The sequence below is a fragment of the Arachis ipaensis genome, chromosome B9, assembly GCF_059453495.1.
Source record: "Arachis ipaensis isolate K30076 ecotype BB chromosome B9, ASM5945349v1, whole genome shotgun sequence".
NCBI classification, from domain to species: domain Eukaryota; kingdom Viridiplantae; phylum Streptophyta; class Magnoliopsida; order Fabales; family Fabaceae; genus Arachis; species Arachis ipaensis.
The window spans coordinates 68,817,274-68,889,362 of NC_142444.1; the positions used below are offsets into that span (position 1 = coordinate 68,817,274).

The 72,089-nt window shown below is 35.8% G+C and overlaps 1 protein-coding gene and 1 pseudogene across 2 annotated transcripts; both read right to left on the bottom strand.

The window, feature by feature from the left end:
• Positions 1-21,894: 21,894 nt before the first annotated feature.
• Positions 21,895-45,543, bottom strand: LOC107616723 (GRF-interacting factor 1-like). Of its 2 annotated transcripts, none has more exons than XM_088500249.1 (5): positions 45,442-45,543; positions 44,732-44,889; positions 43,379-43,455; positions 33,324-33,414; positions 21,895-22,345 (listed from the first exon to the last, which is right to left on the bottom strand). In XM_088500249.1, the coding sequence occupies exons 2-5, from the start codon at positions 44,831-44,833 to the stop codon at positions 22,019-22,021; spliced, it is 597 nt and encodes a 198-aa protein (XP_088356375.1). In that variant the 5' UTR covers positions 44,834-44,889; positions 45,442-45,543; the 3' UTR covers positions 21,895-22,018. The 2 variants fall into 2 exon arrangements, with proteins under 2 accessions (XP_088356375.1, XP_016174147.2); XM_016318661.3 differs by having other exon boundaries at positions 43,379-43,448; positions 45,442-45,537.
• A 2,108-nt stretch (positions 45,544-47,651) lies between these two features.
• On the bottom strand, positions 47,652-48,091 carry LOC148544978 (DNA topoisomerase 2 pseudogene; annotated as a pseudogene).
• Between the last annotated feature and the right edge of the window lie 23,998 nt (positions 48,092-72,089).

The following is a 72,089-nucleotide window of genomic DNA, read 5'->3' on the forward strand; positions in this document are numbered from 1 at the left end:
TAGTTATGCAATCACTTAGGCAATCCAAACAAGATATATAGATGCATATGATGCATGCCTGTCCTAGTGGCTGATGAGACTCATTTGTCGGTTATAAAGCCAACCCGACATGTCCTGGTAGCTAACCATTGGACTGTCCCTCTGTCACGCAACCCTAACTCAAGTAATTCTCAATCATAAACATAATCAAAATCATACAACACCCACACTGGTGTTTATCCACGGGGGCGACCTCATCCGAAACTTTCACAGTTTCCAGCCACCCTTGCGACATAGGGTCAGCAGAGTATCGAGTCTCAACCTGGAGCACGTGGTGGCTAGTCACTGCTTTCATCTAGGGAAACTTGTATCTCAGATAATCATTTCACATTATCCTTCATATCATTCCATAATCATTCATTCTGACCATATCATCACTCGTCATAACCTGGGGCTAGTGGGGTGAAACCACAATCCTTGCGTCCACCCGGGGATCCTCTATATTAACCAACCTAGACCAAGTGGGGCGAAACCACAACCCTTGCATCTACCCAGAAGGTACGTTCTCATATGCCCAGGAGGAACCAAGGAGGGGATCCTAACCTCCCACCATCTCGCTGGGGACGATTTTACAATACCAGGAGGAACAAAAAAGGGGATCCTCACCTTCCACCAACTCTTTGGGGTCGCACTTTCGAGAAAGAGAGCTCAAGATAAAACAATCATTCACATTCATATTTTTATTTCCATCCATAAATCAATATTTATCATAGCAATTTGGCTCATAACATAATCCATAACCAGCCAATAATCATTATTAAATACAGCCTGTCGGCTCATGGCATACACCGCACTTCCATCATCACTCTCAGCAACTCATACAATCATCATTAATCATAATTCATAATTACCTCTCCCCTTACTTCACCCTCAAGCCCCCACCTTTCCTAGCTTCCTCTCATTACTAGGCATACTATAAGGATTTAGGACTAAAAGGATAAAAATGGAGGCTTAGTAGTTTAAAATTTGGTTTTTAAAAAACACAAGAGTCATATTTGCTGAAAACAAGGTCACGGAAGATTACAAGCTTCCTGGGAAGGTGAAACATTTAAAAACAAGGTTTTCATAAGAAAACAGGGCAGTGTGCATACGCACAGAGGTGAGCGTGCGTACGCCCAGAAGAATTTCAACATGTGTGCGTACGCATAGAGATGTGCATATGCACAGGAGTAAAATTTTCCAATTCTTTTTGCTCGCACAAGGTGTGCGAACACCCTCAACAGAACATGCTTCCCAACGTGTGCGTGCGCACAAAGCTATGCGCGCGTACAGCTTGCAAGACTTCGTTGGTTGTGTTCACGCACAGAGCATGCTAACGCTCCCAACAGTAGCCATCTACCTGTGTGTGCGTACGCACAAGGCTATGCGTGCGCACAGGTTCAAAAATCCACAGGGTGTACGTGTGCACGAGACTGTGCGTGCGCGCACAAACCAGAAATCACAAATTCTGCAGCATTCACAAAATTTAGATTTCAGACCCCAAATTTCAACGATCATATCTCTTGCTACAGAAATCAGATTTCCACAAAATTTAAACCATTTTAAAACTTGTTAAACTATCTTTCATTTGATATAAAATGCATTAAATTTCAAAAACGGTAGCTCAAAATATGATCCGTTGAAGTTCATCAAAAATTTATTTTTTACAAAAGTTCACCAAATTCTCAACTTACCAAAATTTCAACCAAAACCAAACTATTTCAACCTCTACCACATTTTTGACATCCATATTCAATCTACAATACAGCAATTCTCTGTTTCATCAACTTTAACTCATCAATCCAAGTTCACAATTCACAACATACATCATCAAATTCTCAAACTCAATTACTCATGATTTCACACTAAACCCCATCTCATCCAACTAACTCATCAATAATCATTCTATCACTATCAATCTTCAACATCAACCTCATTAATACTCAATATCAATAATCAACATTATTTAACAACATCAACATTGTTACTCATCCAAATTCATCATACATCATACATTAACAACATAAATTCATCATACATCATCAACCAACCAAATTCAACAACCATATCAATCCAAACCTATCCTGTGGGTTACTAACCTAAGTTTTCACATTCACATTACATTTTAGATACAGAAAACCAAAACCATACATTGGCCGATTCCCCGTTCAACCAGGAACACTTCCAATTTCACTTTTTCCTCAATTTTCAAGGCTCCAACACCTCCAAGGTCAAATTTCTAGTACCACAAGCCCACTCCAAAGTTTCCAATACCTCAATCAAGCTTCAATATTCATATACACACTACCTGAATCAAAATTATCACATCCAAACACAATAACTCAATACCCAAATGCCTAAATTCCAAAATTTCATTAGGTTTTGAGATCTTTTACCTTACCCAAGGATCAAAGAGGCAAGACTAAGCCTTCCCTTCAAGCTATTTAGATTCTATAACATCGAAGAGCCCAAAATCTCAACACATTTTACCCAAAAATTCGAATTCAAGGGCTGATAAAACTGAACTGAAATCGTGGCTTACCTCAAAAACAAAGTTATGGGCTTTGTAGAGCTTGATGATGTGGTCACGTGGCCGCAAACGGTGGGGCGATCAGAGCTCCGGATCAAAAGTTATGTGGATTTGAAGATTGAATGAGGGTTTGGGGATTTTTGTGGTTGTTCTCTCCCTTTGCTGCACTTGCAGCGTGTTTTGCATAAAGTGAGGGAGAGAATGAGCTTTCGCTCATTTAACTAAGTGTAGTGGGTTGGGCCTTGGGCCCATTTTGGGCCCGGTTCAACTGATTCGGCCAGTTTGGCCTAATCTTGGGCCAAATTCTTTAAAATTAGTGTCGAAATTCTCGTTTTAATTTTCTGTATTATATTAAACCATAAAATCACATTTTTAATTTTGTAGAATAAATCTTAAATTATGAGTTAATTATTTATTAAATAACTGGATTTTACATTATACCCACCTCAATAGGAATTTTGCCCACAAAATTCGAATTCAGTTACCTGAAAAGAGGTGCGGGTAGTCTATCCCCATTTCTAATTCAAGCTCTTCGGTGCGCTTCTCCATTCTGAATTGATTTCCAAGTTACCTCTCTAATAAGACTTCTTTTCCTCAGAGTTCCTTAAGTTTACGTCGTCAATCCTGATTGGGGTCACTTGAAACTTCCTATCCTTTTTGAATTGAACTGGTTCAAATTGTTCTAGCACCTCAGACGGCCCATCGTCCTCGAAATAAACTCCTTTAGGTCGATCACTCTTCTCTTACCGGTCACTAAAGTAGTTTCTAAGAATACACAGCTTTCTCTTTTAAACTCCATAGGTTCACTCCGTTAGTATGCATAACTTTTATGCCGGCTTGCGTAGTTGGAACCTTAACTCGATTTTCGCTTAATCTTTCCTCATCCTTTTCGGCTATTAGTTCTGAACCTAAGACGCTTGATTCCCTTGTTCAACATGCTTCAACATTCTAAGTAGCTCTTTATCCTCTTACTGTAGTTCTCGAACTTTCAGCCTTACAACTCCTAAAAATTCACAACTGACTCGGTCTAATACCTCTAGCTGTTGCCTCGACATCCAGCTTTAGACTACAACCTTACTTGATAGTTTCTTCTCCTTAATCATTCTCCAACAACACTCAAAGTCTTCTTACTGCAGGCGCTTGTCACCACTTTACGATATTGCACTGTAGTAGTTTCAAATGGTTTATGAGGTTCAAGTGTCGTGAGTCCTGGTACCGAGATTAATCCTCCTCTCAAGACTCAAAAGTTTGCTTCGCCTTCAGGCATCCACACACACGGTGCACCCTAGCATGTCAATGTAACTTTAGGCAATACGGTCGGCAAGAATTAAGGCTCCAAAACTCCTCTTGATATCACATACATACACGCTTCATCTCCTGCATTATGGAGTCTTTCTCTAAGGGACCAATATCTCGACGGTTACAACTAGAGGTTATACGTGATACTAGTTTAGATTCGAATTGATTCTCAGACAGATATTCAGCTTGAAAGATGAATGATCAATATGAACGGTGTTCGCAAGAAGTCAGAAAGATGTCTTGTTTAGTAATTAAACAAAAGTGGCAGGTGAATAACGAAGTGCACAAGGAGAAAAATTCAAGGTGCATCTCAAGAAAAGGGTTTAAATTAAAACTGTGATAGGGAGAACAAGGCATATCAAATTAAGCAAGTCTCAACTAATGCCAAAGAGGACGCAAGTTTGCAAAAGGGAGCAACTCCACTCGAAGCACCCCCTTAAGATTCAAGGATTTAGATAATTATACCAAGTTAAGTTTCGGCTCATTCTAGAAAAACGAGACTCATACAAGTAAAAGGTAGCATTAGAAGGAGGATCAATTCATTAAGAATGCCAAGAAGCTTGTGAAATATTTACAATAATCCACAGATGTTTTGTATGACCAATTGATAAGAATTGACGAAGTTGGGAATTTGTGGGCAATAGCGAGTATGTTCGATTATGATAAGATTGATTCTAGTTAGTTTAATGGCATTGTAAGGGTTGAATTTGTGATTGATTACGATGAAAGTTGACTGCATGTGAGTTGCGAACAAGTACACGATTGTATCTCTATGTGAGTGTTTTGCTGGAGATTTTAGTTACGTCAGATGAAACGCACATGGGGTATTTACAAATAACGACTACGATTGTATTTAAAATGTGTGGTTAAAATGTGCAGTTAAGGCATAGAGGTGTTGAGTAAATTAAAAGAATAATTAATTCTAAAAGCTGATAGAGCTTTTATGAGTGGATGAAAATGTGAACTAAGAATTAGGAATGAGAGTGATATCGAATAGTCAACTATGGTATTCAAATGACCTTGAGCAATGATTATGGGAACATTTGGACTGCTAAGTTAGGTTGTCACCATGGTACATGAATGATTTGACAAAGTTGATATTGCAATTAGTTGTTATAGTGAATTGTGATAAGCTGATTATCGAAAGTCTTCCGTCTGATAATTCGTTGAAGATTCAAGAAGGAATTCAAAATAGAATTTTCAATGTAAGTCTCAAAAGAAAGGATAAGTCGGGTTGTGAAGAAGTGTTGACGCAATCCCTCTCGTATAAATCTTTCTGCTGTTCTCTTCCTTCTTCACTGGCATAACCGGCGCTCCTCACAGGAAAACACTTAGCCGGACTATTTTCTCTTCTAATACTCCCTTCAACTCAATCCTAGGTTCTACCGATTATAATGGTGTCTTCAGTTACGGCACAAACAAAACTGATTTGGCTTCCGGCACTAAGTCTATCACAAACTCACTTTCTCTTCGAGATGGAGGTTTTGGTACACCTTCAGGATTGTCTTGGAACTCTCTCGTAATAGTGATTTGGTCTCATCTTCACTCGCCTCCCAAACGATTAGCAACTAAAGTTTGAATCCATTCCATTCTTCTTCCTCGTAGTTCACTGTCATTAGGTTTCACACAATAACTCCGCATAGTTCTCAATACTTCCGATCCCTTAGATATAATCCAACCTGCTTGATGGTGTTTTTGTGGAAAAATGAATTTCCAAACACACAAATCTAACCGGCAAGTATACCGGGTCGCATCAAGTAGTAAAACTCACTTAGAGTGAGGTCGATCCCACAGGGATTGATGGATCAAGCAACTTTAGTGGGTGATTAGTTTAGTCAAGCTAACATTGAGTAAATTGTGTGAAATGTAGCCAACGGAATTTTAAATGACAGGAAATTTTAAGTTGTAGAAAGTAAACGTGCAGAAACTTAAAGAGCAAGAAAGTAAAATAGCTGAAACTTAAATTGCAAGAAATGTAAATTGCATGAAATGTAAAAGGGGGCTGGGTACAGAAAATTTAAATGAAAGCAGTAAATCAGTAACTTAGAGCAATTGCAGAAAATGTAAAGTTGCAAGAAATGTAAATCAAGCTCACAGCAAGCATCAAATGTAAAGTGCAGAGGAACAAGAAGATTTAAATTGCATGAAAGTAAATTGAAAGCAATGAGAACAGAAGCAATGGAAACCAAAGATCAAAAACAAACTCAATGTAAATTGAATTTTAACTTGCAGCAAAAGGAAATTATAGCAAATTTCAAACAGAAAAGTAAAATTACTTGAAGAAGTAAAACAGAAAGTGACTGATGCTTAATTGCAGCAATTTAAAAGAAGGTTGAAGATCTCAAGAATGGAAGAGACTAGAAAACAAGTCTAGATCTCAAATCCTTCCTTGATCCAATAAGAACAATTGCAAAGAAATAAGGAAAAGTAAATTGCAGAAGGAGTAGAAGAATGAAACAGTAAACAGAAATTGAAATTCAATTATGCAGAAAACTAAACAAGAGAGAATTCAAGGTGAGATTGAAACAGAATTTCTTCAATTCTCCACCCAAGATCCAAAACAAAGAGTAAAAAGTGTAGAAGCAAGAACAAGGAAGAAGAGAGATCAATTCCCCTTCCCAATTCCCCCTAATACTTTCTAATGGAGCCCCCCTAAAGAAATGAAGCAGATGCCTTTTTATAGGCTTTTCACAAAATAAAAAATGAAAATGAAAAATGAAATTCTAAACAAATTACAATTAAAAATAAATTCCTAAGCTAACTTATTCTTGTGCCTTGAAATGATGTCCATGGGCTTTTAAATTTTGGTGCAGGATTGAATTAATTTAATTTTTGGACCATGGGTCACACTCCCAGGCCAAAGCTCTCCCCAAGAGCTTCAAAGCTCTCCGTAAGAGCTCTATTAGAAGCACCCCTTTGTTTTGGAGAGAAACTCCAAGTTCGAACCATGATGGAAGCATTTTGTGAGCCCTTTTTCTTACATTTTCATGTGGAGACCCACGATAAAGCTCTCAAGGAGAGCGCTACTTCCTTGCTTCCCTTGGTCTCCCTCTTCGAATCCTAGTGAAGCCACTTTGATTCATTTTTGTTTATTTTTTGTCCTTAAAGATGCCTTTCACTCGTGCCTCAATTCTATGCCAAATATGGATTGCCATATATCGTTGGAAAGCTCTGAATGTCAGCTTTCCAATGCAACTAGAAGCACATCAATCGGACTTTTGTAGCTCAAGTTATAGCCCTTTGAATGAGGCATGGTCATGCTGTGAGCGCCCAAATTTTAACTTAGAGAAAATTTGCTTCCAATGCTCATTTTCCTTGAGGCAAGCCCGAAAAAGCTCTTGGCAAGAGCTTGGCTTTTGATTATTTGAAGTAAAGCTCTCCACAAGAGCTCTAAAGCTTTCGGCAAGAGCTTTGTGCTCTTGCTCCTTATTTTGAGCCACGCTTTTCTTTCTTTGGGCCACGCTTCTCTTCCTTGATTTGGTCATGGGCCACGCTTTTAAAAGCGTGGCCTAAGCCTCCAAAGTGTGCTCCAACTTCAAAGTGTGTCCCAAAGCTCTTTTTTTCTCCTTTTTAACTTATTTTGTGCTTCTTTGCTTCTTTTTCTTCTTATTTCCTACAAGATTTATAAAATTAAAGGATCAAGGAAATATACCAATTAAGTACAAAAGCATTCAATATTTAAGCACAAATCATCAATTTCTTGTATGAAAAAGTATAGAAAAACATGACATGGTGACATGTCATCACCGCTTCTGGTGCGTCACTTTGATTTTTAACCTTCAAGAGCCTAGCTACTCCTCTAAGTTAACTAAATGTCGCTATGTCTCAACAATTAGCAGTCTCCGCCCAACCATCCACTTGGACTTTATGATTACCAAAAACTTGTCATGCGTCACGATTGAGTATTACATACTAATGGCATACAAGGAAATGGTATGCAAGGTAGTCAAAAATTCAACTGCTAGTTCGTGATTACCTCGGGTCTAAGAGTTAGATTCGGCTGCCTCCCGGCGTTTCCTGTGTGGACAATCTCGATCTATATGCCCTGGCTTCCCGCACTCGTAACATACGCCTAGTCCGGCCTTGCATGGTCTATTTGGATGATGCTTTTTGCATCTCCGACACTTTAAGTCTTCCAGTTGAGTACTAATCTACCCTTCTGAACTCGGACCCTGACGGTTGTCGTTCCTTTGGTCATTATTCTGGCGTTGAGAACCTGAAGTGGCATAACGGCCCCTCTTGAAACTTTGGCCCCTTGGTGAAATCTCCATCTTCATTCCCTCTTTCTAGGTGAAAGATTTCCGGCAGTCACTCCTCGGTACCGCAGTCCTTCTTGAGCTTTCTCCCGTTACTTAACCCGTGTTAATTAACTCCGGATAACTCACAATCTCCATTGGTACCACTGTACTCGGAACATCATTTCCACCTTCATTTCCATCACCACTGTCATTGCCAACTCCAACTTGTTGCTTCGTCCTACCCTTTGCTCGGCTAGTCGCAGTAGCCATAGCGCCAATGGCAACAACAGCACTCACCATCGCGGTCATAAATTTGGTCAAGGTACCTACCGTTATGGTCACATCATTACCTCTCGGTCCTCGACCCCGATTACGCCCCCGACCGTGTCCACAAGGCGCCATTTGGTTCCTGTTCACACCAAACAAGTGATATCAAATCAGTATCAATATTGCAAGTCTAGTGCTTCAAAGTTCCAAATACAAGCTCATGAACCTTATGCTATGTATATCAGGCAGATATGCTAAATAGCACAAAAACACAACTCAGAGTATGCTCAGAAGTATAGTCAGTCCGTTTCTCAGGCTCTATAGGAACGAACTGCTCTGATACCATAATGTAACACCCTACCACACAGACCTTTACACCTAGGATGTAAAACAGAGGTAGCGAGACGCTACGACCTCTAAAAGTAAAATTTAATATATAATATAGTGAAAAAGGTTTATAACTAAGAGCCTTTGAAGAAAAGGATAACGCAAAATCGTTAAATTGAAAAGCGCAACACTCTATGTACGGTAACGTAAGTAAGACAGAGCAAGCTAATGAATTTATATACTGAGAGTTCCAAAACACATGTAACAAAACTCAAGACTCGGCTCGCGAAGATAAACCGATCCGAGCAAATAGTTATACATATATAGATATATAGGAAACCCAAAAGAAAACCTAAAATACAGAGTTACAAAACCTGGGTCTCCAAAATCACCTCTAAGAGGAATGAATACAGCATATATATAATAGGAGGAGATAATAAGTATCTAAGAAAATACAAATAACCAAAATAAACCCAAAAGATAAAGATCTTCGCAACATCAGAAGCTTCTAGCATGCCTTAGCGAAGAGCCTCTCGTCCTGCATCTGAAAACCATAAAATCCGCATGGGTGAAAACCAGGGGTTCTCAGCATGGTAACAATGCCCACATATCTAACATATAATGTCCTGGGAAAGCCGAAGGTAATCCTAGAACTTCCAACAGATAGTTAAAGCTTAAAACATAACTAAACCATTGGACTGGTAGCTAACCATTGGACTGTCCCTCTATCGCGCATCCCCGACTCGAGTAATTCTCAATCATAACCATAATCATAATCATAATCATAATCATAATCATAATCATAATCATAATCATACAACAGCCAATAATCATTATTAAATATAGCCTGTCGGCTCACAGCATACACCGCACTTCCATCATCACTCTCAGCAACTCATAAAATCATCATTAATCATAATTCATCATTAACTCTCCCCTTACTTCACCCTCAAGCTACCACGCTTCCTAGCTTCCTCTAATTACTAGGCATGCTATAAGGATTTAGTACTAAAAGAATAAAAATGGAGGCTTATTAGTTTAAAATTTGGTTGTGTGCGCGCACAGAGCGTGCTAACGCTCCCAGCAGTAGCCATCTCCCTGTGTTTGTACGCATAAGGCTGTGCTTGGGCACAGGTTAAAAAATCCATAGGGTCTGCATGCGCACGAGGCTATGCATGCGCACACAAACATGAAATCACAAATTCTGCAGCATTCACATAATTTAGATTTCAGATCCAAACTTTCAACGATCATATCTCTTGCTACAGAATTCAGATTTCCACAAAAATTAGACCATTTTAAAGCTTGTTAAAAATTATCTTTAATTTGATATAAAATGCATTAAATTTCAAAAATGGTAGCTCAAGATATAATCCGTTGAAGTTCATCAAAAATTCATTTTTTACAAAAGTTTACCAAATTCCCAACTTACCAAAATTTCAACCAAAACCAAACCATTTCAACCTCTACCACATTTCCGACTTCCATATTCATTCTACAATACAGCAATTCTCCATTTCATCAACTTTAACTCAACAATCCAAGTTCACAATTCACAACATACATCATCAAATTCTCATACTCAATTACCCATGATTTCACACTAAACCACATCTCATCCAACTAACTCATCAATAATCATTGTATCTCTATCAATCTTCAACATCAACCTCATTAATACTCAATATCAATAATCAACATTATTTAACAACATCAACAATGTTACTCATCCAAATTCATCATACATCATACATTAACAACATTAATTCATCATACATCATCAACCAACCAAATTCAACAACCATATCAATCCAAACCTATCCTATGGGTCACTAGCCTAAGTTTTCACAATCACATTACATTTTAGATATAGAAAACCGAAACCATACCTTGGCCAATTCCCGCTCAACCCGGAACACTTCCACCTTCACTTTTTCCTCAATTTTCAAGGCTCCAACACCTAAACCACAATTAATACATCCAAACACAACAGCTCAATACCCAAATGCCTAAATTCAAAAATTTCTTTAGGGTTTGAGATCTCTTACCTTACCAAGGATCAAAGAGACAAGACTAAGCGTTCCCTTCAAGCTATTTGGATCCTATAACATCAAAGAGCACAAAATCTCAATACTTTTTACCCAAAAATTCGAATTCAAGGGCTGAGAAAACTCAACTGAAATCGTGACTTACCTCAAGAACAAAGTTGTGGACTTTGTAGAGCTCGATGCCGTGGTCTCATGGTAGCAAACGGTGTGGCGATCGGAGCTCCGGATCAAAAGTTATGTGGATTTGAAGATTGAATTAGGGTTTGGGAATTTTTGTGCTTGTTCTCCCCCTTTGCTGCACTTGCAGCGTGTTTTGCATAAAGTGAGGGAGAGAATGAGCTGTGGGTCATTTTACTAAGTGTAGTGGGTTGGGCCTTGGGCCCATTTCAGGCCCAGTTCAACGGGTTCGGCCTGTTTAGCCCAATCTTAGGCCAAATTCTTTAAAATTAGTGTTGAAATTCTCGTTTTAATTTTCTCTATTATATGAAACCATAAAAATCACATTTTAATTTTCTAGAATAAATCTTAATTTATGAGTTAACTATTTATTAAGTAACCAGGTTTTACACAAACAGGATTCTGCGTATGCGAACACCCTTCTGCGTACGCGAGTGTGCGAAACAGAAAGATTAGTCCGCGTCGCGTGCCAACCGCCGTGTACGTGAGTGTCTAAAATAGTTTGTCTCCGTGTACGCACGCCAGTGCCGCATACGCACGATAAGTGCATGCTGAATTCAAAACAACTTTATAAAAATTGAAGAATGGTTTCAATTACGATCAAGCAACAGAAAAATTTAAATTGGAATTTATTCAAAGGGAATTCAGAACTTATTTTAAATGTTCAAAACAATACTCCGATAGTATACTTGAAATCCCCACTTCACAAGAATATTCAAGAAGATTAAGAAGCACTAAAAAGGAAAGCAACTCATCAATAGCAAATTCTCAAGAAAGAATCTTGGACTAAAGAACTCTGGTAGAAACAATAGGAGGATCAACAATGTATTGAATTGAAACAAATCAAGCTGACTCAATTAAGAATGAGATTCACAATAAAAAGGAAATTGAGATTAATGGTAACGTTCACAAGATGTAAAAGATTAGTTAAAACAGAATTCAAGTATGACATCCATAGAAATAAAAGCTTAAGGAATTAGTTATGAGTCCAAATTTTCAAAAGAACAACAATTGCATAAATAATGTATCATGCTAAATTAAATTCAATTAAAAATAATTCAGTTGAAGTTTGTCAAACAAAAGCTAACTGTAATGAAAGTGAAAATCCTTTCCTTCAAGAATTTTAAATACCTAAGTACAAAATCAAGTAAACATATGCATAAGAACTATAGTAAAGTTGTTAGAAAAGTCAAGTTGTATTTAAAGTAAGTATATTTTCATAAACCAGTAAAAGAACAGACGAGGTATTAGAAATAATTAGTTTTTAAATTGCATAAGAAATTTTTTCATAGTTTTATATAAAGACGTGTATATCAAATCAAAAGCGATTTTATAAAAGTTTGATAAATGGTTATAAATACAGTTAAAATAAGAGAAAAACTGAATCAAATTTTTTTTAATAAGGGGCTTGGAATATGAATTTAAAAAGGCACACTGACAAGTTCAAAGTTATGTCAAAAAGTACATGAATCCCAAAAGAAGGGTCCAATAAAAAAAAGATAGATACGCCAAAAATTTCAAACAGGCATATGTAATTAGGATCAAACAAGAATGCATATGAACAGAGGAATAGGGTTAGAAAAACCAAACTACTTTCCAAAAGAAAAGGACAACAAGAACTTCAAGATAGGCTAGGAAAGAACAAGTCGACTTCAACAGAATTTCAAGACACATGCTGAGTAACCTCGAGAAACAGTTTCTAACATTCCCAAAACCCATGATAAGCGTTACCTATTGCTCGTATATCATCTATGACAACTCATTAGTTCTCCCATATACATAATTCACTAGTTTTAAGCCGGCCAAATTTAATACCAGGAATTATGTAATGTAAGACTAATGGCATTATCAATAGACCGTCATGTGCATAAAGCTCTAATTCTCGTTATTCAAACAAGACTACTACATGACAAATGCTCAGAGTATACAATTGAAGCATAGTCAGTCCATTCCTCAGGCTCTACAGGAAAGACGGCTTTGATACCATAAAAATGTAACACCCTTACTGTCAGAATGTCACGCTTCCAGCTACGCCACTCTGATAGCTTGGATATTACGACGACTCTAATAATAATTAAAACTAAAATAGGAGTATGTTTAAAACTTAAAAACCACATAACCTTTCAAAAGACCTTTTTAAAAGAAAACATATATTTATATATACATGCTTACAAAGAATACATATATACACATAATACCAATATACAAACTTCACATATCAAAACTCCTATTCCTCTTACAAAATTGAAAAAAATAAGGCGAGGAACAAATAATAACTAAGATAATACAAAAATATCGAATAACAGAAAATGAAATAAACTCTTCTGAAACTTCGTCACCCATATCCTGAAAAGGAAAAACCTATAGGGGAGTGAGAACATCGTCCTCGCTGGTTCTCACTATAGGGTTACAGAAATTGCTATAACAAGATACGTAAAATAAAACAATTTTTAAAGTATAGTGATCATTGCTCGTCTTATGAGTCTTTCCAAAAACCACGGGTTCACATTTGAAATGCAGAAATCCTTTTTAAAGACTTGGAAAATTTCTCAAAATCAAAAACCCTTTTCCTTTCTTGTAAAATCTTAAAAGTTATCCTAGATTGTACGAATGACCAACATGTCCCAATCGTAGGTTCAATTAAGTCTATGCTATAAGAGTTTGATTTTTCATACTTTTCTAGACCACAACCATGAAAGAAGTTACCTACGTGGTATAAATGATCATCTCGTTCCAAGCATAGGTTCATTAAGTCTATGCTGAACCAGTCAGATACTTCATATAGAACTAGACCTCAAACATACCAACCACGGCCTCAGGCCCATCCAATCCAACATGGCCTCCGGCCCAAACAACTCAATCATCAACCAATTCATCACAAACCAACCAATCAAACACAATCACAATTAATGTAGTTCTAGCACAATCAATAGCAACTATAACAAATATAACAGTTAACAGTTAACATAAGTATTCACATAGGCAAACCAATTACAATATGCACACCCAAACAATGTCACATAAATGCAAATGATGAATGTCTGTCCTACTGGCTGTGATATCACATTGTCGGTTCAATCGCCAACCCGACACATTCCCATGGGAATGTTGCCTTTCGGTCATGAATATAAATGGGAACTCCCAGGGATATCGTGCCCAGCATACAGTCCAGGAATATAGTGTCTGACACACTCTAGTGATTCCAAAAGGATGTGAGCGGGATACTCTGCCTCCAACCTCACATCTCTCAGCATAAGCGGGACGAACCCGACCCTTATGCCTACAACTCAGCGCAAGCAGGACGAACCTGGCCCTTACGCCTACCAAACAATAAATCATCAATCTTGATAATATCCACAATCAATCAGGCTCAATATCTTGTTTCAAAATCATTCTTGGCCCATTTAATTTCAAATAACAAACATATTCAATTTGCATCTTTCCAAGAATTACTTTTCAAAAAGGAGCCACTTTTCACATCTTTCCAAGAACTTCCAAAAAATTTTAAAACCATACCAAATTCAAAATCTCTTTTGAAAGACTTAAAATCATTCATTTTAAATCAGGATTTGGTGATAAAAATTCCTCAGCAGAGTCTCAATGCTTTATAGGAGAATAACCTAAATTATTTCCTTAAATTCATTGAAAACCTCTAAAACCTTAGCTTCTTGATTTAAATAAATAAAATAGAATTTAAACTAAAACCAAATCATGTATCCAAATCTTCCGAACCAATTTCAAAAACTAACTTACTTAAACCAAAACTAAATTCCTTTAAACTGAAATCCAATTTTCAATTTCATTCTTAAACTGGTTTCCAAAGGCTCAGAAATTGTTTCAATTTTGCCAAATCAAAGTTCTAGAGAATACTTCAAACCTTACCTAAAACGTCGTCCAGTGAAATTAGTTAATCGAAATTCATGTTTCTTTTAAATCCACTAAAACTCCTCTAAATCTGTTTTCTTAAATCAAATTCCAAAACATAAGAATTTTCATCTTTAAATTGACTTTAAAATATAATTCTTTTCTTAAATAAATTATGTTCAAAATATAATAATTTTCTTAAAAAAATAAGTTCAAACATAATTCATTTATCAATAATTAAAATCAAAGGAATATTCATTATTTTCAAAATAACGTTTTCAAAAAAAGTCTCAGATTTTTATAGAAATTTCGGTAGCATCTCCCCTTAAACTTGGACTTTGCCACCCTTTTCGGGTCCCAACCAAACCAACCATCAACCCTTTCCAACGGGTTCAAGACCAAATCAGTTTCCAATAAGTAAAATGCAGTCTTTCAAATATTAAAATCATTTCAATTCAAAACAATCAAAAACCTCCACTTTAACAAAATCAGACATTATTTCAATCTAATAGACAGCCATATTCATCCAAGACAAATTAGACAATGCATAAAACTTACATAATCACCAAAAATACATTTTGCACGTCATATATATTTATAACCATTCTAATTTAAAATGAATTAGCTTTTATAAATAGTCCCTACCTCGATAAGCCGAAACCATAACCCAAAACGCGTCAACGAAACCTTTTCTCACAACCCGAAGCCAACAGCAACCGCAAACTCAGCCCCTGATCACTTTCGCAGAAATCATAGCAACTTAAAGGCGACATGCAATGCTCAGAACACGACCTTACGTTACCAGAACCTCATAATTTATAACCAAACATAACAAAATACTAACGCAGGGATTTTCAAAACATAAAAACTTACTTTAATAAGAACAAAACAGCAGTGGTTGCTGAACCAGTTTGGTGGCAGCCACCTCGAGCGGCAACGGCGAACAGAACTCCAGCTATGCCGACTGTAAAAAACATGCAGTGATGATAAAGCTCCTGGAAACTCAAAGGAAATGAAACCAACTTAAAACCCCTTACCAGCAGTGGTCATCGCGACGGCAGTGGCATTTGTCGGTGACAAAGACTCGGCCACCCATCACCAACGACGGCGACAGAAGCGGTGAGGAACGGCGGATCTGACGGCGGATCTGAAGGCAATGCGAGCTCCCTCTCTTCTTTGCGAACGGCGATGGCATCTGGTAGCGAGGAGGACGAACGGCGGTGAGCATGGACGACGGCGACCCAGGCTTCACAGACAGCAACTGGACGGCGCAGTTCCCTCCTCCTTCGCGGCCCTCTCTCTCGCCACAATTCTGACCTGCGACGATGTCAGCTTCACGAGCAGTAGCGGCGGCGACGGGTTCCTCCATGCCTGCGAGTGCGACGGCGACGATGCGGTGAGGATGACGGTGAGCTCGACGACAGCAGCGGCTGGGTGATGGCGCAGACAGCTCCCTCTCTCTTCTTCTCCTTCCCCTCCGTGACCCCCTCCTTCCCTATTTTTACCTTACTTCTTCTTTCTTTCTTTCTTTTTCTTTTCTTAAGTTGCTGCTGTGTTGTATTGTTGTGTATGTTTGTTGAAGGGAAGAGGGTAGCAGCTAGGGTTTCATTAGAGGTAAAGGAAAAATTTGTGGTTCAATTAGGGTTAGTGTTTGTGTATGGAATTGGAGATTTTGGGGTTTAATTTGAAACTAATTGAATCCTTAAAATTACTTTAAAATATTATTTGTGGTATAAAAATACTAATTGGTTCTCAATCAATTTCTCTAATTGAAAATACATAGTAATATTATTAATTTTCTTTATCCCTAAAACTTAAAGTTTTTTAAATTATGAAAATGTAAATAACTTAAATTAAATCATATAAAATTCTTATTATTTGGCAACTACTAACTCTATAATTTAAATATAGAAAATAACTCAATAATTGTAAAATTTGATAAAATTCTAATTTAAATAGTCAAACCTCATTATTTTCGAATTTCTAAAACTTTAAATCATAAATAGGAAAATAATCCATAATTATAGAGTTTAGATAAAAACCTTAATTTACTTAAATTCCAATTGATCAAAGCTACATTTGATTATCTTCAATAAAATAATTTCTGAAATTAAAACTGTAAATAAATATATATAATTTAAAATTAGTTCGCAATAAGACTTTTCAAAAGCTCCGGGTCTTACATCTTTCACTTCCATCAAAATTCCTACCATTTCTCCAATGGTTGTGGTTGTCTTCTTGTTCATACTTTTTACAAAGATTCCATGGGTCTGAATCCAAAAATCCATGAAGTCATGATTGACTTCATATATACTTTTCTCTTGAGACTACGACCTTAGACTTAGCAAGTTACCCCTTATTATCCGTAGCCTATTTGCCATCATTTGTTCTCCTTTTCTTTGATTTTTGAAACTTATCAACACTTTGTTTCTTTCTACTTCAGATATTGTTACTCCTTCGGGGTTTTCTCACATCCCCATGATGGAATTCTTAATAACTTTGAATTTTATCTCTTTGTTTGTGATTATTTTTTCAACCATATTAAAATAGTTTGGGTTGAAGCCAGGATTGTTGTTTATTTTCAGGTATATGATTTTGCCTTCTATTGGATCTATTCTACGTTTGACCATATTGAGTGAGCAACAAAGAAGGACAATAATGCTAAAACGGTTGAGGGTTATCCATGTTCAAAAAGGATAAACTTTAGTGTGGATAATAGGTTAAAAATTAATTTATGCTTACAGGGATAGTATACATACATATAGGCACCCACGATATATATATATATATATATGTTCAAAAGGGATAAACTTTAGTGTGGATAATAGGTTAAAAATTAATTTATGCTTACAGGGATAGTATACATACATATAGGCACGCACGATATATATATATATATATATATATACACTAACAGCTCAAAAGGATATGTAGTATGTTGGCAATCTCAGTGTGTTATGATATTTTAGTTGCAGAAAGTTATAGTAATTTGAAGGATAGATGGCGTATGATAAAGGGACGTAAATATAGTTAAATCAAGTGGAATCTTAATTATAAATAATTAGTGTTTAAGGAACTTGACTTTCTATGCAGCTCTTGAGTTGGGAGGAAGCACTCTCCTAGTGGGAGAAGGGTCTCTCCTCACTACAAGAAAAAATCTGAGTACCGTCGGATTCACTATCAGATTCATCAAATAAATCTGTCAGTATTTAGTTTACTATCATCCTAAAGTTGACGGTAAAAATGATGCCAGAAACTGTTTACTGGTGGATAATTTTGTCCAACACTAATTACCAGCGGATTTTCGTCAGTTTTTTCAATAAATTTGTCGACACTGATGGTGCAGAATTAAAATATCCACAACTTAACCAACAAGTGTACTGGATCATTCAAGTAATACCTCAGGTAAGTGAGGGTTGATCACACGAGGACTGAGAAATTGAGCAACAATGGTCAACTGATTGGCTTAGTTAGGTGAACAGAAAAGTTGATTTTGTGGGTTTTCAAAAGTATTAAACAATAAAGTAAGAGTAAAGAAAGTAAATAGGCGTTTGGTGTAGAAATTAATGAGAAACAGTTAAGATATCGGAGATGTTTACTTTTCCGGATTAAGGTTTCTTATCAACTATTTTAATCATGCAAGATTCATTTCATGGAAAACTGTAATTAACTCAACCCTAATCTCTTAGTGATTTAGTCTCCTCTGACCTTCATCAACCACCAATCTCTTGGTCACTTGATTCCGATTAGAGAGTTAAGTTCAAATCTAGTTTATGGCAACAAAAACCCTAATTACCCAAAGCTAAATGAATTATATGTCACGTATCTAGATTATTTCAAGTAATTAGCAATTTAGGAGGAATTTACTTTCAAACTGTGTTCAGGTGAGAGGCCTCTCCCAAGGGTCACAAGAATGCATCTAGAATAAGGGTCATACTCTCATTCCACCCAGATTCATAAAATTAAGAACGAAAGTAATCCTTGAAACTGAATCAATACATTAATTAAAATAGAAAAGTAATAATCTTAATCCATAGAAATAAATAGATCTCCTAACCTTAACAAAAAAGGTTTAGTGGCTCATGACTTACAGAGAAAAATTAGGGTTATGAAAAGTGCGGAAGAGAGAAGATTCTGACCTTTTCTAAGGGTGAATCTTTTCCCTTTTATATCTAACCTAATTTGATTTGAGAATAAAATAAAATATTAATTCCTAAAACTAAAAGATATTATTTGTAAATAAAAATTACAAAGATAAAATAAAAGATAACTAATAAAAGCTAAATCCAACTAGAGATGCTCCAAGAGTGGGTCTTCAACTTGGACTGCCTGGCGCTAAATGCCAGACAGAGGCGTTGCTATTTGTTGGGCTTGTGGTGCTAAACGCCAACTTGGCATTTAGCACCCAAAGGGGGCAGGTCCAACTCTTCTCCTTTTTGCTCCAAACTCTGCCAAATTGCTTCGAATTTTACCTGAAATCATAAAAACACTAAAACAACTCAAAGTATCATTCAAAGAGGATTTTTGCACTAAAATATAATAAAACTTAATAAATTCTAACTGAAAACAACTAGAAATTAAAGGAAAAAGGGTACAAGATGCTCACGCATCAACTGAGTTACTGATAACTGTCAGATTATTTCAACGGTAACTTTGGCGTCATATCTCATGTTTTGGCGCCAAGTTACCAATGCAAAAGCAATATGCAAAACTTTAAGTATGAATTAGATTGAACTATTTATTCTTAATTAGATTCAAGTTAACATAATCAAGCACAATAAGTTGTGGCATACATATAAATCCAATGCAAAAGCAATATGCAAAAGTTTAGGTATGAATTAGATTCAACTATTTATTCTTAATTAGAGGCAAGTTAACATAATCAAGCAAAATAAGATGTGACATGTATGTAAATCCAATGCATGACACAATATACAAATCCTAAACCCCAATTTCACAATAATATAATTTAATTTCTAAACCCTAAATTCACAGAACATTACTCAATTTGTTTTTAAAACATATATTAAAACCAATTTCACAGCAAAATAGAAACATTAATGGTAGAAATGCTAACTTACTTGGAATGGAGGAAGTGGCTGGCGGCGTATCAGGCGGCGAGGCGGTGCAGTTTCTTCACGGGCAGAGGTGCGGCTCCAGCAACTATCTTGTCACGAAGATGGGTTAGTGCAAGGAGAGGAGGAAGGCGGCAACAGGAGGCATCTACAGTGGCGGCGGCGAGAGGAAAGAGGCAGAGAGAGAGACGAAGAAGATAGGGTAGAGAGAGAGAGAGAGAGAGAGAGAGAGAGGAGATTTTGAAATGAGGGGGGAGAGGGTTCGCGATTCGAATTTAGGGTACGATTATCGTCAGATAAATTCGTCGGTAACAAACACAGCATTCCGTTAAACGTGTCTACTGTCGAATTTTTTCGACGATAAATCTGACACTACATTTGGCACCTATTTGCCTTGTTTTTCTGCCAAATATTACCAATGAATTTACCGTCGGAAGAGGCTATTCGCTGGTAATTATTTAGCATGACGAATCCCACTATAAATCCGTTGCTAAATCCGTGGATAAAGCCGACGCTAATGTAAGATACTGAATTCCACCGTAAATCTGACGGTACTCATCACATTTGTTGTAGTGCTTTTTTTTTTTTTTTTTTTGGTTTCCCACGGTATCCCCCAACCCGGCAGGTCAAGGACTAATCCGTCGCGGTACTGAGCTCCATTTAAGGGTTTGCCGCTGGCCAATGGGTTGCTGCATGCACAAGGCGGGATTCGAACCCCCGACACTTGCTTAAGCGGACTAGTGAGCTAACCACTAGACCAACCCAACTTGGTTTGTTGTAGTGCTTTTTAATTAATGAATAGAAGCTAAATATGCCTAAAACTTGGGCCTAGAAGTCCAAATGGCTAAGGAAAAGAGGAGCGATAATATGGGAATGAAAAACTCTAAGGTGCTGATAGCAAAAGAAAGCATACCATAGGTACTTTGGTGTTGAAGTGGGATGGCGATGCGTGGATGAAGGTGTAAGGCATAGGGGTCACATGTGATGCGTTGATGTGATGTACCTGTAATCTTCTCATTCTCCGTTGGTAATTTAGGGAGCTTAATTAAGCAAAATTAAGATGGTATGCAAATTTTTAGACTGCTAACACTGAGATATGGAGCTGGACAAAAAATGTTGGGCCGAATTCTTTATTTCCTAAACTTTGTAATAGGGTTATGGGAGAAAAAATAAAAAAGAAAAGTTGGGTAATCTATTTTTTAAAATTTTTGTGCAAGATTTTGTTTATTACTATCTTAAACCTTTTCAATTAATAGTTCTAAGTTATAAACTTCTATAGATTTTTTAAATAGGTTGATTTTGAGTAATAAAACAACTATGTTTTTAAATAATTGTGTGATGTAAAAATTAAATAAATAAATCATTCAAAAAATAATAAAAAATAAAAATATAATCTTTCAAATTCACATGCATTTTTTTGAAAATTTATTTTGAGACCCGATTATACTAGTACTTGATTTAAATGGCTAGAAAGAGATATATGCTAATCAAAATTTTAAATAATTACTAATTAAGCTTTATATAGCATACATAGAAAGTACTCTTTTTAGTTATGCATAGAATTTGATTTTGCTTCTTAATTGATGATTCAACTTTTTATTTTATGTTATTCCTAACTTAATCTCTATAAAAAAATTTATAAAAAAAAATAATAAAATGAAGGATATATGTGCAAACTGATAAAAAAAAATGTATTTCTACCAAAATAATTACCAACAAAAATTATAATAAAAATCTACCAGAGAACTTTCCTATTTAAAACTGAACACTAAACACACAATAAATTACAAGATATTTAAACAGACACTTAATTTACACAAGAAGAAAAACATGCACATTGCTACTATTATTAGAAGTATTACTCTAAAAATAAACATTCAAGGCAATGAATTGTTGTTTATAAGCAGTATTACTATTATTCAAATATTGCTACTATTATTAGCAGTATTACTATTATTAGCAAAACAATTCATTCAATTCATTGCCTAATTCTACCCAACCCAAAATGTGCTAACACACCATATATATAATTACCCAACCAATAATAATTTGTCACACATTACATTACTTTATGCAGATACCGAATTCTAATTACTTGAACAACAAGCTTCGTTCACGACTTATTAATAATGAAATTACCACATTAATAAGCTAATTACTGATTTATAGCGTTAATTAGTTCCCATCATCACCAGAATTCCCCTCAGCTGAAGAACTCCCAATACCAACAAGGAGTCCCCTACCGCCGCCGCCCACCAAGCCTTCGCCAGTCGAACCCCGTCCAAAATCAGGGAGCCCTCCGGAAGCCATGGAAGCTTCGGTGCTTTGCAACATGTGAAGAGCTGGACTTGCAGTTGAGGAAGAGGTCACACCATGTTGTGGTTGCAGTGAGAAAGGTTGTTGTGCATACAAGAGTGAGGATCTTGCAGCCATTAATTGTTGTTGTTGTTGTTGAGCTTGCATGTAGTGTGATCCCTGCAGCATAATCCCACTAGAGGGGTACTGCAACAGTTTGATCCAACATGGTTAATTAGCATGTGTTTTGTTTTTGTAAAATTGATTCTAACAATGTATAATCGATAATCGAATGGTTTAATTATTTTGTTAGTCTTTATAGTTTTACTAAATTTAAAATTAGGTTTTTATTTTTTTTTTCCTTTCAATTGGATCTCCAAACTGTTTTTAATTTTGTAATTAAATTTTTTATGTTAAAAATATTAAAATTAATAGAATATTCCTTATAAAAAATATATAGTAAAAACTCTAATTAAACCTAATAATTAAACCTAATTGAACATATACAACAAGATAATAAGTAAAAAATTAGCATAATTATTTATTACAGTCAGTGTAAATCCCGTTAAATTAGTAAATAATTAGTCAATAAATTAAATTTTAATAAAAAATTAGAAATATAAATATTATATTAAATTAGGATAGAGCTCATCAAAATGAGAATTTTGACACTAATTTCAAAGAATTCGGCTCAAGATTGGACCGAATAGACCGAACCGGTTGAACCGGATCCAAACCGGATCTATGGGCTCAACCGGCCCAACACTTAAATGAGTTAAGGCTCTCCTTCCTCCCCACTTCACCAAAGAGCTCGCTGAAAGCACAAACAGGGGAGAGAAGAAAAAACAAATTCCCTAACCCTTACATTACTTCAAATTACCGTATCTCCTCCATCCGAACTCCGATCACTGCACCGTTTGCAGCCACGCGACCACCGCTATCAGAACAATTTCATAGGTAAGCCACTTTATTACTCTCAGCCTCTCCTTCCCCCAATTTTTGAAAATTATGTAGTGGTATTGAATTTCTTTACTTTTTGATGTATTAGGATCTAATTAGCTTGAGAAAAACGTTCACTCTTACTTATACGAAGCTTGGATAAGGTGAAGATACCATAACTCTATCTAATTTTCTGAATTTGTGCCTTGGGTATTAAATTTCGGGTGTACATGTGTTATGAATATGTATTATGTTGTGAATAAATAACCGGAGGTTGAAATTGTGGACGTTGGAACTTGGTGGAGGTTGAGCACTAGTGTTTTATTGAACTTTTGGAGCTGTGTTTGTTTTAGTGAGTTGCATTGATCACTACGTGAAAACTGGCCAAGGTATGGTTTAGGTTTCTTGCATTTAATATATAATATTCTGTGAAAACTTAGGCTAGATGACCATCGGATAGGTTGGAATGTATGTGCATATTTATTGCTTAGTATCTTGTTGAGAAGTATGTTTTGGTTGGGTGCTTGTTGACTAGTTGGTGATTTGATGAATTGTTGATTAATGATTTAAGGACATAAACATATAAGCCTAGGATTTGTGAGCTATAGTTTTGGTTGATGGATTTGGGAAGTGTATGTGTATTATTGTTGATTTGAGGTATGATTTATTATGGTGGTTGTTGTGATGATGAGGAAGGACATACTATGTTGATAATTGCAGGTTTGGTGATGAATGGGTTGGGATTTTTAAATGAAAATGAGGTTTTGGAAGTTTTGTAAAATTTTGGTTCTGGGCCGAACTTCGGCAAGCTATAATTTGGATTCCGGACCCTCAAATTATTTCTAACTTGTTTTAAATGAAAATTGTGTTCGTGAAATTTACGTCGTTCGAAGAATGGGTGAAAACTATTTTAAATCGAAAAAGTTATGGGCGTCGGAAAATTTGAACAAAAAGTTGTTTTTTTTTTAATTCTGGCAGAACCAGGATCTTCGGTATGTGTACGCACGCACACACTTGTGCGCGCGCTCTGAGCTGGGTCAAGTTTTCACTTGTGTGTATGCACACTCTTGTATGCACGTACATCCCTGTAAATTTTCAGAAAAACGTGCGTACGCACACTATAGTGCGCACGCACACACATGGGAAAGCCCACTACTGGGAGCACTCGCACACTCTGATGCGTACGCACACACCCTGTTTCTTAGCACGCGTATTTTTGTGATTCCAAAATAAATTCAAACTTCTAAACCTCTATTTTCATTCTTCTAGTCATAAATAATAGTATTAAGTCTGATAATCAGATGAAGTTAGGAAATTGAGACAACTTGGATGTGAAGTAAAGCTAAAAAAAGTTATGAATTGAATATGAAATGTTATGAATGATTATGTTTAATACTTGGCTTAAATAATCAAATGATCTGAGATACGAGATTCCCTGGGTAAAGTACTGTGGCTTGCCACCACTTGTACCAGGTCGAAACTCGATACTCTGTTGACCCTACGACATAAGGGTGACTGGGCACTTATAAATCCCCGGGAATGTTAACCCCCATCGAGCAATTATAATTATTTGAGAAAAAGCTATGCATAGACTCTTGGGGATGGACATCGAGGGACAGTCCAAGGGTTTAGCAAACCGGACTTGTCGGGTTGGCTTGATAACCGACAAATGAGACTCATCAGCCATAGAACATGCATGCATCATGTGTATATTACTTGAATTACTTACTTGTGCATTAGCTGGGTGTGCCTAAATGTATTTTCTATGTTAAATGTATATTTGATATCTGCAGTACTTGTACCCTTGTTGTGCTTGCCATTATCTGCTTATTTGTCTGTGATATGCTGTCGGAGATGGAGGTATGAGGGAAAGGCGGTAAGACTTAGAGATAAGATTAAGTTAAGTTAGAATTAGATACCCCTACAAGACCACCTTTTATGGCTTTTGTTTAATACTTTAAGCTTTATAATCTGAGTGTCGGCGTTCTAGGATTGCGTTTAGCATTCCGAGGACCTTATATCTTATATGCGTGGCACCTTTACCATGCTGAGAACCTCTGGTTCTCACCCCCATACTGTGTTATTGTTTTTCAGATGCAGGTCGAGAGGTACCTCATTAGGCGTCTGGACTTCTGAAGCGAAGTGGTTAACGGGTTACTTTTTGTTGTATAGTTATGTATATATATGCTTAGTTTTGCATAAGAAATTTATTTCCTTGTACTTTTATTTCTTGCACTTTACTTTCCCGTACTTTACTTTTCTTGCTCTTTAATTTTCCAAAACTTTATATTCTTTCCATTTACTTTTCCTGCTCTTTATTGCCTTTATTTAATTTCTAGTCATTTATATTTCCTGTTTGCTCATCACTCCAAAATGATTGTCTAACTAGAATAATCAATTCACTATTGATTGCTTAATCCTTTAATCTTCGTGGGATCGACCTCACTCTTATAAGTTTTATTACTTGATGCGACCCGGTATACTTGCCGGTAGTTAATACGTGAAAATAAATTAATATTTTACATATCACACTGCAGGCTCAACAGGTCCCAGAGGAGCAATGGGTTGAGTTTGGGGCTTATCAGTTACAAGGAGAGGCTCTGTATTGGTGGTAGGGAACACAACGTATCCTGCAGCCATATGGTGCTGTGATTCCTTGGGAGGCCTTCTGAATAGAGTTCTATAAAAAATACTTTCCTAATTCGGTCAGAAATACCAAGGAACTTGAATTAATGCAACTAAAGCAAGGTCAAATGACTGTTACTGAATACACCAGCAAGTTTGAGGAGTTATATTGATTTTCTTGCATTTGTCAAGGTGCGCCTGAAGATTTTGCTGAGTGGAAATGTATTAAGTATGAAGGGGTCTTTGGAGCGATATTTTGAGCTTTGATGCACCAATAGAAATTAGAGTATTTTCTGAATTGGTGAATAAGAGTAGGGTGGCTGAGGAATGTGTGAGGAAGGCGGCAGCAAAGAAAGGAAGTTTGAGGGTGCCTTTTCAAAGGACTTCAGGGAGAAACTTTACTCTGAGAGGTAGGAATTTCAAGCGTGGAGGCTTTGTTTCGCAGAAGAATCAAGGCCAGAGCAATTACAGAAGGCCAAATACTAATGTTAATCAAGGAAGAAGGTTTGAAAATCAACCACAATAGGACTTGACCTATCAGAGGTGCGGGAAGTATCATCCTGGAGTTCGTGCAGGTCAGGACTTGGGGTATGCTATTTTTGTGGACTGCCCGGGCACTTGGGCAGTAATTGTGCAGAAAAGAAGAAATATGAGTCTAGTAGGGTGTAACAGCCGGGGAGAGTTTATACCACTTTTGCAGCAGGTGCTGAGGGATCAGAGACATTGATTAGAGGTAACTGTAAGATAGCTGGTAAAGTTTTAAATGCCTTATTTGATTTAGGAGCAACACATTCATTTATTTTAGTTGAAAAGACTAATGAATTAGGATTGAGAATGGTGGTTTTAGGTTATGATTTGAAAGTGCATAATGCTACTCATGAAGCTATGGTGACTAGGTTAGGATGTCCACAAGTTCCATTCTGAGTACAACAACGTAAATTTGTGCATGATTTGATTTGTTTGCCGATGACTGGTCTTGATCTAATCTTGGAATTGGATTGGTTATCCAAGAATCATGTTTTGCTTGATTGTTCTGAGAAGTCAATACATTTTATGCCGGAAGGGTCAGAAGCGCCAGTTGTGGTGAATAGTTACTATTTGAACTCTAGGATAGTAAATTATTCTGGAACTGATTGACAGGGTATCATGCTATTAACTGCGGGTGTTTCGGGTGATGCTCAAAACTTAGAACAGATTCCAGTTGTTAGTGAGTTTCCTGAGGTGTTCCCGAATGATATTGAGAAATTTCCACCTAACCGAGAGGTTGAATTCGCAATTGAGTTGGTGCTTGGAGCCGGTCCAATTTCAAGTACTCCTTACAAAATGTAACCTCTGGTGGCCAGGAATGAAGAATGATGTGGTGTTGCATGTATCCAAATGTTTAACATGTCAGAAAGTTAAAATCGAGCATAAGAGACCATCAGGAACCCTTCAGCCTTTAGAGATTCCACAATAGAAATGGGAAAGTATCGCAATGGATTTCGTGACGGGTTCACCTAGGACTCGGACTGGTTATGACGCTATTTGGGTGGTTGTGGACTGACTAACAGAATCAGCTCACTTTTTCCCCATCCGGATAAGTTGCACAATGGAAGAATTGGCTCGAATATACATCAAAGAGATTGTCATATTGCACGGCGTGCCTTCCACCATTATATTCCATAGAGATCTTCATTTCACATCAAGGTTCTGGGGAGCCTTTCAGCGTGCATTTGGGACTCAGTTGAGTTTGAGTACTTCATATTACCCTCAAATAGATGCTCAATCAGAGAGAACTATCCAGACCTTGGAGGATATGCTAAGGGCTTGTGTTTTGGACCAGCCGGCGAGCTGGGATCGGTATATGCCACTAACGGAGTTTGCTTATATAAATAGCTACCATGCGTGCATCGGAATGGCTTTGTATGAGGCTCTATATGCCAGGAAATGTCAATCCCCGCTATGTTGGTATGAAGCTGGAGAAAGAAGTTTGCTAGGGCCTGAAATGATAGCTGAGACTACTGAGCAGATAAAGAAGATCCGTAATCGAATGCTTGTAGCCCAAAGCCATCAAAGGAGCTATGCTGATCAAAGGCGAAAGCCTTTGGAGTTTAAAGAAGGAGAGCATGTCTTTCTGAAAGTTACACCAACCACTGGAGTGGGAAGAGCCATTAAGACTAAGAAACTGAATCCCTATTATATTAGACCGTTTGAGAACCTAAAAAGAATTGGGCCGGTGGCTTATAGGGTTGCTTTACCACCGTATCTTTCGAACTTGCACGATGTGTTTCATGTGTCACAGCTTCGGAAGTATACTCTTGACGCAAGTCATGTTCTGGAACCGGAATCGGTTCAAGTGAGAGAAGATCTAACACTTCCAGTAATCCCGGTGAGGATTGATGACACTAGCGTTAAACGATTGCGTGGGAAAGAAGTAACACTGGTAAAAGTAGCTTGGAGTCGAGCTGGTATTGAGGAACATACTTGGGAACTCGAATCAGATATGCAAAAAGATTACCCACACCTCTTTACAGGTAACTAAATTTGAATTTTAAGGGCAAAATTCTTTGTTACGTGGACAGGATGTAAACCCCGTTAAATTAGTAAATAATTAGTCAATAAATTAAATTTTAATAAAAAATTAAAAATATGAATATTATATTAAATTAGGATAGAGCTCATCAATATGAGAATTTTGACACTAATTTCAAAGAATTCGGCCCAAGAATGGATCGAATGGGCCGAACCAGTTGAACTAAACCCAAATTGGGCCCGTGGGCTCAACCGGCCCAGCACTTAAATGAGCTAAGGCTCTCCTTCCTCCCAACTTCAGCAAAGAGCTCGCTGAAAGCATAAACAGGGGAGAGAAGAAAAAACAAATTCCCTAACCCTTACGTTACTTCAAATTACCGTATCTCCTTCATTCGAGCTCCGATCGCCGCACCGTTTGTGGCCACGCGACCACCGTGTCGAGCTCTACAATTCTTTCGAAACAATTTCATAGGTAAGCCACTTTATTACTCTCAGCCTCTTCTTCCCCCAATTTTCAAAAATTATGTAGTGGTATTGAGTTTCTTTGCATTTTGATGTATTAGGATCCAATTAGCTTGAGAAAAATATTCACTCTTGCTTATACAAAGCTTGAGTAAGGTGAGGATACCGTAACTCTATCTAATTTTTTGAATTTGTGCCTTGGGTAATAAATTTGGGGTGTACATGTGTTAGTATGTATTAGGTTGTGAATAAATAAATGGAGCTTGAAATTGAGGACGTTGGAACTTGGTAGAGGTTGAGGACTAGTGTTTTATTGATATTTTGGGGTTGTGTTTATTTTGGTGAGTTGCCTTGATCACTACGTCGAAATCGGCCAAGGTATGGTTTAGATTTCTTGCTTTTAATATATAATGTTCTGTGAAAACTTAGGCTAGATGACCATAGGATAGGTTAGAATGTATGTCTATATTTATTGCTCAGTATCTTATTGATAAGTATGTTTTGGTTTGGTGCTTGTTGACTAGTTGGTGATTTGATGAATTGTTGATTAATGATTTAAGGACATAAACATATAAGCCTAGGATTTGTGAGCTATGGTTTTTAGTTGATGGATTTGGGAAGTGTATGTGTATTATTGTTGATTTGAGGTATGATTTATTATGGTGGTTGTTGTGATGATGAGGAAGGACATACTATGTTGATAATTGCAGGTTTGGTGATGAATGGGATGGGATTTTTAAATGAAAATGAGGTTTTGGAAGTTTTGTAAAATTTTGGTTTTGCGATGAACTTTGGTGAGCTATAATTTGGATTCCGGACCCTCAAATTATTTCCAACTTGTTTTAAATGAAAATTGTGTTCGTGAAGTTTACGCCGTTCGAAGAACGGGTGAAAAATATTTTAAATCGAAAAAGTTATGGGCGTCGGAAAATTTGAACAAAAAGTTGTTATTTTAGTTCTGGCAGAACCAGGATCTTCGGTATGTGTGCGCACGTACACTGTGTGCGCACGTACACACTTGTGCGCGCACTCTAAGCAGGGTCAAGTTTTCACTTGTGCGTACGCACACTCTTGTGCGCACGCACACCCCTATAAATTTTTAGGAAAACTTGCGTACGCACACAATAATGCGCACGCACACACAAGGGAAAGCCCACTGCTGGGAGCACTCGCACACTCTGATGCGTACGCACACACCCTGTTTCTCAACACACATATTTTTGTGATTCTAAAATAAATTCAAACTTTTAAACCTCTATTTTCATTCTTCTAGTCATAAATAATAGTATTAAGTCTGATAATCAGATGAAGTTAGGAAATAGGGATAACTTGGAGGTGAAGTAAAGCTAAAAAAGTAATGAATTGAATATGAAATATTATGAATGATTATGTATAATACTTGGCTTAAATAATCAAATGATCTGAGATACGAGATTTCCTAGGTAAAGTACTGTGGCTTGCCACCATGTGTACCAGGTCGAAACTCAATACTCTGTTGACCCTACGATGTAAGGGTTACCGGGCACTTATAATTCCCGGAAATGTTAACCCCCATCGATCAATTATAATTATTTGAGAAAAAGCTATGCATAGACTCTTGGGGATGCACGTCGAGGGACAGTCCAATGGTTTAGCAAACCGAACTTGTCGGGTTGGCTTGATAACCGACAGATGAGACTCATCAGCCATAGGACAGGCATGCATCATGTGCATATTACTTGAATTACTTGCTTGTGCATTATCTGGGTGTGCCTAAATGTATTTGCTATGTTAAATGTATATCTGATATATCTGCAGTACTTGTACCCTTCTTGTGCTTGCCATTATCTGTGTATTTGTCTGTGTTATGCTGTCGGGGATGGAGGTATGGGGGAAAGGCGGTAAGACATAGATACCCCTAGAAGACCACCTTTTATGGCTTTTGTTTAATACTTTAAGCTTTATACTCTGAGTGTTAGCGTTCTAGGATTGCCTCTGGCATTCCCAAGACCTTATATCTTATATGCGTGGTACCTTTACCATGCTGAAAATCTCTGGTTCTTACCCCCATACTATATTGTTGTTTTTCAGATGCAGGTCGAGAGGCACCTCATTTGGCGTCTGGACTTCTGAAGCGAAGTGGTTAACGGGTTAATTTTTGTTGTATAATTACGTGTATATATATATATATATATATATATATATATATATATATATATAGTTTTCTCTCCGCATGACTTGTTCCTTTTGATCCTCTTAGAGGCTTATCGAGAGACGTTTTGTTTATGTATGTTTGGTTTTGGAATATGTACATATATGTATAAATGTTCTCCGGCCAGCCTTAACTTCGCAGGCTGAATTAGGAGCTTGTTATTTTGTATCTTTGGTCCTCTATTCCTGGTTTTGTTATCTTGTACTCGTTGACTATAACTTTCTTAGCACGCAAGTTAACTCGTTTTCTGAGCGAAGCGCTTTTTATTTCACGACTCTTATTTCACCTGTTCTTCAAGGCTCCTAGTTATTGTTCTCTTTCTGCTGTTATATGTATATAATTTATTTTAGAGGTTGTAATACCTCACCATCTCTGTTTTACAACTTAAGCGTAAAACTCTGTGTGGTAGGATGTTACTGTCGGGGCGTATTATAAGAAGGAGAAAAGTATTGGCCTTGGACCCCTAAAAATTTGAAGGATATTTTTTATGATGCCTAAATTTCTCCTTATATATGAGATATGTATTTAAAAAATTAAAAAATCTAATATAATTTGATGGTTTAATTGTAATTAGTTTTAACTATTTGATGGGTTTAAATTTCAATAGTATTATTTACTAAAATATATTGATAAATTTTTTTCTGAAAAGAATAACTCTATAACCACATGTCATACTTAAATTGTTTTTATTATAATAAAAAATACAACAAAAAATAAAAAACTCATAAAATTCGACTTTTTCATATCAAAATTTTTAGGTCCATATCTAACTACAACATTTTGGTTAATTAGAAGACAAAATTAGGACTAATTGTTCTTATACTTTTAAAATGAAAGAAATCCATACTTTTTAAAAAATATAAGAATTTATTTTATTTCTTTGAATTATTTGTAATTAAACCAAAAAAGTAGACAATAATTGGCTCATCTTTAAATATTTTTTACTAATTAGTAATTAATAACGAGTGATGTATTTCTTGTTAATTAAACAAAATTTAGCTCTATATTTATTATATTTTATATCAATAGTTCAGATTTAGAATTTAAAATTTATTATTTAGGATTTAGAATTTAGAGTATATGGAGTAGAATTTTAAAGTTTGTAGTTTAGAGTTTAAAATTTAAAGTTTACGATTAGAAATTTAATATTTAAATTTTAGAATTCAAAAAACGGAATATTCTTTACATTTTTGGAGCATATTGGCATTCGCCGCAATAAAAGCTAAGAAGCTAAACGTACAACCATGCGAAGCATTTAAATTTAAAGGTTTAATTACTCCGTTGGTCTTTATAGTTTTGTAAAATTTTTAATTAAGTTCCTATATTTTTTTTTTTTAATTGGGTCCCTACACCAAATTTTTTTTCAATTAAGTCCCTTTTAGTAGTAATTGACTTAATTTTATAGGGACCCAACTAAAAAAAAAGAATTGGTACAGGGACCTAAATAAAAAGAAAAAAAAGTATAGGGACCCAATTAAAAAAAAATTGGTGCAAGGACTCAATTAAAAGAAAAAAAATATAGGGACCTAATTGAAAATTTTGCGAAACTATAGGGACCAGTAGAGTAATTAAACCAAATTTGAACCTAAGTAAATTTTGTAAGTAAAAAAGTTATGAAAGACAGACGTTTCACCGAGTTGATACGTCTGTGTGTCAGACACATTTTGGACAAGATACGTGTGTTTTCATTGTAGTCCAACCCAAGTAATTTCGAATACATTTGGACATATCTAAATACTATCACGTGTCAGTGTATCCAACCTTATTCTTAACATGTATTTTTAAAATGAGTTTAGAAATAGTATATATTATTATTATTTATTAATACAAAAAATATTCAACTACTTATATAATTTAAAAAGATATTAAAAATAATTAAAAAATTAATTTATATTTTAGTATCAATAAAATATTAAAATACTATTATAATTTATCTAATATATATATATAATATATCATATTTTCGTGTCTTATAAAATTTTAAAATTTGTATGTGCTCATATCGTGTTGTATTTTTTATTTGTATCTGTGCATCAACACAAGTAATTTACCTTCTTGATCTTTACCTAATATGCACTTTAAATTCTTTAAAATGTGCAAATTAAATAGATTCTTACAACTTATCTAAGTTATACATTTTTGCTTAAAATGACTCGATTGTATTCCCCGAACTTTTTGTTATGTGTAAATCAACCTCTAAACTTTCAAAATATGTAAACTTTGGTAGCCTTAAACTCTGTCTATATTAACAAATAACAATCAATAGATTAACTACCAACGTGATCAATCTGCACATTTAACAAGTTTAAGCGGATCGATTAATAACCTATCCTTAAAAATTAGAAGATAAAAGGGTAAAATGAAATTAATAACCCTTCCAAAAAGTGCAATTAAAGTTACTAAATTGGCAACCAGGAAAACTAAAAAAAAAAATTAATAAAGAAAAAGGGGATGTACCTGATGAGCCGGCATGGCAGGAGGTTGTTGGGGTTGAGAATCAGCAATTGCAGCTAGGTACATAAGATTTCTCTGAAGCCTAGATTGATTCCTGAAGAATGAAAAAAATGTCAATATGATGATAAACTTTTTATTGTATAGTACCACAGGAATGAGGAACAGAAAGGGAACCAGCATCTGACATTACTACACAACTAGGAGACCTCAATATGTATGTGTTAGGAAACATCATTATTGCATATTGCATGCAAATATGCAATAATGCTTTATGTTTTCTATCTCTGGCCAAACAAGATTTTTTTTGTTACGAGATCTAAAATTTTGATATTTCTTATAAGATATCCTCTGCCATTTCTATCTTCTTTTTTCCCATACATTTTAAAGAATTGCTCTTTTTATTTCATTCTTCGGTAAGATATAGAACTTAGTTAATTCTAAATGGTGTGTTCTACTCAATAGTGATGAAAAAAATGAGCCAGCTAATTTGATATAATATATATATATATATATATATATATATATATAACAAAATTCATTATGCATTGCCAAAAAGAGGGTTGTCATTGTGTTTAACAAGTAAATTAAAGTAGCTATATATTTAAAAAAAGAAACAAATTTTCCACCAAGTCATCATGCTTTTAACTTTTCTTCTTAGGGAAAAAATAATAATTAAAAAATTGAGGTGTTTTAGGTATACTACTTCTTTAGAAAAACTGCTAAATGTTGGATGGTAACTCCAAAGTTGATTTAAATATCTGATTAGACAAAATGACTTTGAGGTAACCACTTAGCTCATGGTAATTAATAAAAGCATCGATCAATGGTAGGAAAAACCCGTCACACGCTTTAATATAATAATAAATAATAAATAATCATATGGCAATATGTAAGGAATAAAAATAAAAAAGAGTACGTGAAGGAAGGTCATGCAGAATCAGCACCAACAAGTGAGAGGAAAAAGTTGGTTATTGGAAATGGATAGCTGTCAAACGATCCTTCAATTCAAGAAATCAGGAGAAGCACGAGGGGAAGGGTCATTAATAGAACGCTGGACGACTTTGAGTGGCAGCAATGCAGTGGTAATCTCATTCCCTTCTGAAATTCCTCCTCTGCTCTCTTTTCTTCTTCTCAAATTCTTCCCTCTCTCTAGTCTAATTCTCTCTTCTGTTCTTGTTCAGGTGCTAATGGTTGTGGCTAAACCTTGGCAATTTTTCATCATTTACCGGGATTGCATTCTGCTGTTCCTTTTCTTATTAGTATGAGACAATGTTACTGTTACATTGGAATTGTTTTTTTTCTTGAATTACCACTACACTTTTTGTTAATATTACTTATTATCACTTACTCTTATTAGTTCACCCTTATATTGGTTCTTTCATTGGCCATGGCGGTGGCAGATAACACCCGGATGAAAGGGATGGAAGCAGATATTAAGCGATTGTTCCAGATGATTGAGACGGTATCCGAGGAGAACAGAACGGAGCGAGCTCGAGCTTCCGAGGCAATGGATCTCAAGCTAAATGCGATCCAGTCCTCTCTTGCTCAGCTTCTCAATGAGCGTCCTCGCGATCGCTCCCCTTCTCGTGATTTCCGGCATGGTTCGAACTCAGGCTACGATCCTTTCACATGCAATGGTCCTCATCTTCGAAGGGTGAACTTTGATCTGCCTAAGTTTAATGGTTCTGATGCCCTTGGTTGAATTTTTTCTCTCGATCAGTATTTTGAATTCTTTCGAGTCCCAGAGGAGGAACAACTTGCAATTGCTGCAATCCATATAACAGGTATGGTCATTCCGTGGTACCAAATGTCGCAACGCTCTGCCCCTTTTCGATCATGGACACAGTTGAAACGTGAAATTGAACTTGAGTTTGGTCCTTCATTGTTTGAGTCCCCAAGAGAATTGTTGTTTAAGTTACAACAACAAGGGTCTGTGGGAGATTATTATGCGAAATTTGTTGCCTTAGCCAATCGCACCAATCTTGAACCGCATGAGGCCTTGCGAGATTGCTTCGTGAGTGGTCTTCGGCTTGACATTTGCCGGGAGGTGAAGGCACAATGCCCTCCATCTCTAATGCGGGCCGTCACACTCGCACGGCTCTATGAAGACAAATTTACCACCGTACCTCGCACTACCTACGGCCCCAACAATTTCCCTGCTCAGTAAGCTTTCCAAAACCCCAGCACTCCACAGCGGCCCACTGGCCGCAATAGCCTTCCCCCACTCTTACCCACCCCTAACCAGCGACCCTCCACCAGCAATTCCAAGAATTCCGTCAAGCGCCTTTCCCCTGCCGAAATTCAGAATCGTCGAGAAAAGGGCCTTTGCTTTTGGTGCGATGAAAAAATTTCGGCATCGCATAAATGTGCTAACAAACACTTGATGTTGCTACAATTGGCGGGAGAAGATGACCCTGCATTAGACAATCCTGGAGAGCTTGCCCAATCCGAGAGCGCCATTTTAGAGCAATTAGAGCAGGACGTCGCGGCACATCATCTTTCATACAATGCCATGCATGGCACTAAGGGACCTTCCACCATTCGACTCAAAGCTATGCTAAATGGGTTGGAGGTGCAAGTTCTTATCGATGGGGGTAGTTCGGACAGCATCATTCAACCAAGGATTGCAAAGTTTTTAAACCTGCCAGTTGAACCTTGCCCTGGGTTCAAGGTTGTTGTAGGGGACTTCGATGTTCTCACAGTGGAGGGATGCATTTCCATGACCGATATTCACGTACAAGGCTGCAAAATAACAATTCCTGAGGTGTATGTCCTTCATGTAGCGGGTGGTGATATGGTAATTGGCACTACTTGGCTTGAAACCCTCAAGACCCACATTGTTGATTATGACAGTTCTTTTCTGCAATTTCTGCATCAAGGCAAATTTGTCACTATTCGTGGTGACAAGACCTTAGCTCCAACACAAGCACAATTTCACCATATTAGAAGACTTGCTCAGACTGATTCTATAGCCGAAGCCTTCACTCTTCAAGTCCACAAAGCCGACAACAAGTCTATCAACTCTTTAGAGCTGCTTGGGAACATGGACCCTGCACTGATGTTATTGCTTCATAAATATGCGACGGTGTTTGATCAACCAGTTGGCCTACCTCCGCAGCGAGCTCAGGATCACAGCATTCCTCTTATCCAGGGAGCAGAACCTGTGAAAGTTAGGCCGTATAGATTCCCGCATAGCCAAAAAGAATAGATTGAAGTCATGGTCCAGCAAATGCTTCATGAAGGTATTATCCAACCTAGTAATAGCCCATTTTCCTCCCCTATTTTGTTAGTTAAGAAGAAAGATGGAACTTGGCGTTTTTGCACCGATTATAGAGCCTTGAACAAAATTACAGTGAAGGATAGTTTTCCGATTCTGACAATTGAGGAACTACTCGATGAACTATTTGGTGCAACCTTTTTTTCGACATTGGACCTTCGATCTGGTTATCACCAAATCTTGGTTAAACTAGAGGACCGATTCAAGACGGCGTTTCGCACGCACCAAGGTCACTATGAATGGCTTGTGATGCCTTTCGGCTTGACTAATGCGCCGGCCACCTTCTAAAGCTTGATGAATGATGTATTTCGACCATATTTACGGAAGTTTGTCTTAGTCTTCTTTGATGATATTCTAGTATATAGTCCTTCTTGGCAGCATCACTTGAATCATTTGGAGATTGTCCTAAAGCTACTGCAACAAGAGACCCTGTATGCTAAGTTCACTAAGTGCCTTTTTGGTGTATCTGAGGTTGATTATTTGGGTCACACAATCTCATCTAATGGTGTCCACATGGATAAAGCAAAGGTTCAGGCTGTCCTGGATTGGAAACAACCAAAAAACCTCAAGCAGCTTAGGGGTTTTTTGGGTTTGATAGGGTACTATAGGCGATTTATTAAAGGGTATGCGGCCATAGCTTCTCCGCTCACGGACTTACTAAAAAAAGATTCCTTCAATTGGAACGACAAAGCTGAATTGGCTTTCAACCAACTCAAGTCTGCAATCACATCCCAACCAGTACTTGCCTTGCCTAACTTTGCACTACCCTTTGAAGTGGAAATGGATGCTTCGGGCAATGGTATAGGAGCAGTTTTAACACAAGGCAGGCACCCCATTGCATATTTTTCTAAGAAATTGACTCCTGTTATGCAGCAACAGTCAGCATATATTAGAGAATTTCATGCTATTACTGAAGCCATTGCAAAATTCAGACACTACCTCTTTGGACAAAAATTCATTATTCGCACCGATCAACAAAGTCTTAAAGCCTTATTGGAGCAGAATCTTCACACGCCAGAGCAGCACAAATGGCTGCACAAATTGCTGGGCTATGACTTCGAGATTCAATATAAATCAGGAGCAGAAAATGTACCAGCCGATGCCTTGTCCCGATGTTTCTTGGCAGCCTGGTCAGGGCCTAAATTAGAATGGGTTCAAACCTTAAAGGGAGATATTGAAAAGGATTCTACTTTGAAGGACATCCTACAACGCTGCAGCAACAATACCAATGATGACTTGAACTATACTTGTAGGAATGGCTTGCTATTATGGCGAGGGCGTGTTGTGATTCCTATACACAGTAGTTTAATTAAACTCATTTTGCATGAATATCATGACAGTAGCATTGGTGGGTACTCGGGAATCGCAAAGACAGTGGAGAGGATTTGCTCCCATTTTATTGGCCTAATATGCAGTGGGACATTCGACGCTATGTCCTCTCGTGTGGCACTTGCCAACAGGCCAAGATGGAAACAAAATCACCAGCCAGCCTCCTGCAACCTCTACCCATTCTGGCTCAAGTATGGGAGGACATATGCATGGACTTTATAACTGCACTGCCTCCAGTTAATGGTTATTCAGTGATCATGGTCGTCATCGATAGACTCACGAAGTTTGCACACTTTATTGCGCTCAAACACGTCTTTAACAGCAAATCGGTGGCTGATGCGTTTATTAAAAATGTAGTGAAATTTCATGGCTTTCCCAGATCAATTGTCTCGGATAGGGACAGGGTGTTTGTGAGTAAATTTTGGCAACAATTATTCCAGCTACAAGGTACAAACTTGGCCATGAGTTCGGCATACCATCTGGAAACCGATGGTCAAAGTGAGGTGCTTAATAAGACGCTGAAAATGTACTTACGATGCTTCTGTTACGACACTCCCAAAAAGTGGATGGACATGCTTTCTTGGGCACAATATTGGTATAATACCTCTACCCATAGAAGTATAAAAATGTCTCCTTATAAGGCCCTATATGGCAGAGAACCTCCTTCGTTAGTTAAATACGAATGGTGCCAAGAAGATGAAGCGTCCCTACAAGAGATGTTGTTAGCAAGGGATCATCTCTTGGAGAAGCTCAAGGCCAATCTGTCCAGATCTCAACAATATATGAAGTATTTCGCTGATAGAACCAGAAGACATGTAGAGTTTGAAGTCGGCGACTGGGTCCTTGTGAAGTTGCAACCTTATCGGCAGCATTCAGTTGCCTTAAGGAAGAACCAGAAACTCGGTATGCGCTATTTTGGCCCCTTTAGGATCGACAAGAAACTTAGCTCGGTTGCTTATCGGTTGGCCCTGCCTGCAGAAGCTAAGATCCACAATGTTTTTCACATTTCCGCTCTCAAGCAATTTCGTGGGGAGCATGATACACACTACTTCCCTCTCCCTCTTCAAACCACCGAGTTGGGCCCGATCCTGAAACCATACAAGGTGGTAGGACAAAGAACCATATTACAAGATGGACAGGAAATGCCTCAATTACAGGTGCAGTGGGGACCGACTCCTGAGGCGGACACGACCTGGGAAAATGCTGACCAGCTTCAGAAGGCTTATCCGCATCTCAACCTTGAGGGCAAGGTTGAAGTTAATGGGGGGAGTAATGTAAGGAATAAAAATAAAAAAGAGTGCGTGAAGGAAGGTCATGCAGAATCAGCACCAACAAGTGAGAGGAAAAAGTTGGTTATTGGAAATGGACACCTGTCAAACGATCCTTCATTTCAAGAAATCAGGAGAAGCACGAGGGGGATGGTCATTAATAGAATGCTGGACAACTTTGAGTGGCAGCAATGCAGTGGTAACCTCATTCCCTTCTGAAATTCCTCCTCTGCTCTCTTTTCTTCTTCTCAAATTCTTCCCTCTCTCTAGTCTAATTCTCTCTTCTGTTCTTGTTCAGGTGCTAATGGTTGTGGCTAAACCTTAGCAATTTTCCATCATTTACCGGGATTGCATTCTGCTGTTTCTTTTCTTATTAGTATGAGATAATGTTACTGTTACATTGGAATTGTTTTTTTTTCTTGAATTACCACTGCACTTCTTGTTAATATTACTTATTATCACTTACTCCTATTAGTTCACCCTTACACAATAATACGATAAACTATTAAAATAATATCTAATAATTTATGTTATTAATAAAAACAATTTTAAAAGATACAAATAATAAATAAATTATAACAAATTCAAAATCATGACAAAAATTAAAATAATATCTTTTATAAATAACAAATAAATTTTATATTGGACAAATAGTACATTTGATCCAAATTATTGTGAAAAAATTTGGATAAGCATTTTACCAAAAAAAATGCAAAAAACTAGAGAAAAGTTTCATCATTAGACTTTTCTTTAATCTTTTTTTAAAAAAATTGGTCATTTGCAATACCAATTCATGTAAATTAAAATTACCAAGTTATAAGAATAAAAGTATAATTTCTCATCATGTTTGTAAACAAAATATTAAAATTATTTTTGTTATGTTTTAATTTTTTGAGAATTTATTTATCATTAATATCTTTTAAAATTAATTTTGTTAGCAATATAAATTTTGTAATGTAATTTTAGAAGGGACTTTTTACTTATATAAAATAAAAAGATTCAAAATTACTAAAATGCCCTAAATTAGTTTCTGCTACATAAATATTTTTTTATTATTATATAAATAATTCCAAATTTTGTGATTTAGGTTAACTAGTTAAACATTGCGGGATGATTTATGCTTGATCTTAGTAATCCAAAAGCATGTAAATCGTTTCAGGGTATTGTGTTTTCATAAATGACTATAAATTGTTCTAAAGTGGAGAGAGTAACATGTAAAAGTTGGAAACATTGAACTCTGAGGCGTTTGTTGCCTTGTTCTAATCCTCAACAACTTAGAACGATTTATGCCTTATCAAGGCCCTGAGATGATTTGTGTGTATGTGACAAACCTAAAGATTTTAAAGACGATTTATGAAGATAATAAATCTATAAATAAACGAATATAATGTATACGTACTGAAATAAATGTGAAGTGAAAGTTTTAGGAGATATAATTTAAATTAAAAGCTAATTTAAAATTATAAATACTAACTTCTTTTGTTATTTTAAATTTATATTAATTTAGCACTCACTAGGTACGTTTTAAAAGTTTGCTAATTTATTATTTTATTTGTTATTATTTTTTATCCACATTCTACTTTAAATAGTCTCATGTTGTTGAGTAAGGTATAGATTTTTTTGGTGACTGAACATAACACAAAGAAAAAAGATCTAAGAAAAAGAATAGTACTCCTCTCTAATAATAATGTCTAAATTATTAGGAGGCAGTAACCACTCTAAATACACCTGCTTGTTTAAAACTGCAGTCTTAGCCATTAAATCAGCCGCTCTGTTTGCTGTTCGCTGGATGAGCACTAAAGTAGCTGTCCAATTGCGCTGGAGCATCTCTTTGATTTTGTCAAGCAGATTAGAGTCATTCCTAATCATGCTGGTTGTGTCTCGCGAAACAAGAAGAAACGCATCAATATTATTAGTTTCATATATGACCTCTTTGCACTCGCAATCCCAACCCATAACAAGCCCTCTCCAAATAGCATGAAGCTCACAATAGAGAACACTAGAAAGAGGTATACTGGCAGAACAATATTTTATCCAAATTCCCATGCTGTCTCTAATAATACATCCAAAGCCAGCTAATTGCTCATTTTCAAAAACGCTTGCATCGCAGTTCACTTTACAGACATTCATTGGAGGTGGTTCCCAATTATATTTCAAAGAAGAAGGAATAATATGTTTTTGGTTGATAACAACATTATAGAAATCTCGAGCAGCATGTTTAACTAAGTGAACAATTTTCTCCTTACTCCATGGATCATCTTGGTGGAAGATGTCATTGTTCCTATCCCTCCAAATCCACCAAAAGGCCACTGCAAAGAGAAACTCATTTTTGTTGAGGTTAGAACGAATCCAAGACACAAAATCCAAATTAGAGTCCTCAGCGGTCATTCCCAAATTTAAGCTAATCCAAATCTGACGAGTTTTTTGGCAAGTCCTAAAGCAGTGGTTAATATCCTCTAGAGCAAGATAACATCTCTGATAAAAATCAGAAGTAGAAATACCTCTTTGAAACCGGTAATTAGCTGTGGGAACTCCATTGTTGAGGCAAAGCCAGAGCAGACACTTTATCTTCTCCGGTATTCTCAAGCGCCAAAGTCAAAGCCAATTTTCATTATCATTCTAGCCAAATTTCTTCTTCAATTGTTGAGTAAGGTATAGATTGTCTCAACGTTATGTGTTTTTAACTTTTACACATTACTCTCTTTATGCTTTATGCTGAGATGATTTATAGTCATTTACGAAAACACAATAGTTAGGACGATTTATATGTTTTTGAATTACCAAATTTAAGCATAAATTGTCTCAGCCTGTAATATTTTACTAGTTAACCTAAATCATAAAGTTAGGGACGATTTAATTTATATAATAACAAAAAAAGATATTTACATAGTCAAAACTGATTTAGGAAATTTTGATAATTTTAAAATTTTTTATTTTATATAAATAAAAAAGCTTTTTAGAGGTTTATTCTAATATTATATTATTTACATATTTTTATATTTTTTAATTACTTATAGTATTTTATAATTTGATAAATTAAAAATAATTTAAATTAGAGTTAAGAATTTATTATTGACTAATAAATTATATATTTTTAATGTAAATTTAAAATTTTAACAGTTATTTCAGCAGATAAATGACTTAAATACTGTACAAGTAAAAGTTGGTTTAAAAAGCTTATTACCATCCAGTAAACAAACTTATTGGCCTGCAGGTGAAACAGAAATCGAACATTCATTACCAAGATTGATGCACAAAAATTTGTAGGTTTCTAAAACCTATGCTTTCATCAGGATAATAATAAATCAACCAGAGTGTTATTATTTCTCACTCATCATGTCATACAATAAAGTTCATATGATGACAAAATACTGAAATAGGTGGTACAACTTTAAATTACTTTTTACTCCACCGCTTAGTAAATGCTTCAATATTACTTAATTACATGTCTGGTTGGCAATAAGGACATTCACCATTATATTGTGTTTGAATATTTTCATGTGCTATTGGCATATTATATCCCGGTAAAAAAAAATCCTATATTTTAACTTTTTAATAAAGATAAGTACATCTTTATATGGAATTATTACAGAAGAGTAGAGAACAATAATATTATTTAAATTTGTATTTATATATATTATTCACAAAGGAACATGAGAAACTTATTTAAAAATATGCCTACTATATGTTTAATAAATACCTAACAATAAGATTAGAATTTAACTTGAATGTATTGATAATATAAATTAATTAATTAAATGTATTCATTTTGAGATAACTTTTTTAATAATACGTAAAAAGAATTATTTATGTGTTGTTAACAGGATAATATTGTCATATTTAAATATTTAATTACGCTTATCCGTCAGAATATATTAGGATCAATTAGCATTGATTAGAATTATTTAGTATATCTGAATATTTATTATAGAATATTACATTTTTATTATTATAATTTTTTTAGTATTTATAAATATCTTTTTATATTATATCATTCTAGACAATTTAAACACGCTCAATAATATACATATCTTTTTTTAGTTCACTCTCTTATTTCTAACTTCCGTAAAATTGGAATAGTTGACAGAAAAATATATTTGTAAAGTTTTTTATTATGTTAAAAAAATACTTTTCTATAAGACGTGAGAAACCCAATGAAAGTATTCAAAGAGAGTGATTCTTACTCGGCGCATTCGCTCAGCTTCCCAGAATTCTGGCTTTCAACAATCTTCAGAATCAAGGACTTGTTCTCATCTAGATAATGCATTAATTAAGAGGGGATGAGGGGGGAATGGTTATGGAGAAGAAGTCAATAATGATAACGATTTCATAATAATAGAGCAGGGAAAATAATAACATATAAAAATTCTTTTTAAGAGATGGGTTATATGCACACTCTTATACTATATTTTTTTTAATATATAAAAGTGAATATAATAAATATAAAAAATAAAAATATGGGTACTTTTATCCACCAAAGAAGAAGAAAAAGGTGTACACATACATTGAAGTATATTACAAGGTGGTATGTAAATATTATTTTTCTGATGTCTTAACTTCAAATAAGATTTAATGAAATTGTGGCATGCAATACGATGACATCTTAGGTGAGATATAGTATTGAAACCTAAGTTCAACTATTAACGACGGTTTTGTTTTTTTAAACAAATTTTTAATTACCAACTAATTTATGTATTCTTTAATAGAAGTGAACTACTGCTATCATGTAACGTGATAATATATTCAAATAAAAATCATAACTGTACAATGATATAACAAAAGTAATGTCAAAACCGGCAGATGAAAAAATATGGAAAAGCACATGATTAATTACATCAAAAAAGCACCAACAATTAAAAAAAAAAAATGTTATTTGTACCATTCTTGGTATTAATAATATATAGAAAAAGGAAAAAAATATACAAGAAATGTTACCTTAATAAAAAAAAAAAATACCAAATGTTGATGACAATCATCATTACTAACATTTGTTAAACTTAACAGTATTAAGGTGCAAACTTCTTTACCATGACAAATGCGAATCAATAATAAAAATATAAAGTTACATGTTGTTAACGGTTATAACCTTTGTTTGATATATTATAGTTACATAAATTCACCAATTAAGTAATGTATTGTGTACTAATTTGTGCGTACCACATATTAATTCAAATAAAAATATTTTCCATATAACAATCGTATTGCATTCTTTAAAGCGGAGGTGAAAAAGTATTCAAGGATATCTGGCAATGCAATGCAATGCAGTAACCGGAAAGTGACAAAAATGGTACTATATGCTAAAAAGTAGCATGTATATATATGATGGGGAAAAAAAAAAAAAAAGAAAAACTATTGTTGTTGGCATGAGACGATGATGATGCTGTGTGTTGTCCTTTGTCTACAATCCGAATATCTGCCGAGTAACTTTTTGACATTTTAAAATCATATTGTACATATTTTATTCAAATTAAATAAAAAGTAAATAAATGAGGTGGTTGTTCCGGTGAAGGGTTGATTTGGTGCATAGGCATGTATACCTGTTGAATGTGATCGGTGGTGACGTTGTTGGGGTAGTAGGGAGGCATCATGGGCTGCATCTGCATCTGCATCAGGTGCTGTTGCTGCGACTGCTGCTGCATACTTATATCTTTCAATCTCTTGCGGGCCCACTACTTTCGCTTCGTCATATCTTGCACTGTTTTCTCTCCACACCAATATATACAACGCTCACGTGATACGGAGGCCACACACCAAATAAACACTCAAATTATACATCTATAAAAATGAGACTCATGTTTACACCATGACTACACATTTCTTTTATTTCTTTTCTTATTAATTATTACTTTTAATTAAACAATAACATATAATATTTACCATATATTTAATTTAAGAATAAAATTTTATTTTAATAAGCACAAAAATAATATCATTTATTTTAATATAATATTTATCTAAAATTTTTTAGAATGAAAATAAAATATTTTAAATATTAAAAAAAATATAAATTTAATCTAAAAGTTAAAAATAAAAACAATACTTTAATTTATATTTGACAAAATAAAAAAAAGTGGACAGATGTATAAAAAATATTTAAAACATATCCTAAAAAATGTCAAATTTTTTTTTTGAATGGAAATAAAAGTGGTATAATGCATATTTATTGGATCAGGATGGGTTTTGCAAAAATGGAGGATTGCAGTGTTGTAGGTTTGAAAAAACAACTTGAGAATTGCCGGAACGCTACCTGTGTTTTTTGCAGGCAAGCTTGACCACTTTCGTTTTGTAGGTAGGAGACGTTTCAGTAGATGAAACGTGGTGCGTTGTATGCATAGAAGAGAGAATTTTAATCACTTTTTGCATGTTTGTACGCAAAACTTAACCTGTGTTTTACAGGCTGGTGATACGCAGGAGACAGTAGTATTTGACATGTATCACGATGAACAAGAGCCTGAATCACGATTTCTCTTATAAATTAAGCTTTATCTGTCTTGCTTTGCATCTGTGATAGACAAGAGAATAAAAATACAAAAGATAGTAGAGATAGAGAAGAGAGTACAACTTGGCTTTTATTTTATATATATATATATATATATATGATTCGTGAACATATTATTAAATATTTAAATCATTTTCATTATGTAAGTATATCTATGTTATTTATAAATAATTTTTTGTTAAACAAAATTTTTTATCGTTATGTTATTATTATTATTATTATTATTATTATTATTATTATTATTATTATTATTATTAACGGTAACATTATTGTTGTTGTAATTTAGAGAATATTTGACAATTTTAATCATGAAAAATATTTAATTGAATTATTGAAGTACAATTATTGAGTGCATTAATATATATTTTAAGTATTGCAAGAAAGATTTGATAGGTTTTAATTTTCAGCAAACAAATATAAAGAAAATAAGCAGCCATTGTAATATGCTCTTATTAAAATAAAAAGACAACAAAAAAAATTTCTGTATTCAAATTTAAAATATTCAATTTTAAAGATTAGCCTTCATTATATAATTGGCAATCCTTCAAGAATAAATTCAAGAAAAAGAATCAATCATAAGCAAGAATTATGTCACATAAATTGGACAGCATTAAAGAGTGCAACGATTAGCTTGATCAAAAAGAAAATTATTCTTATATTCAAGAAGAGATATAAATATATTGATGGATCATCAAAAAAGAAGGCAACCAATTCGTACATATTTTCAGACTATACAAACAACTTTTGTTTTTTTTTTTTTTATTTATATTGAGAAATATAAAAGGTAAAGAAAGCTAATCACACAAAAAATATTTTAATATATTGATTCAGTGTTTAATTTCAAAAGTGTACTGAAACTAGAGTGCACTTAATTCTCCTTAAGTAGGTTGGACTTAGTACCTAGGTGTTACTAGATTTGGGATAGCTTAGGTGAGTTACAAGAGTGAGTCTCTTGGAATTTGTGGTTGTTATCAATCTTGACTATACTAGAAATTCTACCATTGTTGTGATGGAGACTAGATGTAGGTCGCATTGCACTTTGTAGTCGAACTATGATATATCGTGATATTACCAAGGTTTTGAAAACCAAACCGGTCATTGAACCGCTCTTGTTACTGGTTTACTGATTTATTGGTTCAACCGGTTCGAACATAATTTAACCGGAAAATTATTTTATAATAAAATAATAAATAAAATTTGAATAAATACACTAGAATATAATTATATTCTAATATAAACTTTAAAATATCATCCAAATTAAAAGTACTACATAACCACAATGTTCACACAAAAGATATTTTAATCTATTGATTGAGTGTTTAATTTCGAAAGTGTACTGGAACTAGAGTGCACTTAATTCTTCTTAAGTAGGTTGGACTAGCACCTAGGTGTTACTAGATTTGGGATAGCTTAGGTGAGTTACAAGAGTGAGTCTCTTGGAATTTGTGGTTGTTATCAATCTTGACTATACTAGAAATTCTACCATTGTTGTGATAGAGACTAGATGTATGTCACATTGCACTTTGTAGCCGAACTAGGATATATCGTGATATTACCAAGGTTTTGAAAACCAAACCGGTCATTGAACCGCTCTTGATTTACCGATTTACTGATTTATTGGTTCAACCGGTTCGATCGTAATTTAACCGAAAAATTATTTTATAATAAAATAATAAATAAAATTTGAATAAATACACTAGAATATAATTATATTCTAATATAAACTTTAAAATATCATCCAAATTAAAAGTACTACATAACCACAATGTTATAATCTCATTCAAACAAACTCAAAGTCAAATAACAAAAACAACTAATCAAACATAAAATGCATCAATAGTAATCTCAACAACAATTACCTCTCCTTAAGGTACGTATAATTACCTCAACAGTCAACAGTTACCCACAACAATTACCTCTCCTTAAGGTAGTTATAATTCTGCTTTGTAAATTACCTATTAAAACTGCCCATCACATAGACTCACACAAATCTCCCATCTATCACCATTTTTTGGCAAAGCTCCTAATAACAACAAACATGAAAATTAATTAGTACAGAAAACTTCTCAAGAATATTAGATAATTCCCCCAAAACCAAACTTTAATAAAGAGAGACAAAACTAGAAATGGGTGCTGGTTTGGATTTCTCTGCAGATTTTAGCTAGAGATCGGCTTAATTGTGGAAGGATTTTAGTTTAGTCATCTTGCCATTGAGTTCAACCTTGACAGTCTTTCCAAGACAGCCAGCAATGTCAACCACCCATTTTTTCATCAAAACTACTACATCTTCTTCAAGCTCCGCCATCTTGAACTTTTCCAAGTCAGGCTTAAAGGTTACCTTGGTCCAGTTCTCACCTTCTTTGCATTTGGTAATCACGTGATCATACTTTTTTCCCATATTGTTCGAAAACACCTATAGCAACAACTAAGCAATACAATAAGCATTGCCCTCAAAATAACTGCATTCAACTTCATAAATGTACACGGAACATGAAATTTCAACAAAAAGGAAAAAAATTTGAAAAGAAGAGGAAACAATTTAACAAAGAATCAACTAAACTCTCCGTTCAGTTCTAAAGCTCTATATATTTAGGAAAAACAAAACTTATGAAGATCCAAAATTCACTTCATACACGCAGATAAAAGTTAGGGTTCAGCATTATCAATTAAGTAAACAAATTCATAAATCACATAGAACATAAGTCCAAAAAATAATTATTCATAACAAAACAATCAAAATTATTCAATAATTGTTCAACCCAGTAACAAGTAACAACAACAAAGTTCACAGCTTAACTAACAACAATTACCCATAATTATTCAACAAAGTTCACAGTTCATAGAAAATAAAAAAAAAAATCACAATTCACAGTTCATAGAAAAATAAAAAATCACAGTTCACAGTTCATAGTTCACAGTTCACAGAATTTCACAGTAACAAAAAATTATTCAATTATAGTTAAAAAAAAATTACCTAGAAGCTAAAAGCCTTGAACAAAGCACGTAAGAGGGAGACACCGAGACAAGGAGCACCTTTGAACGGGCTTCGAATGGGACAGGGGCTGCGGTGGAACAGAGGTAGCGCCGACGGGACCGTGGCTGCGCGACGGAGGCTTCCACATTCGCACGGTGGCTGCACGATGGAGGGAAGGAAGGTTGCGATGGCTGCTGCGCGATGGAGGGAAAGTGAGAGAGCAAGCAGTGGCTGTTCGAAGTTGGAAGTTCCAACGGCGGTGGTAGCAGGCGGTGGCTAAACGAAAGTGAGGGAGGAGTAGGAGCTCGATGAGAGGAGCTCTGGACTGGGTGTGAGAGAGGCAGAGGGTGTGTTCTGGAATCTGGAGTTTGGTTAGGGTTGGGCAGCCAAAATGGGCTAAACCCATCGGGCCAGCCCGTTTACTCATTTTAATGGGCGGGCTTTGCCTCTAAAATTAAGCCCGTTTAAATTTCGGGCTAAACGGGCTGAGCCTGATTAACCCGAAAAAAATGACGGGTTAAACGGGCTAGTCCGCAAGCTAAACAGGTGGCCCGTTTATTTTTCTTTAACATTTTTTTTCAAAAAGTTAACACTTTAGCCGATATTTCTCTTGATCCGACCCGAAAATCTGACCCATCAACTAAAAACTATTATTTTTTAAAGGTTTTTGACCTAAAAGTGGTATTTTTTGTTAAAATATTTTTCAAAAAATAAAATAAAAGGATAAACGGGCTGGCCCGATTAACCCATCGGGCTGGCCATAAACGGTCCGGACTAAAAAATTATGGCCCGTGAATAAAGAGAGCTTAAACGGGCTAGCCCATTTAACCCGTGGGCTTAAGGAGCCAGGCCTAAACGGGACGGGCTAGACTGTTTGACAGCCCTTGGGCTGGAGTAGTGGAGTTAGGGCTCAGCACCAATATAAACGACGGTGTTTGCTTCTATTTCAAACAAATTGGCCGGGTTACGGTTCGGTTCGACCCACCAGTTCTCGACCGGTTCGTTAGTTTAATAACGGTTTTTAAAATTGGCAATTTTAACATCTGACCGATTCGTTTTTTGTAACGGTTCACGGTTCGACCGGTTCAATCAACTGGTCCGAATCAATTTTCAGAACCTTGGATATTACTCTTCTTCCCTAAAATTTGCAACTTCCATTTTCGTTTTAGTCTCCTACTGCGAGACAAGGCAAAAATGAAAATAACATCCTATTTATCAGTTCCACTACATAATCTAAAAAAATTTTTATCACTTGTGTTTCCTTAATTTAACTCCCTCTCAACTCACTTGAAAACTTTCAATTGGCATCAGAACTTAGACTCAAGGGACAAGCTTAATAGTTTGGAGTAAAGATCTATGGCAACCTTTGTGGCTTATACGTTGACCGAAAGACAATCTTATTTTAGACATTCTTTCCTCAATGGAACCAATTCTTCTTATTAGAAAGAAAGGATGAGAATTTTTGTGCAATCAACTGAGTACAACATGTGGAAAATCATTGTGAATGACTCAGATATTCCTACCAAATGTGACGTTGAAGGCAATGTTGTTCCAAAAGAAGATTCCGAATGGATAGCTGAAGAAAAGAAGAGAGTGGAGCTAAATGCCAAAGCTATCAATATGATACAGTGTGCCATTAGCTTTGAGGAATTCACAAAAGTCTCAATGTGCAAAATAATAAAAGAGATATGGGACAAGTTGCAACTCACACATGAGAAAATCGAACAAGTTAGAGAAACCCTTGTTAACATGCTTATGAAGGAATATGAAATCTTATTCATGATGGAAGATGAATTTATGGTTGCACTGTTTACGAGGTTCTTCATCATCATCAATAACCTTAATGTAATGAAAAAATACTTCTTTGAAGTAGATCTTGTTAGGAAGATTTTAAAAAATCTTACCAAGCAATGAGAGATCATGAGCACTACCATATCTGAAGCTAATAATTTCAACAAAATTACTTATGATGAATTGAAAGAAAAGATACTGGTCTATGAATCTACTCATCTCAGCAATTATAACAAGAAAATGGAAGTGGCATTTAAATAAAAGATCACATCAGAAGAAGAAGATGAAGCCAACCTATCCGATGATGAGTTAGAATTCATTGCTGAAAAATTGAAAAGGATGATGAAACAAAAAGGCAGATGTAGAGAATGTCCACAAAAGAAAGCATTGCCCTCATGGGATGAGTTGGAAAGTGATAAATCTGATTGTAAAGCTCATGTTTGTCTCATGGGAAATCAAGATGATTTTAATGAGGTAAATTTTTCTGAACTATCACCAAATGGATTGTTATTATCATTGATAATTTAATTGTGAATTCTAAATTTTTTTTTGATAAATATGCTAAATACAAGAAAGAAAAGGAAGCTTTAAAATCAGAAGATAATTAGCTCAAAGAGCAATTAATCATGGCCGAATCTTCTTGTGTTTTAAAATAAGAAAATGGGTTTTTCAAAACTGAAATTGAGGATTTAAAATTGAGGCATTCAGCTGTTGAATCAAGTGACACTCTTGCTGAAAATGAAAAACTTGATGAGAGGATCAAGAACTTCAACATTAATTTAACAAAGTTTGTTCAAAGTTCAGAAATTTTGGACAAAGTTCTTGCTAATGAAAGGCCTCTTTTTATAAAATCTGGTCTTGATTTTGTGGTGGAAAGAAAACATGTTTTGAAAATTGATTATAAAACCTCGCCTTCCAAAACCAAAAGGGCCAAAATTGTTTTTAATATAAATCATAAGGCCACCTCTCTCAAACACAAGAATTCTTTTTATCAATAAAAAATTTCAACAAGAAGCAACATTTGTTTCAACTGCAATAAAGCTAGACATTCTTTACCACAATACATTTTTGAAAAGAAAAATGGTGATAAAATTTATAATATTGTTCATGATTATAATGCTCTTAGATAACCAAAATAACTTAACATAAAAGGATTCAAAATTAGATACCAAAAATTTTGTAAAAGATGTTACATGTTTGTCTTACATCCAAAAAGTAAAAGAGAGATTTGATATTTTTGATAAATGGATGTTCGATGTTCAAGGCATATAATGAGATGGTAAACTTTCTTCATCAAGATAAATAAGTATAGAGGAGGATTTGTGACTTTTGGAGTTGATTGAAAAGCAAAATCATTGAAATGGATGAAATTAGAGAATATTTGAAGGAGTTATATCAAATTCATCTAATACTTAAGAGAAGACAGCACTATGGCAACATGAACTAGAAAATTCTACAGAAGAATTATGCAGGAGACAAAATTCTGAATCATCTTTTGGCTCTGAATATTCTGAAGCTAAGACTTATATTGATTCATCTGAATCTAATGCTATTTTCCAGTTTTGTCTCTCAGGTCGAGACGAGATTTTTTTGGGTATGATGAATGGGGAACTTTCTTTTTTGAGCTTTTTTTCTATCCTTTATTGCTTTATGTTTTCTTTTCATATGCTCTATTTTTTCATCATGCTTTAATGCTTTTCTTTCATCCATGATTGATTTGATACATGTATGCTTTGCCTTTATGATAATTGCTATGATTTTATATATTGATTGAGAAGTTTTGACACATTATGTCTCGATATATGTTTATATATTTTCACTATTACAGCTTCAATTTTTATGTTTTAATCCTTTATTTCAGTTTGTTGCTGCATGTTTGTTATGACTATTTTCTTTTTATAGACGTTTTGGATTAATGCAGTATATATATATATATATATATATATATATATATATATATATATATAGTTTTCTTCTTTTGATGACAAAAAGGGAAGAAGATTGAACCTATGTTTTCTTATGTTTGTTTTTTTGCTGCTATAGTTATTTTAAGCACATTGACAGGGGAGCTTCCTACTTTATCAAAAAAGTCATCTTTATCTTATTCCCTTTGTTCAATTAGAATGTTTGTCATCAAGGGAAAGATTGTTGAGTTCAGAGAATATTTGACAACCTTGATAATGACAAACATTTAATTGAGGTATAATTGATTGAGTGCATTAATTATATTTTCCAAGTGTTGCAGGAAAGATTTGATAGGTTCTGATTTTCAACAAGAAAACATAAAAAAATAAGCAATTATTGTGATATATTCTTACTAAAATAAGAAGGCAACAAACAAAAAAAGATTTTATGTATTCAGATTTGGAATATTCAAACTTGAAGATTAGCCTTCTTTATATAGTTGGCAATCCTTCAAGGATGAATTCAAGAAAAAGAAATCAATCATAAGCAAGAATCATGTCACATAAATTGGACAGCTGCTGCACTTGATATTAATGGACAAAGAAGGAAAGATTCTCAATGCCAATGGTTAGAGCATTAAAAAGTGCAACGGCTAGCTTGATTAAAAGAAAATTATTCTTATATTAAAGAAGAGATATGAAGCTCTATATATTGATGGATCATCAAGGAAGAAGGAAACCAATTCGTGCATATTTTCAGACCATACAAACAGCCTTTGTTTTCTTTGTTTTTGAGTGTGTTCATATTTCTCTATTGTTTAGAATTAAGCTTATATTGAGAGATACAAAAGACAAAGAGAGTTGAACACACAAAAGTCATTTAATCTATTGTTTGGGTATTTGATTTCGAAAGTATGCTGGGATTAGAGTGTATTTAGTTCTTCTTAACTAGGTTGGGTTAGCACCTAGGTGTTACTAAATTTGGGATAGCTTATGTGAGTTACAAAAGTGTGAGTCTCTTGGAATTGGTGGTTGTAATCAATCATGATTATATTGAAAATTCTATCATTGTTATGATGGAGACTGGACATAGGTCACATTGCACTTCATGGCCGAACCAGGATATATCGTGGTATTAATCTTCTTCTTCCCTAAAATCTGTAGCTTCTATTTTCGTTTTATTCTCTTACTGTGGGATAAGACAAAAACAAAAATAATCTCCTATTTATCAGTTTCACTACATAACCTAAAAAAATATTTATCACCTGTATTTTCTTTATTCAACTCCATTCTTAACTCACATAAAAACCTTTAATTATTATTATTACTACTACTATTATAATATTGTTATAATGTTATTATCATGACATTATTACTATTATTATAGTTAAATTATAATTAAATATTTTATTTGTGGCAGGCTACGAGGACATTGTTATCCCGGAAACTTGTTTCACCTAAGACCTATATAATGAGATCATCGCAACGCACTAGAATCGTTTAGGTTCTTTCACGTCTCACAAATTGGCAAACTGAAAGAACACTTTGCACTTCTGTCAGCTTTAGTTGAAAGGTAAAGACATAAGATTCATACATTTCACTTCTGATTGGCGAATGCACCGTCACCCTAGACGATGACATGCTGGATATTTTTGGCCACTCGGTTAATAGGGACCAATGACCGACCAATTAGATAGTAATCATTTGTTCTTGGCAGAAAACTGTATGGAGATTTTTGACGGGGAGCCCGAACCAGATGATCACACAATGGGAAAGATAAACCTTTCATGGGTTTGACAATGTAGAGACATCGAGCCACTAGATATCCATGAATCTATCGAGCGATATGTCTGGTGTCACATCTTTTGTAGTACCTCTTTCATTTTGCATAGAATGTCTAGAGCTCGGAATCATACATCATGCAGTCAACTCCTTTAGGCACCACCCTCACCACCTAAGCAACTGTTGGCACAGTTTAGCCCGCTATGCAAAGCTTTAGCTCCTGTGTATGCCAATGGAACCATATTGGGTGGCGGGAATAGCAGTTCTTTTGGTGGAGTATTTGTCCCAGAGGAGTTAGAGAAAGAGGATCCAGAGAAAGACCTCGAAGAGGAGTTACCACCTTCTGGGAATGATGCTTCGATAGGCAGATCACATGGAGGTTTACCGAGCGAATGGTGATATTTGAGTTCAGTTTAGGGGACGTAATGAGCCACTATTTTATGGTTTATTTTGTACTGAATTGAGTTGATTTTGTCAACTATTCTCACACTTATTCATATAAATTGCATGTTTTATATTTTCCTTCCTAATTTCGGGCTATGATTGAAAACATGCTTCTTTGGCCTTAAATATGCTAATTTTAATCCTCTCTCTCTTTACCATTCAATGCCGTGATATGATTGTTAAGTGTTTTCAGGGTTTATAGGACAGGAATGGCTTAGAAGATGGAAAAGAAGCATGCAAAAGTGGAAGGAACACAAGAAATTAAGGATTTTAGAATCTGGTAGCAACGCGCCTGCATGGACGACGCGTGCGCGTGACCAGTGCAAGAGGCAAGCGACGTGTACGCGTGGATGGCGCATACGCATGACCAGGAATTTGTTCAGTGACGCGTACACGTGGCTGACGCATACGTGTGACAGAGTGTCACATGCTGCACTTAACAGAACTCGCTGGGGACAATTTCTGGGCTGCTTTTGACCCAGTTCCAGGCCCGAAAATACAAATTAGAGGCTGCAGAGTGGAGCTGGAAAGGGGGATTCAATCATTAACTTTCATTCACATACTTTAGGTTTTAAATGTAGTTTTCTAGAGAGAAAGGCTCTCTCCTGTCTCTAGGTTTTAGGGTTTCTTTTAGTTTTAGTTCTTCTCAAACTTAGATTTTTACCTTATTTTAATTTAGTTTCTTTTCTACATTCTGTTATTCTAGCATCTTAGTTTATCTTCTCTTGTTTCTTTCTCTATTTTTCCCAATTTAATTTATGAACTCTTCATGTTAGATTCAATTTCCTTTTTAATGCAATTTGAAGCATTTTATGTTTATTGCTTCTCTCTTCATTTGTTATTATTGATTCCTTGCAATTGTTGGTGTTAGATTTTACATTCTCTTATTACTTTTTGATGTTTTTATTTTATGCCTTCCAAGTGTTTGATAAAATGCGTGGGTGGATTTTAATTTAGATTTTTATGTTCTTGACTTAGATTGATTATTTAGAGATTCTTGAGTTATCAAAAGTCTTTTTGTTGATTGGTGATTGAAGATTGTCGGTTAGCTTGAACTTCACCAAAGCTAGTCTCTCACTATGAGTTGACTAGGACTTGTGAACTCAAGTTAATTGTATGCACTTGACCTTCCTCCATTGGTTAGAGGTTAACTAAGTGAAGGCAATTTACATTTACCATCACAATTGGTGATGATAATTAGGATAGGACTTCTAATTATCTTTCTTTGCTATGAGCTTACTTAGTTATTAGTTATTTTCTTGTCATTTACATTCCTTCTTCAACATTTAAAAACTCTAAAAATACTTTTCCATAACCAATAATGAACACACTTTCCTGCAATTCTTTGAGAGATGACCCGAGGTTTGAATACTTCAGTTAATTTTATTGGGTTTGTATTTGTGACAAACAATCTAAACGTTGATTGAGGTTTAATTGTCGGTTTAAAACTATACTTGCAACGCGATATTTTTGTGAAAATCTTTACCGACATTTTTCCTCTCATCAGTTTTTGGCGCCGTTGCCAGCGAATTGCAAATGTGTGCCTTATTATTGGTTCTTGTGAATATTGTGAATATGTTTGCCTTTTTGTTTATTTGTTAGTTTTTGCTATTTTTAGGAGTTGTTTTCATTAGTTTTTGTTAATAGTTGTTTTTATTTTTTCTCGCTATCATGAATTCTCATCCCTTTGGCTATAAGTGTGGTTATAATTATGTTGTAGGAAGTGGAGATTACAATGAAGGCTTGCATCAAGGTTGGAACAATCAAAGGTGGGAGGAACCTCAAGCTTATGGACAACCATCTTGGCAACAACCTCCTCCAACATACTATGAGCAAGAGCCATTCAAAGATGCATATCATTTCGATGGCTATGGTGGACCTCCCTGTGACTACCAACAACCACCACCATATGCCTATGAACCCCCTCTTCAACATAGTTTTGAATAACCATACTCACAAGTCCCCTACAATCAAACACTTCCATATGACCCTAACCCATATCCACCATACCAACCACTTTATGAGCCAAATGAACCATACATAGAGCCATCCCAATTCCAACCCAATTACTCCCAAGAACCACCACCCCAATATACACCACCTCTAATGTATGTGAACTTTCAACCACAAGATGAATTTTCCTTTCCACCACAACCCTCCATAGGGAAATGTCCATATCCATCAATCCAAGAGTAATATGATCCTAATTATGTTAGCCAAGTGGAACAAGAGCCGCGGGATCATTTTAAGGAAGCAATGGATCGACTTCAAGCAACCATCCACAAATGGAGCGAGAGGAAGACCGAAAAGCACATGAAACTCTCATGGCTAACATTGCCAAAACACGAGCCACCATCGACCCATGGGATTCATGCAACAAACAAAGCATTTCCATAGATGAATGTGAAAAGTCAACCGAAGAGCGAAGCATGAAGGAGATCTTAGAATTTTAACCTGAGAACAAGGGACTAGAGTGTGTTGTGCAACAAGTGGAAAAGATGGAGAGTGTTGAACCGCCACATCCTTATCATGATGAACCACCTTCCTATCATGAATCCTTCCTCCCGAGCAATAAACCCTTATAGCCACTCAAATCTCCAATGGATGACACTCTTGGTGTTCTTCTTCAATGGCAAAGAGAAATGTAACAGACGACAGTAGAGTTCATAGCTACCTTGACTGAGGTAGTAGATAATTTAGCCTCCCTACGCTTCGACACTCAAAATACCCCCATGGCCGCATGTGGAGAATCTAATGAGGAGCGTAGCATGAAGGAGAAACTAGGAACTCCGGTGGAAAGTGAGGAATGTGACTTTGTATTGGAACAATTGGAGAAAGTCGTAATTGTTAAAGAGGAAGAAGTGGTTGAAGACTTAGGAGATTCTGAACCTCTATGGGAATCTAGAGTTGTAAAGTATTCCTGCAAGAAGCTTGAAATTAATGTTGAGGAGGGTAGTGCACAACCTCCAAGGCATGTTCCCTATGAAGAATTGGATGGAATGGATCAAGAGGCAAGTTCCTTTTGTGATGATAATTATGAATCAAGCCATCCTAGTAATAAATTTGCATCCACAAGTGAACCCCTTGAGTCTGAAGAACCTTCTCCTGATGAAATTGAAAGCAACATTGAGGTAGATTTCTCTCAACCTCGTATTTATGATTTGAGTGATGGAGAAGAGTTGGATGAATTCGGTTAGGAAGAGCTTGAAGGTGAAGAATCTCCTCAAAAGGTGGAAGTCCTTCGGCAAGGTTGGACGGGAGTTGAATATGCTTTGTCAAGATCGTTGGAGACTTCTCTACCTAGGTTGCCGTCTACTTCTTCATTTGAGTGAGTAAAACTTATCTCTCTTAGCTTTACTGTCCCACTTGAGTATGGTATTCTTGAAACAGATGGCCAACTTAGGAGGCTTTATGGAATGAAGCGTAAGAAAAGGATGTTTAGTGATTGGAGTTGCAAATCAAGACTCATCAACGTTGAGATTTCAAGAGCTAGATGCAAGGGTTGGACTAGTGATCAATTGGTTGGATCTAAGAGAAAAGTTTGGTACTTCATTCAGAATTTGGATTGCTTGCAACCCGGTTGGAACAATGATGATCCACTTAAAGACGGGTGTAGAAACAAGATTTGGGATCCCGATATACAACATGATCAACATTGGGAGCTCAAAACTTTTGAAGAACTTCATCAAGGCTTGGTAAATTCACTTGAAAATGTTGGAGCTTATTGGAAGTCCAAGCGTTGGTGGAAGTTTCAAGATGAATTCAAGCACAAGACACCATGAAAAGGAGCTCACCAAATGTCCAACTTAAGGACTTTAACTAAAAGTGCTAGGTGGGAGACACCCCACCATGGTAAATTCTTCCTATTTTCTCTTTTATTTATATTCGTAATAAGTTGAATTTTCAATTTTAGTTGGGTTTATTTGGTTTAAGTTGTGGTTTCACCTGTTTAATAATGTTTGCCATTAATTTGATAGCTTAAAAAAATAAAAAAAAATTTCGTATCATGTGTGCGCGTGGCCGATGCGCACGCGTCATACTTAATGTTGCTCTCTGGTACAAAAACCCAAGAGTTGTGCTGGAACCATGCAGGTGGGGTGCCAGGCGCACAACCCAACCCACGCGTACGCGTCATTTGCTTTTTTGGCCACCCACGCGTATGCGTGGATGATGCGTGCGTGTCGATGCCAAAATCTTGATGATCCAGTACTAAAACCCAAGACTTATGCGGGAACTGTGCGTGTGTTGTGCGAGGAGCGCAATTCACACCCACGTGTACGCGTGACTGACGCGTACGCGTCACCTCCTCATTCTGCAACTCACGTGTACGCGAGGGTGACGCTTACGCGTCGTGTCTTCTTTTTCTTTTTTTCTTCTTTCTTCTCTCCTTTCTTATTCTTTCCTCTTCCTTTCTCACTTTATTCTCCTCCCTTCTCATCCTTGTTCTCTTTCTTCTTTTTTACTTATTGCATTTGCATACTTTCATCCATTGCATTTTCTCTTTGTGCATGTTTTTATTTTCTTTTCTAAGTTTTCTATTTTTCCATTGGTGTTAAATTTTCTTACTCAACTGTTGAAGATTTCTTCCATTGTTTTGGTGCTTAGTGACTTGTTTTATATTATTGGGTGATATTATTTTTAGGTCAATGCTAATCTCTTATGACACTTGTATTCGTTTTGCATTGATATGAACTTATATTGTCTTTCATGACCAACTTTCTCTCCCTCATTGTTGCACTTCTTGCACTATTGATATGCCATTTGCCTATATTATTTTCTCACTTGCATGTTGTAGCTAATATGTAGTCGAGAACCTCATTACTACTTGGCATTCGCCACCCATATTTTATTTGTTTTCATATCTTTGTTTGTGGGTGATCCTTCTTTCTTTTTTCTCTTCTTTCAGGATGGCCATCATGAAGGAAAATGGAACACTTCTCAATGGGGCGACAAACAAGTCCCACCGCACAATCTTTGGAGAAAGCGCATCCGTTATAGCAACCCGTCCACTTGCACATCTTTGCATACACCGAGGACAGTGCAATCTTTAAGTGTAGGGAGGTCGATACCGACTTTCGTGGGTAACAATTTTGTCTTTCCAACACCAATGTTTAATTTTCTTTGTTAGTTAGTTGTTGCATTGCATAAAATATTGCATGTGTAGTTAGTTGCTTGCATTTATGCACTACTTGGTTGAAGTGATGAATTCTTTTCCAAGAAACTATTTTATAGCATTTCACTAATTTGAATTAAAAATTATTAAACTTGCTTGAAGAATTTATTTTCAAACATGGTTTAGAGCTTGAACACACAAACCCAGTGAAATTTTTGAACCTATTTGATTGGTTGCATTTTATCAACCAATATATTTTGTTTTGGTGTGTGTTGTTCTCTCTAAAATTGTGATCTTTGTCTTGCTTGATTCTATATTTCTATCGTTTGATGTATGCATGCACCTACGTGATTGAGGCCTTTGTTTCACTATAGCTCACATACCCATATGGCCTTACCCTTTCATTATCCTTTGCAAACCAATGTTGAGCCTATTTTACTCCATTTGTTCTTTACTTTAACACATCATTAACTCTAGGCAAAAAATAATAAATGACCTTAATTTGAATCCCTGGTTGGCTTAGACTAGTGAAAGTGCTCATGATTTAAGTGTGGTTAAGTTGGGTTTGGAAATATTTGGTTTGGGAAGTGAGTATATTAAACTTTTTTGTGAAAATGTGAAAAGAATGTTGAGGACATGTTCATGCATTCAATACCTTAATTGTATGCATTGACAAAACAAAAGAAAAAAAAACCAAAAATAAAAGAGAAATAAAAATAAAAAAAAAGAAAAAGAGAAAGAGCAAATAATAAAAGGGGACAAAATACCCCAAAGTAAATGGTGGTAGCAATGCATATGAGTTGTATTCAAATTTGGGATGCATGAATATGTGGTAAAACATAGTTAATGGGTAGTTAGATTTTGTATTCTGATTACATGGATTGTCTTTATTTAGGTGGAAAGTTTAGGTTAATCAAGGATTCAGATTTTAGTCCACTTGACTAAATGCAATCCTACCTCGACCTTAACCCCATTACAACCCTTAAAAGACCTCTTGATATGTGTGTTCATGCAATAAATTTTTGTTGATTGTTAGAAGAAGAGCAATCTTTAGAAAGCAAGATTAGTAGATAACCGAGAGAATCGACCCTGAAACACTAGAGTGATTAGATTATATACACTTCCGGTGAGGGTTCGATGCTCGATTCTTTATTCCTGGCTTTCACAAGCTTTCTTCTTGCAAGTCAATTTGTACTTCATTTTAGGATTTGAATTAGTGGAATCCCGTTCATATTTATTCTTGGAGAATTTGATTTACTTTTAACCAAGTAGGTAAAAGCATTTTGCATTTAGTTGCATTCATATAAATAGGTTGTATTTCATAAATTCGACCATTCCTCTTCACCTCCTTTATAGCTTCTCTTGAGCTTAGCATAAGGACATGCTAATGTTTAAGTGTGGGAATATTTGATATGCCACTATTTTATGGTTTATTTTATACTGAATTGAGTGGATTTTATCAACTATTCTCACACTTATTCATATAAATTGCATATTTTACATTTTCCATCCTAATTTCGTGCTATAAATGAAAACATGCTTTATTAGCCTTAAATTTGACAATTTTAATCCTCTCTCTCTCTTTACCATTCATTGCCAAGATATGTTTGTTAAGTGTTTTAGGGTTTATAGGGCAGGAATTGCTTAGAAGATGGAAAAGAAGCATGCAAAAGTAGAAGAAACACAAGAAATTAAGGATTTCAGAATCTGGTAGCGACGCGCACGCATGGACGACGCGTACGCGTGACCAGTGCAAGAGGCAAGCGAAGCGTACACGTGGATGATGCGTACGCATGACCAGAAATTTGTTCAGTGACCCGTACGCGTGGCTGACGCGTACGCGTGACAAAGCGTCACGTGCTGCACTTAACAGAACTTGCTGGGGGCAATTTCTGGGATGCTTTTGACCTAGTTCCACGCCCGAAAATACATATTACAGGCTGTAGAGTGGAGCTGGAAAGGGGGATTCAATCATTAACTTTCATTCACATACTTTAGGTTTTAGATGTAGTTTTCTAGAGAGAAAGGCTCTCTCCTTTCTCTAGGTTTTAGGGTTTCTTTTAGTTTTAGTTCTTCTCAAATTCAGATTTCTACCTTATTTTAATTTAGTTTCTTTTCTACATTCTGTTATTCTAGCATCTTAGTTTATCTTCTCTTGTTGCTTTCTCTACTTTTCCCAATTTAGTTTATAAACTCTTCATGTTAGATTCAATTTCCTTTTTAATAGAATTTGAGGTATTTCATGTTTATTGCTTCTCTCTTCATTTGTTATTATTGATTCCTTACAATTGTTGGTCTTAAATTTTACATTCTCTTATTACTTTTCTATGCTTTTATTTTGTGCCTTCGAAGTGTTTGATAAAACGCGTAGGTGGATTTTAATTTAGATTTTTATGTTCTTGACTTGGATCGATTATTTAGAGACTTTTGAGTTATCAAAAGTCTTTTGTTGATTGGTGATTGAAGATTGCCGGTTAGCTTGAACTTCACCAAAGCTAGTCTTTCACTATGAGTTGACTAGGACTTGTGAACTCAAGTTAATTGTATGCACTTGACCTTCCTCCATTGGTTAGAGGTTAACTAAGTGAAGGCAATTTATATTTACCATAACAATTGATGATGATAATTAGGATAGGATTTCTAATTCTCTTTTCTTGCTAAGAGCATACTTAGTTATTGGTTATTTTCTTGTCATTTACATTCCTTCTTCAACATTTAAAAGCCCCAAAAATACTTTTCTATAACCAATAATAAACACACTTCCCTGTAATTCCTTGAGAGATGCCCCGAGGTTTGAATACTTTGGTTAATTTTATTGGGTTTGTATTTGTGACAAACAATCTAAACGTTGATTGAGGTTTAATTGTCGGTTTAGAACTATACTTGCAACGCGATATTTTTGTGAAAATCTTTACCGACATTTTTTCTCCCGTCAGGACGTCAATTAATATTCTTTTTGCGGCATCTCTGCTAGTACTTTTTTAGTTTAGTCTCTCCCTTTTGTTAGTATACAGAGAAAATGGGAGAATCTAGAAGTGCTAGGCTAGTCCGGGCACCAGTTAGGTGGATTTTTGTATGGGCCAATGTAAAACTCTGATTTAACAAAGATTAAATAAATAATTAATTAAATATGGGCGGTAATGAGTGAAAATTTTAGAATCATAATTTGACAATTTAAATATTGTATTTAGACTCAGTGGATTTTTCTAAGTCATAAAAACATAGTTTTCTGCATAAAAACACACACTAAAAATTTGATTGGCAGTACCGGCTGAGATCTGTCCAATACTGCAGCTGAGAAAATTAATTATAAGTGAACTAGGTTAAGAAATTAGAATTTATAATTTGGGAAGATAAAAATATTTAAAATACAATTTAAAACTCAAATCTTAAAAGGTTTGGCCCAAAATTAGGCTAACGTACTAAATCGAGTGAACCAGACTCAAGTGGGCCCAAGACTATAATATAATACCTCACTTCAGCACCAAAGTCATTGTTCTTCCCTTATTTCCCTTGAGTTCCACGAAGAAGAGAGAAGAGAAATAAGAAAACCCTTGTCACTATTCACTTTGATCTTCCTTTGCCCATAACTTTTAATCCGGAGCTCCGATTGACAAGCTGTTTGCAGCCACGCGTAGCTCTTCTCATCCTCTTCAATTTTTTCTAAGATTTGTGGTAATAAACTTTTATAATTTTTTCTAGTTTCCTTTTCTCTTGAAATTCGCATTTGTGATTTTTAGGATATTAAGTTATTATAATTTTGATTATTTAGGAGTACTCTTGTGTGGATTCCAAGTGGGTTTCATTCCCATTTCTAGTGGGTTAAGGTAAAGACGCTTATTCCCATTTGGAATCTTTCAATTCTATGAATCCGAGGTTAAAAAAATTGTGGTTTTGTGCTGAATAGCATAATTGTTGAGTTGATTGATGCGGAGTTCAATTGTGGATCAAGTGGCGAGGCTTTGTCGGACATTGGGATTTTTCGAATAAAGGACACAAGGGTCTGGAACCGCCGTCGCTAAGGAACGGGTTTGAGTTCTAGCAGGCATTATGTAAAGTTATGTAAATGCCTAGGTTAGATGACCCTAAGATAGGTGTGGCTTGAATTTGGTTGTTGATTATGGATGTGAATGGGTATATGTATATGTGTGCTTGATTGAGAATTATTTTGATATTATAAAGTGAATGATAATTTGTTGGTTATGTTAATGGTGAAATTTGGGCCAGAGGCCGTGAATGGGGTGAGAAGTCCCCCAAGGGGTAAGTATGTAATATATGACTAATGTACGTGAATTATTATGTTTGATGATGATGTTGTTGATTGTGATATGATAATGGTAATGTGGTGATGTGATTAGTTGTTTATGGTTGAGAATTGAGGATTTTATTGTTATTGAGTTTGGGTATAAATTATGATAAGAATATGTTGATTGATGATGATAATGGGTATAGAATATGATTGTTGGTGTTGGTGACATTGGTTTAATGATTCATGATGCTTTGTGATGATTATGTTCATAAGAACCTAAGAAAGGTTGTGAGGATTGAAAGGTTTAGGATAACTATATGAATGAGAGATGGTTGAGAATTGTTTGGTATAAGCTTTTGTGTTGTTTTTGGGTATGAATAATTTGGTTAGTTTTGAAGTTTGAAAACTAGAGAATTTTGTAAAACCTTATTTTAATGAACTTTGATGGATCATAACTTGATCCTTAGACCTTGAAATTGAATGATCTTTGTTTTAAATTAAAGATGATTTTAAGAGCTTTAAAATGATATAAAGTTTGAGGAAAAATGGAGTTTTGTAGAGGGAGTTATGAGCGTTTGAAGTTCGGTATAAAAATCTGATTTCTGCAGCTTTAAAATTTGCTTAAGTCTGGTAAGGCTTGCATAGACGACACAGTGCATGCGATGCGGGCATTCTCCACTGCCCGGGTGTCTCGCGTACGCGGGCACTGCATGCGTATGCGAAAGTCCAAATTTCACCCTTTGCGTACGTGAATTTTTACATGCGACGCGAGCATTCCATTCTGTTTTGGAACACTCACGTACGCGAACAGGGTGCCGCGTACGCGACCACCCTTTTTTTCAATAGCATGCGTACGCGGACAAGGGCATGCGTACACGAGACCCCTGTTTTGCAGGAAAATTATTTTCTTCACTTTTCAAGGGTTCTCTAGCTTTCTAAACTTTTTTAATTACTGCTTAGGATTACTAATTAGTGATTAGGACCTAACACTAATAAAAATGTGTTAGTGAATTAAATTAGAAGATGGAGACTTAGGCCTGGTATATAAGTTGGATGAAATTGTTATGTTATTTGATGGTGAGTCGGATTGATGATGAACTTGTGGAATTGAGAACTGAGGATAGTTGTAACGAGTTTGGAACTCGAAGATGAATGGACTTGGGATTGTATGAGCAATGATCACTGAGAATATGATGAGGGTTTCTGGCCTAACAAGGATAGTGGTACAATTTCGCTTGCTCAGTGCGTAAACTGTTGTGCAGGGATGGTGGTTTTATTCTGCCTACAGTGAGAATGGAAGTTTTATCCTGCTCATGTATTGATGAGTTTTTTTAGCAAGGGCGGTTGTATGATCCCACTTGCATATTATTTTTATGTTGGGCAAGGACGGTGGTTTAACCCCACTTGCAGATTGATTTATGAATGCAATCCAAACAAGGATGGTGGTGTTATCCCGCTTGTTCGAGGTGCCCAGTAAGGATGGTGGTTTAATCCCTCTTATTTTTGGAACCTACGGATAAGGATGGTGGTTTAATCCCACTTATCCGAGTCGGGTCTAGCAACTTAACCGTCGCGTGAGCTCATGGCCAGTAAGACAGACATGCATCTATGTGACATTGATTGGGTGTGTTTATTATATATGTGGTTTACCTATGTGATTATTATTATTTAACTGCTATCTGTTATAATTGCTATAATTGAATCTGGTTGTGCTTGAATTTCATTTCTTTTGTTTGCTGTTACGGTTTTATTACGAGACCTTGTATATATGGAGGCTGAGATGAAATATGGAGAACTTGAGACTGAAAGAAACATGATAAGTGAAAGGTGAGAGAACTAATAAGATATAGTTTGAGAAGGACTTGAGGTTTATTGGAGAGAGAAAGATCGAATGAAAACCAAAGGTGCATGAGTGCAGTTAGTTAGTCTAGCATACCTTACTATTTTCTGGTATAGTATATTTCTAGGTTTGGATTTCTATTTGTTGAAGTGTTAGGGTTGTGATGACAAGTCATCTTATGCTTGTTTCACAAGCATTTTTTATTTGTTTCATTAGATTTTATGCACTTTCTTGCACAATAAGTAAGTGATTGGAGTGGAATTTTATGTTTCTTTTGATTCAATCAAACATCACTAATTTTATACAAAATCATGAGATTTATGCAAGAATTAGGTGATTATTATGAATGATGCAAAAACCTTATGATTTTGGTGAGACTTTGATGGCTTGTTTGGTTGATTTTAGGTGAAAAGATGAAGAGAAAGATGGGCACTACAAAATAACGTTGCGTTCAAAAAAAGAACGCCACGCTCACTTACGACGCGTACGCATACAGGATTCCTACACGTCAGGGACAATTTTCGAAGATCCACGCGTACGCGTGGAAGTGGTTGGCGCTCGTTTTCAAAGAGAGCGCTACGTTCATTAAGCCAGCATTTTCGGTCACATTCAAAATTGGAATTAAAATTTTTCAGCCGACGCGCACGCGTCGATGGAGCACCTGGGATGAAAGCACGCGAACGCCTGGGTAGGGCAGAAGCATGGAATTGATATTTTGCTACCCACACACACGTGTGGGTAGCGTTCATTAAGTAAACGTAGCGCTCAATAAGAGAACGCTATCGAAGACGCGTACACGTGAATATGGCACGCAAGCATGATGGAAGCTGAAGATAGCAATAACGCGTGAGCGCAGTAGACGTGTACGCTTGGGTGAATGAACGCTGCGCTCACTTTTAGAATGCAACATTCCCCTGGAAGCTGCAATCAAGCATCCAATTCTGATCCACTTCTTCACAGGCCAAAAAGCCGTTTCCAATTACTTGATGACTGAAATAGAAAGTGTATAAATAGGAGAAAATTTGATTTCCTTGGGACCTTTTTTTTTCTCTTTTAGTTTTGCTCATCTTCTTTTTAGCTCTTCTTTTAGGAATTGGGTAGAGTTGGGGATCTGAATTTAGCTTACTTCCTTTTTTGCTTCTGTTATTAATCTTCTGCATTTTCTCTTCTGTTTTTGGCACTGGTGCCTCCTTCTATTTTTCTTCTATTGTTTTTAGAATTGGAGAATTGGAGATTAGATCTGATTTCTCTTTTCTATTTATCTTGCTCTAAAATTTTTCTTTCTGTTCTTTTCTTCTTTGGAAATTTCAATTTCTTGTAAAAGGATTGAGAATTTGATCTAAATTTTCTTCTCTATTCATTTTTCTTCTGCAATTTCCTTTTCTGTTTTAGTTTTTTAAATCGGATCTGAGTCTTACTTCTAGTTTTCATCTTACTTTTCTCTGATTTACTACAGTTTATATTTTTCAATTCTGTTTTGATCCCCAAAAACCAAATCCCTTTATTATTCATGCAATTTAAGTTTCTTAACAGTTTAGATTCTACAATTTAATTTACTTGCACTTTAAGTTTCAGTTATTTACCTTTCTTGAAATTTAAGTTTCAGCTCTTTTAAATTTTTTGCACATTAAGTTTCTGTAATTTACTTCTTCTGCACTTTAAGATTCTGCCAATTTTTATTCTGCACTCTATTTTACTTGCAATTTATTATCTGTTAATTAAATTTCACAAAATTCATCAAATATTCGCTTAACTAAATTCATCACCATACTAAAGTTGCTCAATCCATCAATCCCTGTGGGATCGACCTCACTTTTGTGAGTTTTACTACTTGATGCGAACCGGTACACTTGCCGGTGAGTTTGTGTGGAATCGTTTTTCCCTCATCAATTTTTTGGCGCCGTTGCCGGGGATTGATTTAGATTAACAATGACTAAATAGGTGATAATCTAGATTAAGCATTTTTCTTTATTTTTGTTAAGCATTATAATTGTTTGAGACTTTGTTTAAGCCAACCTTAACCACACTCTAGCAGTAGAATATTTTGTTTTAGTTTTCAGGGTTTGTTTGTGTTGTATGCCAGGAGGAAGAAGAGGTGCATCGACCTCTTTTGATTCTGAGCCAGAGAGGACATTTTTGAGATTGGGAAGAGAAGCAAGAGGGAAGGGAGTTATTGGAGAAGAAGAATTAGAAGAGGAGGACCAAGAAATGGAGGGTAACCTCCCTAATCCACCAGAGGAAGAGGCCAACAACAATGGCCCACCTCAAAGGAGAGTGCTAGCCTCATACACCTTCTCCAACCCAAGAAACTGCGGGAGCAGCATACTCACTTCCAATGTTCATGCAAACAACTTTGAATTGAAGCCTCAACTTATCACTTTGGTGCAAAACAACTGTTTATATGGAGGAGGTGATGACAAGTCATCTTAGCCTAGTTTCACTAGCTTTTTTCTTTTGTTTTCAATTGATTTTATGCACTTTCTTGAGCCATAAGTAAGCCAATTGGATAGAATTTCATGTTTCCTTTGATTCAATCAACCATGGATAAATTAATGCAATTTCATGAGATTTTGTGCTATAATTATCATATATTATGAAAGAATAACAATCTCATGATTTTGAGCATAGCTTTGATGTGCTTGGTTGATTAATGATAGGTGAAAAGAGCTTTGAAGAAGGTTGAAGAAAGAAGAAATGGCAAGGAGCAAGAGAGAACAAAAAGCTTGCCTCAAACTTTAGCTCAAACTTTTGGAAGAGTTGAATTCACCCTGGAGAAGAGCAAAAGCTTGCGCCAACGTTTGACCTCAAGCTTTTAGGCAAACGTTGGCGCCACAACAAACTCACCCTGGAGAAGAGCAAAAGCTTGCGCCAACGTTTGACCTCAAGCTTTTAGGCAAACGTTGGTGCCACAACAAAACACCCAGGAGAGCAAAAGCTTGCGCCAACGTTTGACCTCAAGCTTTTAGGCAAACGTTGGCGCCACAACAACCTGAAGGGGTATACTTCCAACAAGAATAACTTGAGTTGTAGATGTCCAATTGAGATGATTCCAAGTGGGTTAGAAAGCTGACATTCAGAGCTTTCCAACCATATATAATAGTCTATAGTTGGCATAAAATTGGCAACGTTGACAAGAGGACAAAGTAGCACCCCAAGAGGCATACAAGAGGGATCCACGTTTGGCTCAAAGTTCGACCTCAAACTTTGGCTCAAACGTGGATGACAGCAAGGAAGGCTAGCTGATATGAAAAGCTTGAGTAAAAGTTTGACCTCAAACTTTTACTCAAGCTTTTCTGGTTCATGGCCCGGTTTACAAATGGGTTTCTCTCCAACTCTAAGAGCAATCAACAGAGGCTTTTGTCAACCCAATTCCATCAAGAGCAAAGGCCCAATTCAAGGCTTGAAGATCATTTGAAGAGAGTGTATAAATAGCTTAGATTTTAAGTTTTTAGAGAGCTTTTCCGTTTTAGTTTTTACTAAGTGATTTTGGGAGAGCTTTTGGTTAGAAGTTATTTTGAGATTCTGAGTCTTGGGGAAGGAGAATTGAATTCTCTTCCTCTTAGTTTTCTTGTTTTCAATTTTATTTACACTTGTCTTGAATCTTGGGTTAAAAAATTGAGGAAATTCTGTCTCAATCTCATCTTGAGATCTCTCTCTGTTTTGATTTACTGCATCATTGAGAATTTGCGATTTCACTTCTTTTCTTCTACTGCTGGATCTTTACTTTTCTTGCAATTGAATTCTCAATTTGGATCTAGGAAGGCATTGAGATCTAGACTTGGTTACCTAGTCTCTTGAGTCCTGAGATCTACAACTTTCAATTTCAATTTCCTTGTTTCGTTGCTACACCAAGCTTATTTTCATAGTCATTTGAGATCCGGTTTAATTGAATCCATCTTTTACATTTCTGTTTGTTGAATTTTACTTTTCCTTGTTAAATTTCTGCAAATCCACTTCCCAATTCCCTTTATAATTCAAGTAATTTACATTTCTTGCACTTTAAGATTCAGCCATTTACATTTCTTACAATCTAAGTTTCTGCAATTTACATTACTTGTTCTTTAAGATTTAGCTTATTTACTTTCTTTGCTCTTTAATTTTCTACAATCTACCCCTCTCCCTTTACATTTCAAGAAATTTAGTTTCTGCAATCACAAATCACTCAACCAAATCTTGATTCGCTTGACTAAATCAACCACTAAACTAAAATTGTTCAATCCTTCAATCCCTGTGGGATCGACCTCACTCATGTGAGTTATTATTACTTGATGCGACCCGGTACACTTGCCGGTTAGATTTGTGTGTTTGGAATTCGTTTTCCAAAAATACACATCAAGTTTTTGGCGCCGTTGCCGGGGATTGAAATAGATTGACAATGATTAAGTGAAGTGGATATCTAGATCAAGCACTTTTTCTTTTCTGTTTCTTTAATTTTTGACTAACCCGCTAACTGTTTGAATTTTTGCTTAAGCTAACTAATATTTCACTTCAGCCATGGATTGAAGTGTTATTGCTTTTCTGGTATTGTGTGATCCTTATGCTTTGGTTGTATGTTACGTACAAGGAGAGTTACACCCACTTTTTGTGAACAAGACGAAAGAACCCTCAGAAGAATAAGAAGAGCTGAAAGAGGGAAAAACATTGTTGGAGAAGAAGAATCAGAAGAAGAGTTCCAAGATATGGAGAAACACCTAACAAATCCACCAAATGGAGTTGAAGGAGCAGCCAATAACAACAATAATCCACCACAGAGGAGATTTTTGGCTTTCTACACATGTGCAAATCCTAGACATTGTGGGAGTAGCATTCTAACCCCAAATGTTAATGCAAATAACTTTGAACTAAAGCCACAACTCATCACCTTGGTTTAAAACAATTGTTCTTATGGAGGAGGGCCACTTGAAGACCCTAACTAACACTTGTCCACTTTCTTGAGGATTTGTGACACTGTCAAAACCAATGGTGTGCACCCTGACAGTTACAAGCTACTGCTATTTCCATTTTCTCTCAGAGACAAAGCCACTCAATGGTTGGAATCTTTTCCAAGAGACAGCATCAACAATTGGGATGATCTAGTAACCAAGTTCCTTGCCAAGTTTTACCCACCTCAAAGAGTTATTAGATTGAAGACTGAAGTGCAAACATTCACTCAAATGGATGCTGAACCCTTGTATGAGGCATGGGAACGATACAAAGCTCTAATCAGGAAGTGTCCACTGGGAATGTTTAGTGAGTAGGACAGATTGCAGAATTTCTATGAAGGCTTGACATTGAAATCTCAAGAGGCTTTGGATTATTCAGCAGGAGGCTCTTTACAACTAATGAAAACTACAGAGGAAGCCCAAAATCTCATTGATATGGTGGCCAACAACCAGTATTTCTTTGCTCACCAAAGGCAACGCCAACCATCACAGAGGAAAGGAGTGATGGAGTTGGAAGGAGTAGACTCAATCCAGGCTCAAAATAAAATGATGCAGCAGTAAATTCAACAACAATTTGAGCAAATGGCCAAAAGAATTGATGGCCTACAAGTAGCATCAGTGAGTGCCACAAGCCAACCAACAACCCCTTGGGGGTAGAATGAGGAGAACCAAGAAGAACAACAACAAGAGCAAGTGCAATATATGCACAACCAAGGATCAAATGAGGTGTATGGTGACACTTACAATCCATCCTGGAAGAATCACCCAAACCTTAGATGGGGGATAATCACAACCAGAACCAACAACCATGGCAGAGGAACTCAAACCAAAACACTTCAAGAAACAACCAAAACCACAACCAGCAGCAAACTAACCAAAACCCTTACAGAAAACCCCAAAACAACTACCCCAACTCCAACCATTATCAATCCAATAACCAACCCACCAACCAAAATGCCTACCATCCACCATCCACACCTCACAACCAACCACAAACATCACTAGAATCCCAAAGAATCACTAATCTGGAAACCTTGATAGACAAAATGTGGAAACACCAAGAAATGACAACCAAGAACCAAGAAGCCTCCATAAAGAATATGGAGAGGCAAATTGGTCAGATATCTAAACATCTTGCAACAGAGAGACCATCAAGTTCCCTGCCAAGTGACACAATTCTAAATCCTAAGGAAGAGTGCAAGGCGATACAGTTAAGAAGTGGGAGAACATTGATGAGCAACAATGACACCACAAAGAAGCAAGTGGAGAATAGCAAAAGGCCCATAGAAGAAGAAAAGCCAACACAGGCAGAGGAAGACAATGATCAAAATGTGATACCAAACAAGAGCACTGAAAAGCAAAGAAGGAAAGAAGACC

Excerpts from the sequence above, each read along its gene's own strand:
- LOC107616723 (XM_016318661.3), bottom strand. The coding sequence starts at position 45,527 with ATGCATACAACGCACCACGTTTCATCTACTGAAACGTCTCCTACCTAC. Across the intron at positions 44,890-45,441 it reads CTTGCCTGCAAAAAACACAG|TGCAAGATATGACGAAGCGA; the intron begins GTAGCGTTCCGG and ends GAGAGAAAACAG. Across the intron at positions 43,449-44,731 it reads CCACCGATCACATTCAACAG|ATGAGAACAAGTCCTTGATT; the intron begins GTATACATGCCT and ends TGCATTATCTAG.